Consider the following 60,948-nt stretch of genomic DNA (forward strand, 5'->3'; position numbering starts at 1 on the left):
GCAATCCCTTGTTTGTTCCTCTAATTGGTAATTTATATCTTTTCTCTTTTTAAAAACCTTGGTCAATATAGCTAGACATTTAATAATTTTAATTTTTTCCCCAAAGGACCAGCTCTCTGATTCATTGACTCATTCTTTCTCTTGGTCCCTCTTAGTCTCAGTGTTTTTCCTGTTTTTTGGCCGCTATTTGTATCATTTCCTTGGAATTCTGGATAAATTTCCAGGAATCAACACTCTAGGTTGTATTTAAAACTTAAAAAAAAATTGTGACATAAGAAATAGTCTTTACATTTTATTTTGATATGTGTATAAACAGCCTGCGGCTGCTGCTAAGTGGCTTCAGTCGTGTCCGACTCTGTGCGACCCCACAGACGGCAGCCCACCAGGCTCCCCCGTCCCTGGGATCCTCCAGGCAAGAACACTGCAGTGGGTTGCCATTTCCTTCTCCAATGCATGAGAGTGAAAAGTGAAAGGGAAGTCGCTCAGTCGTGTCCGACTCTTCGAGACCCCATGAACTGCAGCCTACCAGGCTCTTCCGTCCATGGGATTTTCCAGGCAAGAGTACTGGAGTGGGGTGCCATCGCCTACACACATATAATTGAAACATACCTTCTTGTATTCCATGTGATAAATTTCTTTTTCCTCTAATTTAATTCCACTCTGTTCTAGTCTAGTTATATTCTCTTTTATTAAGAAAAACCTGTTCACAGCATGCTAACTGTACTCACTGACCGCTGATAGTGATATAAATTTCACAGCATGCTAACTGTACTCACTGACCGCTGATAGTGATATAAATTTGAGAAACTTTGCTGAAAATAATTCTGATAATAGGTCATATATACAACACTTGGTGGAACTGGTTATCAATCCGTGTCATTGATAGATAAGATAAGGCATACTATTTAGTGCTACAGCATAGCCCTAGAAATCTACTGCCAGGTTGAAACAGAGCCATTAATGAATATACTTTGCCTGCGATGGTTGACCTGTTCATTCAACAAACACTGAACCCAGGTATCAATTTAGGTAATGTGGATACAGCAGTGAATAAAGCAGTCCTTTATCTATAACATTCCTATCTTAGTGGGTAAAGTAGTTAATAAACAGAGTGTATAGATATGTCAAGTCATAACAAGTGCTGTGATGGAAAATAAAATAGGATAAAGGAGAGAGACATGGGTGCCATGCTATTTTATTTGGCTTGGTCAGTGATTGTTTCTCTTAAAAGAGAAATGAAGAAATGAGAGGTATCTAGAAAAATGAGTATTCCAAGCAGAGAAAAGAGCACGTGAAAAGGCCCTGGGGTAGGATCGTGTTTACAACTGGAGAGGAGAACACTAGGGAAGAGAGTGGTAGAGATGGGAGCCAGAGAGGTCGTAGAGCCCAGGCCATGGGTTGCTTATAGGCCTTGGCAATGACTGGATTTTTCTGAGAAAGGGGACACTATTGAAGTGCTTTTGTAGATGAGCTATATGGTGATATAGCTCTATAGTACAGTATTAGTTGTTTGGTTGTGTTTGATTCCTTGCATCCCTATGGACTGTAACCCACCATGCTTGTCCATGGAATTCTCCAAGCAAGAATACTGTAGTGAGTTGCTATTTCCTTCTCCAGGAGATCTTCTAGACCCAGGGATTGAACCCGGGTCATTGGCAGGTTTATCCTTTACCATCTGAGACACCAGGGATGATTTTATAGAGTTACACACTGAAAGACTCAGACAGCTGTGGGGAGAGTAGAACAGGGAGGTCAGATGGGGCAAAGGAAGGTACTTCAAAGGTCCAGGCCCCTGGTGGTGGTGACTTGGATTAGGAAAACAGCAACAAAGGTGGTGAGGAGTGATGGGAGTCCAGGTGCTGCGGAGTTCTACTTCTATTCTGCAGGTAGTGCTCTTCACATCTGCTGATGAAAATTGTATGGGTGTCCAAAAGAAAGGAAGACGCCAACCTTTACTCCCTATCGTTCCATCCTAGGTATATTTATAACTGTAGTTACCATTTATAATTACACTATATATTTTAAAAATATTTTTTTAAATGCTTTTATTTACTTATTTTATTTTTTGGCTGCACTGGGTCTTCGTTGTTTTGCACCGGCTTCTCTAGCTGTGGCGAGCAGGGCTTATTGTTCATTGTGGTGCTAGGTTGCGTCTGACTCTTTTGTGGCCCCGCAGACTGTAGCCCCCCAAGCTCCTATCTCTGTGAGATTTCCCAGGCAAGAATACTGGAGTCGGTTGCCATTTCCTCCTCCAGGGGCTCTTTCTGATCCAGGGATAAAACCTGAGTCTCCTGCCTTGGCAGGCAGATTCTTTGCCACTTGAGCCATCTGAGTGCCTATTGTTAAAGACGCTCATTACATATTTGCTTGTATGAATAAATGAAAGAAAGGAAATCTGACACCAGTATTTAGTCTTTAATATGTTTTTTGCTTTTTCACTTTCTAATTTCACATCTAGGAATCCATTTTGAGGAAACCTTCACAATATAAAAGCTTATCCCTATAGATACTCATCAGATACTCATACTCATCCCTATAGATATTACTGATTCTAATAGTGAAAAATCAATCACATTCTAATTGTTCAACAAGAGGAAAATTTGGGGCACTTCCCAAAGATTCCAGGAAGACTTCCCCACTTGCAGGACAAGACAGTGGATGGCAGGAAATAGCTGTCTCTGCCCAGGCCATGGACATGTAGGCAGAGGACCATGCCAGCTAGATGGCAGGGTGACGTTAGTTCACTTCAAATCATGCATTCTAATTACCACTCTTAAAATCTCGAGGGTTTAATTTTAAAAGTTTTGTAGCAGGCTTTGAACCAGTTCTGGGAGCCTCATTATTGTCAGCTGTCTTCGCCACGGGCCTGTGCAGAGGGACTTGGGGGAAGGAGAGAAGTAACTAAGGGAGGAAGGAGAAATGCACACGAAGGGAAAACCCGAGGGAAAGTGGGGGCCGATCTTTAATTAAAACCCAGCTGGGCAATTTGCACGAGTGACTTTAACCCTGAGAAGGAGAAGGTGGTCTTTGGAAATGCTATGGGAATACGGGCTTGCTTGGCCTCTCCGAGGTAACACTTCCCATAAGCCCATAAACCTTGCAGTAACCACTCATGGCAGGAACTCGGGGTCTTCCTGTGGGAACTCATGCTTGTATGCTCAGACGTGACACCCTGGCACGTACTTTTACTAATTAATGAAGCCTACATTTATTCTGATTGCTGAGTGCTGGGGGAAAGAAACAAAATGTATTTATTTTCTCATGTCCACTTTTTCTCACTGAAGAAAGAATCCTTTAAAAAAAAACTCTAAAAAAAAAAAACAAAACAAACAAAAAAAAACCTCTGCACAACAGAGTTCTGAGTCTCAATATTCGATCTTCAGTATATTTATTCCCAAATTAAAGAATTTCTGAGATGAAAGGTAATCTGAGCTATTTTGCCTCTTCATTTTATAAATAAGGAAGCTGATGTCCAGTGACTATCTCAAGAAAGTAGAGGAATGAAGAGAATGTTTTGTTTTCTGACCCTTCTTTCAGCCTTCTCTTCATGATTCTGTACTTTTATTTTTTTAAATGTATTTACTTATTCAACAAATATTTACTGAAAACTTAGGTGCAATGAACTGTTTAGCATTGGGGAAAGATAAAATGGGAATTTATTCTATTTTCTAGAGATGTATTCTCTGGATGTACATGCTCTCACACTCATTCTCTCTCTCTTCCCTCTGCCTGCCTCTAATACCAAATTCAGGCGCCCACGATTTAGATCATCAGGAGCCAAATAGGACCTGATGCAAAAGAGAAAGTGTAGATAACTATCTAGGCTTCCAAAGATTCTAAGGTTGGGTGGAATTCTTGGAGGAAGAGGCTGTGAGGTTGGTCAGTGTCCCAGTGGACATAACTGACTAGCTACAGGGTTGAGGGGAAAATATATGCGTTTGACCCTTTTAGCTCATGTGCTATGAGGAAGGACAAGATATACCTACAGTTGTGGGTATATCTAGTGTAGCACTCAGGGATCTTGGCTGGAAAAGAACAGGAAAGAAAAAAAAAAGCCTTGACTACCTTCTGCAAGAAAGGAATTTACTGGAAGTAATTTGGGTAATTCTTTTAACTGATGGCATGTATGGAGAACTGGGCCTGAATACACTAGGAACCAGCATCTAGATGTTCGGAAGTGTGGCAAAAATTATGCCACAAAAAGAATTTGGTTGGGAGCAGCTGCGGACACTGGTCACTGGATGCCAGCAACAGAGTTAATTGCATACTTCACCCTCCCCTGGTGTCATCTGCTTGCTATTCAGTGTCCCAGCGGACACAACTGACTACTCTAGCTACAGGGTTGAGGGGAAAATATACAGACTTGGCCTTTTTAGCTCATGTGCTGTGAGGAAGGACCTTGTCTTCCATGGAGACTGGACTACTTGATAAAGACCCCAAGTAGAATGAGGATCCAAATGCTAAGCAGCTAGAAAAGGGGGGAAAACACTAGAAAAACCCCCATGCCTGTTTAAAAGTCAATATAATCGAGTTGAGAGCAAATAGACAATCTGGACAGTCACTGCGGATGGTGACTGCAGCCATGAGATTTAAAATATTTGCTCCTGGTAAGAAAAACTTAGACAGTGCATTAAAAAGCAGAGACATCACTTTGGCAGCAAAGGTCTGTATAGTCAAAGCCATGGTTTTTCCAGTGGTCATGTATGGATGTAAGAGTTAGACCATAATGAAGACTGAGGGCTGAAGAATTGATGCTTCTGAATGGTGGTGTTGGAGAAGACTCTTGAGAGACCCTTGGAGAGTAAAGAGATCACACCAGTCAATCCTAAAGGCAATCAATCCTGAATATTCATTGGAAGGACTGATGCTGAAGCTGAAACTCCAATACTTAGGCCACCTGATGCAAAGAGCCAATTCATTGGAAAAGACCTTGATGCTGGGAAAGATTGAGAGCAGGAAAAGAAGGGAGCAACAGAGGATGAGAGGGTTGGATGGCATCACTGACTCAACAGACATGAATTTGAACAAACTTTGGGAGATAGTGAAGCACAGGGAAGCCTGGCTGTAGTCTGTGGGGTCTCAAGGAGTCAGACATGACTAAGAGACTGAAGAAAAACAATCTGGATAAAGATTGTCCAAAGACAATCTGGATAAACTTAGTCAGATATCCATTTTTTCATCCATAAAAGGTTTTTAGGTATGAGCTAATAAGTCTTTTGTTAATATTGGTTTATCTTCCATACCCAAAGCTATATTGTGAAATAAGGTGGTATTATTAGGAGTACTCCCAGATATTTTACTATTATGAAAATAATCCCTGAGCTAATTAGACATGTTTAAAAGAAAAACACCTTTTTACACATTAGTCTCTTAAATATCAAGCATATAATAAATTTGAAATCCAACTGTATTAATAGGAGTTTGGGGTGGACATGTACACACAGCCATATTTAAAATATAATAACCAACAAGGGCTTGTGAAAAATAAATAAACAAGAATAAATGCATTTTTTTTTTTTACCTAAAAAGGAAATCAATCTGGCAGTGCCTTTTAAACTAAACATGCAATTACCATACCATCCAGCAAGTGTGTTCTTGGGTATTTATCCCAGAGAAACGAAGACTTTCTGTTCACATGAATACCTGTACATGAATGTTTGTAGCAGCTCCACCCACAGTACCCCGACTAGGTGACTGGTTAAACAATCTGTGCTACATTCACAGCCTGGAAGACTACTCAGCATTGGACAGGAGCCAACTATTGGCACATATCAACCTAATAAGTCTTCAGGGAATTATGCTGAGTGAAAAAAGCCAATCCTAACAGTTTCATAGTCTAGGATTCCTTTTACATGACATTTTGTAATGGAAAAACTTTTTGAATTTATATTTTAATTGAAGTGTAATTGCTTTACAATGCGGTGTTAGTTTCTGCTGTTCAACAGTGCAAATCAGCTATATCTATGCATATATCCCCTCCCCCTTGAGTCTCCCTCCCTTCATCCCCTATCCCACCCCGCCAGGTCATCAGACAGCGCCGAGCTGAGCTCCCTGTGTGATGCAGCAGCTGCCCACTAGCTAGCTGTTTTACATGTGGTAGTGTACATATGAAATGACAACATTTTAGAAATGGGGAGAAGATGAGTGGTTGCTAGGGTTTTAGAAATAGGGTTACAGGTGAGAGGGAGGTGATCGTGGGTATAGAAGAGACCCTTGCAGTGACAAAACTGTTCAGTATCTTAAGATAATATACAGTTTTGCAAAATGTTGATCATTGGAGGAAAGTGGGTAATGTATACATAGCATTGTCTCTATATATGTTTTATTCAAATTGCAGGTGAATCTATGATCGTCTCAATAAAAATTTAAGTTCAGTTCAGTTCAGTCGCTCAGTCACGTCCAACTTTTTGCAACCCCATGGACTGCAGCACCCCAGGCCTCCCTGTCCATCACCAACTCCCAGAGCTTACTCAAACTCATGTCCATTGAGTCAGTGATGCCATCCAACCATCTCATCCTCTGTTGTCCCCTTCTCCTCCTGCTTTCAATCTTTCCCAGCATCAGGGTCTTTTCAAATGAGTCAGTTCTTCACATCAGATGGCCAAGGTATTGGAGCTTCAGCTTCAGCATCAGTCCTTCTAATGAATATTCAGGACTGATTTCCTTTAGGATGGACTGGTTGGATCTCCATATTTAGTTGAAAATAAAAAAAGAAAATCACTCTGACTGACCTATGAATGATGTTCTAATTTCTTTCCTTTCACTTGAAAACTACTTCATAATTTCCTATAAAACTAAATTTAATTTGCATTCCTCTCTTTCAAGCACATGCCAAAATTTCTCGCTCCATAGTGGATTGTTCACACCTTCATCATAGAAATATTCTCTCGCATTTCATTATCTTAAAAAACAACCTTTTCTCTTTGTTATTTATTCCTCCAGTTATCACCCTCTTTCTTTTCCTTATCAAGAAAAGTGTGTCAAAAATGCTTAGATTATGGATTGTCTCACCTCCCATTCTCCTCCACTTTACCCCAACTGTTCTCTGACCCAGCCACCAACTACATTGACAAGATCACGAGTTGCGTCCACAGCGACTGACCCCAAAGTTGCGTCTCCACCCTCACTTTATGTGACTTTTTCAAGAGCATTCAGCAACTTGGCCATTGACATGTCCCCCTTTCTTTGCTATAAAAAATATTTTCTTTTCCCCAGTTCTGTGATACTGTAATAAATTTGGGCTCTCTCCTTATCTCACCAAACTAGTCTTTCTCAATCTCATTTGTTTGCCTCAAAATAGTGGCTTGGGCACACTAGTGTTCTTCTTCCAAAGGAATTCAGTGTGGCCTAAAGTGCTGAATAGCATCTATATTCTAGTGAGTGCTAAATTTATATTTTCAGACTCGACCTCTGCTCTGAAGTCTAGACTCATCTATCAAACTGCCTATCTAATATCCCCTCTTAATTCTGTACTCCAAACCTCTAAAGTCTAGACGCATATATCAAACTATCTCATGTTTTCTCTTAATCTCATGCTCTCATTTCCCACTATCTCAGTTAAAGTTATGAAAAACACTGAGGGCTCATCTGCGGCAACAAGGATGGATCTGGACTTAGAGATTTCCATATTAAGTGAAATAAGTCAGAGACACATACATCAATCTCTTGTACGTGGAATCTTAAAAAAAGAAAAGATACAGGGTGCTCAGGGCTGGTGCACTGGGATGACCCTGAGGGATGGGATGGAGAGGGAGGTGGGAGGGGGGTTCAGGATGGGGGAACACATGTACACCCGTGGCTGATTCATGTCAATGTATGGCAAAAAACTATTACAATATTGTAAAGTAATTAGCCTCCGATTAAAATAAACAAATTAAAAAAAAAAGATACAAACGAACTTATTTCCAAAACAGAGAGAGACTCACAGACATAGAAAACAAGCTCCTGGTTACCAAAGCAAAAAAGTAGGGGGAGTAAATCAGAAGGTTGGGATTAATATATACACACTGCTGCTGCTGCTAAGTCGCTTCAGTCGTGTCCGACTCTGTGAGACCCCATAGACGGCAGCCCACCAGGCTTCCCCGTCCCTGGGATTCTCCAGGCAAGAACACTGGAGTGGGTTGCCATTTCCTTCTCCAATGCATGAAAGTGAAAAGTGAAAGTGAAGTCGCTCAGTCCTGTCTGACTCTTAGCGACCCCATGGACTGCAGCCTACCAGGCTCCTCTGTCCATGGGATTTTCCAGGCAAGAGTACTGGAGTAGGGTGCCATTGCCTTCTCCGATATACACACTACTATTTGTCAGAAAGATAACCAACAAGGACCCACAGCATTGTGCAGGGAACTATACTCAATATTTTGGAATGACCTATAAGGGCGAAGAGGAGCTTCCCAGGTGGCGCTAGTGGTAAAGAACGCTCCTGCCAATGCAGGAGACATAAGAGATGCAGCTTCAATCCTGAGCTGGGAAGATCCCTGGAGAAGGAAATGGCAACCCACTCCAGTATTCTTGCCTGGAAAGTCCCATGGACAGAGGAGCCTGGTGGGCTACAGTCCATAGTGTTGCAAAGTGTCAGAGATGACTGAGCAAACACATATAAGGGAAAAGAAACTAAACAAGGACAGATATATCTATATCTATCTATCTATCTATCTATCTATCTATATACACACACACACACACATGCACACACATATAAATTGCTATTGTAAGCCTGAAACTAGCATGATATTGTAAATCACTATATTCCAATAAAAATTAAAACAAACAGAAAAAAAAAACCACCACTGAGGGCTCAAGGCAAGAGCCTAGAAGTCAGCCTTGATCTCCCTTTACCTGTCCCCCCACTTCATCAGCTGTCTATTAGGTCCACCCCCAAAATACAGAGGGTCATATTTTCTGAAAATGATGATGATTTTCCCCTTGCTTTCCAGTTTGTCTATTTTTATTATCCAAGTGCATTAGTGAGGACCTCTAAGGTGGAACTCAGAGTGCACATTCTTCTTCTGTCCTTGGGTTTCATGTGAGTGCTTCTACTTTTTTTTGGAGTGTAATTACTTTACAATGTTGTGTTATCTTCTTTTTACCACTACTATTACTGAGTATAATGCTTATGAAACATTTCTACTATGTACACAGTTCATTATAGGAAGTTTGTACTTCGCTGTGCTGCAAAATGTTTACCCTTGGCTGTGTTTTGAATTTTCAAGCTATTTTTTGGCATGACCATAAAGTTCTCTTATTCAGTGAAGATATTAGATATAGTATAATTGCATCATCCTTGCGTTCTTGTGATTATCTGTTCCCCCAAGCTACTTTCTCTGGACTCCGAGAACTCTTGTAGTCACTTCTGCTCTGTAAAGCACTTTGCACTGGGCAGGTCCTCGGTTTTCTTTTACCTTATACCAGCTCCCCACTCTAGTATTCCTGCCTAGAGAATTCCATGGACAGAGGAGCCTGGCGGGCTGTAGTCCATGGGGTTGCAGAGTCGGACACGCCTGAGAGGCTAACACACACATAGACCATCTCGCTGGATCTTTTAGGGGGAGCCCGCCTCCAGGCTTTCCAATGCTGCTTTACAGCTTTAGAATAGATCCGGTCTTTCTAGTAATTCCGGGTCCAGGGGTTGAAGACACTGGAGCCTGTGCTTAGTGCGCCATCTTGTGGACAGACGGGGAACGGCTGGGTTATTTTGGTTGATGATACCAAGAGATTTGGGCATCATCCTGACTTAGAGGAATGCCCTTGATCCAGCATTTAATGACATACAGCAGGGCTAGTGGAAGCGTTTATTCAGAGAAAAGAACAACCCCTCAGAAATTAATGTTGGCTGAAGTTAAAGCGAGGAGAGAAAAGAAACAGGCGTGGGAAGAAGTGAAGACAGAGACCATAAAATGTCAAGACCTAAGGAATTTACTTAAAAACTTATTATATCCTTTGAAAGTTTCCATCATAATTCCCCACAAAAATTTTGCTGAAAACATTCTCATAAGTATAGCATCTTGAATATATAAGAGGGGTGGGGAGAAGACCAATGGGAAGTTCCCACACATCCAGTCTGACCACAAATATGACTAAAATTTATGTAGACAGCTATGAGGTATAAAAAAATAGAGGGAGAGCTTAAGTCATCTTGCAGCTTCCTTCTACAATAAGAATTTCTTTGAATTTCAGTAAATATCATAGGGCTCTCCGAGACATTCAGTGGGTACAGGTGTTGGGAGTCCTTGATCAATCTTGTATGCCTTCATTGAGCCAAGAAATACTTACTCATCAAAAACTTTTGATGCGTTAGGAACTGTGCTGTGCACTAGGGGTAAAGCTCTGAGAAATACAGACTTCAGTCTTGCCTTCATGAAATGTACAGTCACATTAAGCGTGTATTAGATGTGAATGTGATGAGGAGTGTTGGACGAAGCTTGGGTGGTGTGACTACAGGTAACCAGTGTGCCTGGTCAGGACACAGCTGGGCATAGCGTTTCTTCTAAGAGATGACCTCGAAACTGAGACCCAAAGAGGAGCCAAAGAACCGTTGGTCTGTCTTTCTTACAAGACTCCTGTCTTTCCAAAGCTGGAAAAAAGCAAATTCTTTGTCTATCCTCTGTGTCCAAGTTCAGTGACACAATTGCATCCAACTTTTTGCGACCCCATGGGCTGCAGCACACCAGGCTTACCTGTCCATCACCAACTCCCAGAGGTTACTCAAACTCATATACATCGAGTCGGTGATGCCATCCAACCATCTCATCCTCTGTCGTCCCCTTCTCCTCCTGCCTTCAATCTCTCCCAGGATCAGGGTCTTTTCCAATGAGTTAGTTCTTCACATCAGGTGGCCAAAGTATTGGAGCTTCAGCATCAGTCCTTCCGATAAATATTCAGGATTGATTTCCTTTAGGATTCACTGGTTTAATCTTGAAGTTCAAAGGACTCTCAAGAATCTTCTCCAGAACCACAGTTCAGAGGGATCAATTCTTCAGTGCTCAGCTTTCTTTATGGTCCAACTCTCACATCCATGCATGACTACTGGAAAAACCATAGCTTTGACAATATGGACCTTTGTTGGCAAAAGTCCAAAGGCGCTTTTCAAAGGTATTGTGTCCAAAGGTACTTTTAAAAACAAGAATTCCTTGGTGGTCCAATGGTCAGGACTCCACGCTTTCACTGCCACGGGCCTGGGTTTGATCCCTGGTCAGGGAGCTAAGAACCCACAAACCAGGTGGTGTGGAAGAAAAAAAAATGGAGTGTATGGTTTCAAAACCATGCAATTCTAGAGGCGAAGGCCTTGGTGACCGTTGGTTATCTTTACCATCAGTGGAAAACTGGCTTGTGTTACCACTGTCTGGACTCAGGTTGTACTGCAGCTCACCACTGTGAGTAGAGGAGAGAGATGTGAAACCAGGAGCGTCTATTTCAGGCAAGTCCTGTGGGAAAAGACAGGAGTCACACTGCTCTAACAGCAAGCTGGAGAGGACTTAAGGAAGGGGGAATTTTTAGTTGGATGTTTCTGATGACAGGTAATAGGAACCCAGCTCAAACTGGTAGAAACACAAGGAGGAATTAATGATTCAAGAAACAAAAATGTCTGGGCACTGACATGGAGTTTACAGTGATACTAGATCTAGATTCTTGAACAATGTCCTTCGGGATATAGATGTTTGTCTTGATTATCATTGTTTTTCCTTGTTCAAAAGGTTTCATTGCTCTACAGGCTCTCTTTATGCAAAGATGATATTGCAAGGCAGCTCCTGGCTTAAATGGCTCATCGAAGCCGTGATCTCAGGGAAAAAATCATTCTTCCAGTAACTTTATTACTTATCTAAAAAGGACACTGCCTGGTTCTACTGAGGTCATATGAACACCCATGATCCAGCCAGCAGGTCCAGGAGATGGCGTACTCTGGTTTTCCATGCTCTGTGCAAACTCTTCTGATGGGAATGCCGTGGTCCCTTGATGGACAACCCCTTCCAATCACAGAGAAGGCAGAGGCAGCTCCCAAGAGGAAGCGTCATAAAACAGATGGAAAAAAGTAATCAAGTCCACTAAAGAAAGGCACATGTATGTACTGTATTTTTCCTCTTTGAGTCTATACTTGGCTCTGTAATTAGAGGAAGAGTCACTATGACCACGTGTTTTTCAGTTAATCCGTTGGTCTGTTTTAAATTCTTGCACAGCTATCAGTTTTTCACTTCGAAATCTAAGTTTCCTGGTGTGCCAATGAGGATTATATATGCATACACGGTTTAGCAGTATTCCCATGGCTGTGCAACAGTATTCATCTTCCAGCACAGAAGATTCTGACCAAAACGCAGCCACGCGTGCCGTGCAAAGCTTTCCTCAGCATGCATGAAACAAGCCAATATTTCTTTTGTTCTTTTGGCTTGCCTTGTTCTATCTTTCAGACACTAACATCGAATTTTCTCAGGTAACAGACTTCCAATTGTCAGGAAATTGTTTGATTGTTTCCTAAAGGAACCAAATGGGGTGTTTGGTAGGGTGTGTGGCAGCTCCCGTCTGTGGGGGTGACATGGACAGGTGTGGTCCTCTGTGCTACAGGAATAATTCTAAAGAATGCTGTGAAGTATAAACCAGTACCTTCTTCCCCATGCATATGGAATATATCGTCATGAAATTTAGCCTATTATAACATTAGAGCTTTAATTTCTAGAAGCACATTCTCCTGCTTGGAACAGGGCCTGTGACAGTACCTAACTCGTAGGTCCCTGTGATCAGGAAATGACCTGGTGCAGTTAAGGTCCTTACTGGCTAGCGTATAGTGAGTTCTCTACCATGTAGCTGCTATTATTCATTTTAACAAGTATCTGCTGACCAGCTACACTGTGTTCAAACCATGCAGACCAAAGATGTTTGTGAAATACACGAAAGGATTTTAGGATAAAGGGAAAGGTGCTCTAAAGGGATCCAGAGAAAGACATTCTTTGGGACTGAGCAGCTTTGGTCACCCAATAAACCAAATGTAAAACACTCAACAAATCAGGAAAAATAACCTCTTAGTATTAAAAAACAAAACAAGAGAACACATTGTTGAGTTATATGTAGTACTAATTTTGAAAACCACTAACTTATTCTCTATCTAGCAAAAGAATTAGGATAGTCTGAACAAGATTAAGAAAAAAATACAGCTGAAATTTGGGTGGATTGCATGAGGATTAGAGCTGTTGCACCCAGTGATCTGTTTCAGAGCGAACATGTCTACAGTTCTTCACTCCTTTCTATAAGGTGTAGATGATTTCGTTGAGTTTTCTTCCCACTCAGGCAGACAGGCCAGGCTGGAAGCCACTTCCAGAGAGGCCAGCCCCAGGCCTCAAAGAACGGAGCCAGGTTCTTCTGCACCTTTTCGGAAAACTTTCTCACCCACAGGTTCATCTTGCCTGGGTTGTCCCTGGGGATGTCAGAGAGGGTCTGGTACTCAGCAAAGAACTGGGTGAACGGCTTCCACCCAAAGGCCTCCTCGAGCTGGAAAAGGAGGAGGGGGCAGAATGGGATGTCTATCTACAAAGGCCACCCTCTCACTTACACACATACAATTATGTGTCTTGCTTGTGTGTGTGTGTGTGTGTGTGTCTGCTCAATCCCTTCAGTCGTGTCAGACTCTTTGCGACTCTATAGACTGTAGCCCGCCAGGCTCCTCTGTCCATGGGATTTCCCAGGCAAGAATAAGAATACTAGAGTGGGTTGTCATGCCCTTCTCCAGAGGAGCTTCCCGACCCAGGGATTGAACTCGAGACTCCTGCATTGTAGGCGGATTCTTTACCACTGAGTCATCAGGAAAGCCATTAGTCTACAAAATCCACCCCCTCATATACACACATAAAGTTACATGTACTGCTTAGTTATAAGCTACCTTTTAGCATTGATTTAGTTCTTATCAGTGTCTGTCTTCTTCTCCATTCCCTTGACAGGTGTCATAGCTCATTATGCCTAACTCCAGGCTGAGATAGAGTCTGTGCTTGCACTTTCCTTGGTCTATAATGTGTTCTCAATTAGTGGTAGTTATTTCAGTGTTATTATTTCTCTTATCTTAAGCTTAGTAGTAGATAAAGATGTTAATTTGACAGAAATGAGGATCATCTTGTGTAGCTGAAAAATGGAGGCCTTCCCTTTGAAAACACACAACCACCCAGACTTAATGATATTTTTATTCTGTGTTGAAGATTCAACTCTTGGCAAATCTGCTACACTGTCTTATGGACATGGGCAGGTATGTAACAGGAATGCATTCTTTCTGGGTAGAGCTAGAAAGAAGGGGCTTCCCAGGTGATGCTAGTGGTAAAGAACCCATCTGCCAATGTAGAGGAAATAAGAGACACAGATTCGATCCCTGGGTTCAGGAAGATCCCCTGGAGGAGGGCATGGCAACCCACTCCAGTATTCTTGCCTGGAGAATCTCATAGACAGAGAAGCCCGGCAGGCTACAGTCCGTGGGGTCACAAAGAGTGATGACTTAGCACAGCACAGAGCTGGGATGAACTTGGACACAGGGAGAAATGAGTGCTCAGAGACGGCTCCTGGAAGGCCCTTGCAATGGATACTCAAGACTGTAGAACTATAGAGCTAGAAAGGATGTGATCTTGGTCCATCATTTAGGAATCTAAGACCCTGGAGGAACATTGCCTTGAAGGCAAGTTAAAGGAGTATCTCAACCAGCTCCACTGTCCTTTCATTACTGCTCAGTTGCGATCACAGACTGAGCCATTAGGAGACACTAATTATCATCAGGTTATTAAGTTAAATTCCATTAAATTGAAACTAGTTAAATTGACTTTAACTGAAAACCTGGGATCATTCAAACACGAATACAACAGGGGGCATAAATAAATAATATCTCAAAGGAATGTATTCGGGGAAGGCTTCCTGGAGAAGGTGACGATCTGATTTTGACAGATGAACAGTTTTTCTGCTCTATAAAGAAGGCAAAACTATTTTAGGGAAAAGGAGTAGTGTTTGTAAACGTACAGAGATACGTATCATGGTGATATGTTCTGAAAGCTGTAAACAGTTTGGATTTGCTGGATAACGAGTAAGATGGCAAAGCCTGGGCCTTGAGGCAGGAGGAGAAGACACAGCCAGTTACTGAAGAGCCTGGCATTCTCTGGGATCCCATCTATCATGGTCTTTCAGCTTCATCTTCCACTTCCCTCAGTAAGGACTCTGGTTTCCTTGGGAAATGTGAACACAGCCTGTGATTTTTTTTGTCTCTTTTTCTATAGAATCCCATTTTCCTCTTCCCTTCCCTCTTTCACCAACTGCCATTACAAAAAATTTTTAATTACTCAAAGGCAGGTGAAACAGTGTATTTATTCTGTGAATAGAGCCTTTTTCATGGAAGGCCCTGGCTGGTGAGGGGTGGTGGGGCGGGGGGGTGGGGAGGGACTAGAGAAATGAAACATGGGTTTGGTGCATTTTGAAGTCTGGATGTGAGCAAGGACTTGTTGAGAGGTGTGTTCTACTGACTGCTCAGCCTAACTCAACACTATCCTCTTCCAATTTCCAAGGCTGCTGAAGAGAGGAGAAATCTTATCACTTTGAGAAGCCAGGAGGCTTGGCAAAATGTTTTCATTTTAGCAGCAGCCCAGACTGTGGATTACCGCAGTTGATTGGTTTTCAAAGTGAAAAGGTCTCGTGTCCATCTGCAAGTCTGAGGAAAACCAGGAGTTCTCTGTGGGATCTGTAAGTGCCTGCATCTCAGATGAGCGAATATCCTCCCCAGTAGGTGTGCCCTTCGGTCAGTTAGGAATAAGATGGCCACAGATAAATGCAAAAGTCCTTTTATATGGAAGAAGCAATCAACTGTTTTTTTAATTGAAGTATAGTTGATTTCTAATATTGTTCAGGTGTGCAACAAAGTGATTCAGTTATATATATAATATACATATATTAAATACATATAATTTCAGATTATTTTGCATTATAGGCTATTATAAGATATTGAATATAGTTCCCTGTGTTATATAGTAAATCCTTGTTGCTTATTTATTGTATGTATAGTAGTTTGTGTGGATCACAACAAACTGTGGAAAAGAGATGGGAATACCAGACCACCTTACCTGTCTCCTGAGACACCTGTATGTGGATCAAGAAGCAACAGTTAGAATCGGACATGAAACAACTGACCAGTTCACAATTGAGAAGAGTACGACAAAGCTGTATATTGTCACCCTGCTTATTTAACTTATATGCAGAGTACATCACGCAAAATGCCAGGCTGGATGAAGCACAAGCTGGAATCATGATCACTGGGAGAAATGTCAACAACCTCAGATATGCAGATGACACCACCCTTATGGTAGAAAGTGAAGGGGAACTAAAGAGCTACTTGATGAAGGTGAAAGAAGAGGGTGAAAAAGCTGGCTTAAAACTCAACATTCAAAAAACTAAGATCATGGTATCTGGTCCCATCACTTCATGGCAAATAGAAGGGGAGAAAGTGCAAGCAGTGACAGCCTTTATTTACCTGGGCTTCAAAACCACTCAGGATGGTGACTGCTGCCATGAAAATAAAAGACAGAAGAAAAGCTGCGGCAAACCAAGATGGTGTATTAAAAAACAAAGACATCACTTTGTTGACAAAAGTCCGTGTAGTCAAGGCTGTGGTTTTTCCAATAGTCATGTATAGATGTGAGAGTTGGACCATAAAGAAGGCTGAGCACTAAAGAACTGATGCTTTTGAACTGCGGCACTGGAGCAGACTCTTGAGAATCCCTTGGACTTCAAGGTTGTCAAACGAGTCAATCCTAAAAGAAAAAGTGAAAGTGAGAGTCGCTCTGTTGTGTCTGACTCTTTGAGACCCCATGGACAATATAGTCCATGGAATTCTCCAGGCCAGAATGCTTGGGTGGGTAGCCTTTCCCTTCCTTCTCCAGGGGATCTTCCCAACCCAGGGATCAAACCCAGGTCTCCTGCATTGCAGGTGGATTCTTTGCCACCTGAGCCACAGGGGAAGCCCATCTTAAAGGAAATCAATCCAGAAAATTCATCGGAAGGACTGATGCAGAAGCTGAAGCTCTAATACTTTGGCCACATGATTGACTCACTGGAAAACACCATGATGCTGGGAAGGACTGAGAGCCTGAGAAGTGGGCGGCAGAGGATGAGGTGGTTAGATAGCGTCACCGACTCAGGGGACATGAGTTTGAGCAAACTCTCGGAGATAGTGAAGGACAGGAAAGCCTGACGTGCTTCAGTCCAAGGGGTCGCAAAGAGTTGGGCACGACTTAGTGACTGAACAAAAACAAACCAAAAGATACCCTAAACCTATTGTATAACACATGAAACTCTGTCCAATTTTCTGTGCCAGCCTGGATAGGAGGTGTGGTCTGGGGGAGAGTGGGCACATGTATGTGTGTGGCCGAGTCCATTCAATGTTCACCTGAAGCTAACACATCGTTAATCAGCTATACTCCAGTACAAAGTTAGAAGTTTAAAGTTTCAGGAAAAAAAGATACCCTAAGAAGGGCAACCTGGAGTGGGAGAAGCTATCAGCTACATAAATATTAATAGCTGACCAGCGTTATCCAACAGAAAAATCCATGAGAATAAAATGGGCACTTCAAAGCAAAAACAAAAAAACCCAAAATCTAAATGTCCAATTAATACATGCAAAGCTGTTCAGCCTCACTAGAAACCTCTGTGCTGGATCTCTGAACACGTGAGATGTTGTACGAGCTTTTAAAGCAGTCCCTGTTTCCTGCAGCCCTCTGGCTCTCCTGTACACAAGCCCTGCTGGCCTGAAAGCCAGGGGGAGGTCACTAATTTAGGCAGGTCCCCAAGAATGAGGCTGGAGAAGCCTGCCCCAATCTTGAATGGGCTACCTCTAGTTATAAGGCTACTAACCTTTGTATTATGTATATGTATTATGTATATGTATTATGTATACTAATACTTCTTTCTTAGAAGAGGAAGTGTGATAGAAAGGTAATGTTTACTTTGGGAAGATATTTCCCTGTGGTCTGGAATATATAGATATCTCTAGGGCCCCAACTGTGGTGTTGGAGAAGACTCTTGAGAGTCTCTTGGACTGCAAGGAGATCCAACCTAAAGTCCAACCTAAATTCCATCCTAAAGGAGATCAGTCCTGGGTGTTCATTGGAAGGACTGATGTTTAAGGTGAAACTCCAAATACTTTGGCAACCTGATGTGAAGAACTGACTCATTTGAAAATACCCTGATCCTGGGAAAGATTGAGGGCAGGAGGAGAAGGGGACGACAGAGGATGAGATGGTTGGATGGCATCACTGACTCAATGGACATGAGTTTGAGTGGACTCCGGGAGTTGGTGATGGACAGGGAGGCCTGGCGTGCTGTAGTCCATGGGGTCGCAAAGAGTCAGACACGACTGAGCGACAGAATTGAACTGAGGGCCCCAAAGGTATACTTTGAGAAGGACCTTGGGCTTGCTCTGATAATCATTTATTTTACGAAAGTCACAAATTTTAAAAGTGTTAACTAAAACTTTATATGTGTAATTGATAAAGGCAGTAAGTCTTTTGTATGTCAAGAATCTAAATCCATTTTAACAAAATTATGAGCTAAACAGTAAATGAATTTGCTGCCATTCCGGTTCAAGCAAATTGATTTGGGTGATTTTTTAAAATGGATATTAAAAGTGAAGACCATATAAAAAAAAGTGAAGACCACATTGACCAATCTGTCCTTACATGGGAAAAGACACATAAATATGTTTTTAAAATTAAAACTAAGACAGAAACTGAGTTTGCCTCTATTGGAATAATTTCACTGTTACAGTTGATGGTCAGGAGGTGCGTAGCTCAGTTGGTAAAGAATCCACCTGCAATGCAGGAGACCCTGGTTTGATTCCTGGGTCGGGAAGATCCCCTGGAGAAGGGAAAGGCTACGCACTCCAGTATTCTGGCCTGAAGAATTCCATGGACTGTATAGTCCATGGGTTCACAAGTAGTCGGACATGACTGAGCGACTTTTACTTTCACAGGCGGTGCAAGGTTTTCTAGGTGGCCACAAGGGGGAGACAAAGAGTGAGCAGAGAATCAGATTTATTTAAGATAGGAATCACTTTAATTCTTGTTAGCATTGCTTATTGTTTCATTTCAACAATATTCACCTCAAGGATGAGGTTTTTTGGTCCCATTTACTGTGACCGATCACTAATTCTTTAAATTTTTTTGGAAATTAACCATCCATCCTTCTAATCAGTTGGCAATATTATGCTTGTGGGGTAAGATAGAGGAATAGTCCTTTTTATTCTACTTTCTTTAATAATCCTATAGTGATTTGTTTCCTTTGTAAATTATCCAATTTGCTAAAAGTCTGGATATTTCAGATATTGGATCTAATAACCTAGAGGACCTTGGGTTTTGTGCTCCTTTGTCCAATAACTCTCAGAAATGAGGATGGAAGTTTGGGTATCCTTAAGAGAGAAGGCAATGGCACCCCACTCCAGTACTCTTGCCTGGAAAATCCTACGGATGGAGGAGCCTGGTGGGCTACAGTCCATGGAGTCGCTAAGAGTCGGACACGAGTGAGCGACTTCACTTTCACTTTCATGCATTGGAGAAGGACATGGCAACCCACTCCAGTGTTCTTGCCTGGAGAATCCCAGGGATGGGGGAGCCTGGTGGGCTGCCATCTATGGGGTCACACAGAGTCGAACACGACTGAAGCGACTTAGCAGCAGCAGCGGCAGCAGCAGCAGCAGCGGCAGCAGCAGCAGCAGCGGCAGCAGCAAGAGTGAGCAAAGGTCACTTAGACAAAACCTCTGAGTTTAAGACAAGCTTCCTTCTAGGACTCCACCAAGTTGTTACATGAAGCATGGCTCTTTAGAATTCTCCAGGCTGGTCTTGATACTGAGGGCTGTGTGGTTTGGATGAATGACCCTGCGTGTGCGTGTGCTAAGTTGCCTCAGTCATGTCCACCCTATGGGATGTAGCCCGCCAGGCTCTTCTGTCCATGGGATTCTCCAGGCAAGAACACTGGAGGGGGTTGCCATGCCTACCTTCAGGGGATCTTCCCGACCCAGGGATTGAAACTGCATCTCTTGCATCTCCTGCCTTGGCAGGCAGGTTCTTTACCACTAGTGCCACTTGGGAAGCCCCTGAATGACCCTTACGGGTAAATAGTTCCTATTTGAGTAACTAGAAATAACCTGTTTGGATTTTGGTAGTGTTTTTTTTTTTTTAATATTTCTTTTCATTGGAAGATAATTGCTTTATAATCTTGTGTTGGTTTCTGCCATTCATCAGCATGAATCATCCACGGGCATACAGAGGTTCTCTCCCTCTTGAACCCCCCTCCCACCACCCACCCCTCTGGATTGGCACAGAGCACCAGGTTGAGCTCCCCGTGTTGTCCAGCAGCTTCACACTAGCTATCTATTTTACATGTGGTGATGCGTTTTATTTCAGTGCTACCCTCTCAATGTGTCTCACCCTCTCCTGCCCCTGCTGTGTCCATTTGTCTGTTCTCTATGTCCGAGTTTAATTCCTGCCCAGCAAATAGGGAATTTTGGTAGTTTTCATCTGGTCATCTGGTGATTCAGTAGCCATACACATAGTTCCATGCAAGCAGAGCTGCAGGTTGTGGCAGACGCAGTAATATCGTTCAGTATGCTTGCTAAAATTGTGGGTCCTCAGTACAACTTCCAGGGGGGAAATGTGCTTCCTTCCCTGAAAAATGGAGACAGCCATAGTACTTATTCTGTAGGACTGATGTGAGCATAAACAAATAAAAAGTACTTAGAACAGCTCCCAGCAAATGGCATTCATTGGCAATTCACCAGAACTGCGTTGACATCCTTGAGAGCAAGTGTGCTCTGGAATACAGAATACTCGGAGTGTCCCAGTTACACACAATGAATTCTGAACTTAGAAACAGCAGCAGAGACACAGTCTTCCTGTAGGAAGGAGAATGGTGCTAGATTCTACTCCAGAGCACCTGGGGGAAAATCAGGTTTTGTCTTTGTCTCTGTGGCAGCCTCTTCAACCCAGCTTTATCCATTCCATTACTCATCCTTAATGTCATGGCTAAGAACACCAGTTCTGGAGTTGAATTGCCTGAGTTCAAATCCTTTCTCTCTATATAGCGAGGCTAATCACATGCCAGGGCAACTGGAAGATCAGGTACCGATACATTTCTGGAGGCTAAACTTGATATTTAATAAAAATTCAATAATGAGCATGGATAAGCCCAAACCTTTCCAGGTGAATTTTTTTCTAAATGGAAAATTATCCATGGAAGAAAGCTCCATGAGTTTGTCATTGCTATGGGCTTCAGTCAAGATCCGACTCTTCCTCTTACTGGCTTTGTGACTTCAGAAGTTATTTAATGTCCCTAAGTGTTCCCTTTCTCATCTATGAAGTGGGATAATGATACTACCAACCTCAAGAGGTCTGTGGTGAAGATTATACAAGATAACTCATAGGAAATGCCTCTCACCAAGCCTGCGGCATAAAGACTGTTCATTATGTATTAGATGGTGTTACTGTTGGACATGGAACAACAGACTGGTTCCAAATAGGAAAAGGAGTACGTCAAGCCTGTATATTGTCACCCTGCTTATTTAACTTATATGCAGAGTACATCATGAGAAATGCTGGACTGGAAGAAACACAAGCTGGAATCAAGATTACCAGGAGAAATATCAATAACCTCAGATATGCAGATGACACCACCCTTATGGCAGAAAGTGAAGAGGAACTCAAAAGCCTCTTGATGAAAGTGAAAGAGAAGAGTGAAAAAGTTGGCTTAAAGCTCAACATTCAGAAAACAAAGATCATGGTATCTGGTCCCATCACTTCATGGCAAATAGATGGGGAAACAGTGGAAACAGTGTCAGACTTTATTTTTTTGTGCTCCAAAATCACTGCAGATGTGATTGCAGCCATGAAATTAAAAGATGCTTACTCCTTGGAAGGAAAGTTATGACCAATCTAGATAGCATATTGAAAAGCAGAGACATTACTTTGCCAACAAAGGTTCGTCTAGTCAAGGCTATGGTTTTTCCTGTGGTCATGTATGGATGTGAGAGTTGGACTGTGAAGAAGGCTGAGTGCTGACGAATTGATGCTTTTGAACTGCGGTGTTGGAGAAGATTCTTGAGAGTCCCTTGGACTGCAAGGAGATCCAACCAGTCCCTTCTGAAGGAGATCAGCCCTGGGATTTCTTTGGAAGGAATGATGCTAAAGCTGAAACTCCAATACTTTGGCCACCTCATGCGAAGAGTTGACTCATTGGAAAAGACTCTGATGCTGGGAGGGATTGGGGGCAGGAGGAGAAGGGGACGACAGAGGATGAGATGGCTGTATGGCATCACTGACTCGATAGACGTGAGTCTGAGCGAACTCTGGGAGTTGTTATCCCATATTATCCATGGGAGAAAGCTCCACGAGTTTGTCATTGCTATGGGCTTCAGTCAAGCTGTGACTCTTCCTCTTACTGGCTTTGTGACTTCAGAAGTTGTTTAACATCCCTAAGTGTTCCCTTTCTCATCTATGAAGTGGGGTAATGATACTACCAACCTCAAGAGGTGATGGACAGGGAGGCCTGGCGTGCTGAGATTCATGGGGTTGCAAAGAGTTGGACACGACTGAGTGACTGAACTGACTGTTCCTTCAGTGAACAAATATTTATTGATTTATTCTCCCATTTTATTTTTTAATTGGAGGAAGATTGATTTACAGGGTTGTGCTGGTTTCTGCTATACAGCAATGCAAATCAGCCATAATTATGCATGTATCAGCTCCCCCGAATCCCTCCATCCCGCCCCTCTAGGTCATCACAGAGCGCTGAACTCAGTTCCTCGAGTTCTAGAGCGACTTCTCACCAGCTGTCTCTTGATCGTGTATGTAAGTCGATGCTACTTTCCCCATCCGTTCGCCTCTTTCCTTCCCCTACCATGTCCACAAATCCGTTCTCTAGTCTGTGTCTACGCTGTTTCCCTGCAGTAAGCTCACTAATACCATTGTCTAGATTCCATATATATGTGTTAACATACAATATTTGCTTTTTTCTCTTTTTGACTTCACTCTGTATAACAGAACAAGTGTTTATTGACCTTTTTTTCTGTTATAAATGCACCTGACGAAGGACATGAGTGAAATAAAAGGAAATTATCCTCGAATTGGGAGAAGGATGTGCTGATGGGCTTCAGAGAAAGACATTCCCCAGGTCTGTTTGCCTGAGGGGCCACTGTGTCTTCGACAAAGCCCAGGGAATGATACTGAGAACAACAAAACTATGGTTTAAAAACCAAGCTCGAGGAAAATGGCTCAGTGTACACTCTGCTACTCCTGGAGATGAATCTCTAACTGGAACTCCACCCAGCCAAAGAGCCAGGATGGACTGGAATGAGATGATAAGAAAGTTCAGGGGATGCTGGGTTGTGGGGCAGTCAGAGTGTGATTAACTCGGTCTGCTACAACGCAGAATGCTGTTCCATCGGAGCCGTCTCAGCACTGCTGCTGTTGAGGACTCACAGTGCCTTGAGTCCACGGTGACCAGAGGAGCCAGCTGCTTGTTTTGTGCCAAGAACCAACAGGCTGATGGACTTGGTAGGGCTGCTAGAGTGATTTTCACCTTTGGCTGGAGCAAAAGGACTCAAAGATGAAACTAACCAAGAAGACCAAACCCCAATAGTGTTGTAACCTCCAGCTTGAGTTCACACCATCTCATTTGAGTTTACACCATTCCTGGGGTGAAGTTATATCCCAACATCCTTCCAGAGACAGGAGAAAGGACGCACAGGATGGGCTAGGATCTTGAAGACTATCATTGACACCACATCTGGGCACAACATTCATATTCACTAAATACTCTCACTCAAGTGTCGGGAGCCGCGTTAGGCATTACTGACAAAATGGAGGCACCGCCCCCAGCCCCCTCTCCTCATTCCGCAGGCACGGATCCCGGATCCCGGGATGAAGGAGTTAGGCCTTGTAAATCTGACTTGTCTTTTCCTCTCCTCGGCTGAGTTGACTGAAAAGGAATATTAAGGTGCTTATTGTTCTTGAGAGGAGCATGAGAAGGCACAAAGCCTTCTGCAGTTGTGTTCAGAAAATAATTCATAAAGTTAATTATTGACATTTGTTCAAGGACTTTTACAAGAGTGTTCCAGGATGAGCACATAGGCCGTAGCTTGAGGCCATGGGAGGGATTGATATCTGAAGCCTATTTGTGAGGAGAATGTCTATGGCAAAGGAGTTTACTGAATTTAGGGCTTAGAAATAATTAAAATAGTTAGAAGTTAAAGATTTAAGGAATGTTGTAAAGTTAGCATATTTTACTATAGCTTATGGAAGTTAGGAGTTTTTAGAGACACTATAGCTAGAAGCCTTTTTGAGAGATAGTGAGCTCAGGATGTTAGGGGCAAACAGGATTTAGGAAAATTAGTAGTAAACTGAGGAATGTAGCTTGAATTACAATGTAATCACAAGTCAACTATAGGACACATTAGAGGAGGTAGATAATAGATGATAAGGCTGATCCCCAGAGAATCACTGAAGCAGGAACTCTGTTTGAAGAGCAACAATGATTTATGGAGATAATAAATCTGGGAGAGGGGGAACTGAAAATATCAAACCTCTGGCCTAATGTTTTTGTAAAAGTATAAAAGAAAATGTTAAACTTGGAATAAATAGGCGGTCCGTAGAACACTGAGAGGCTGTCTCATGTCTCTCGCCGACACCGTCCATCTTTTCAGGCTGAATCCCTGGCTGCTGGAGTTGGACTCCGGCCAGTGGCGCCCAGAACAGGGGACACTGAAGAGGAAGTAATCTGGGAATGTAACGCGGGATGGTTAGGATTGTACCTGTGGGTGGCCGGCACCCCTCTGCAGTTTAGGCAGGGTGAGGAGGGTACAGAATCAGTAAGAACATTCTCTAGAAGAATGGGTCTTTCTGCATCTAAGAATAGACAAATGTTTATTGAAATATTACTTCATATGTTAGCCCATAGAGGCGTTAAAGTAAGCACAGGAAGGCTGTCTACATTTCTACGTTTGTTTTATACTTTGCATGAGCCAGAAAAGGTTCCTATAGATGCTTTTGCTCTGTGGAATATGATTAGAAAAGTCCTGGACCCCTGTCATGAGGCCGTTAGATAGCCTATGGGGGAGGCTATAGCGGTGGGTGGTGGGTCTCCACCTTCTGCGCAGATCATGTTTTCTGCCATTGATGAAGAAAAGGAGGGAGACTGCTCTACCTCCTGAGGAAAGAGAGGGCTTACAGGACGCTGCGGCTGGGCGCCCTGGCGAGCCCCCCTCCCCCTTTAAGCAAACCTTTAAAAATTTATCCACCACTTTCTGATTTAAGGCGACCGCCGCCACCTCCGCTTGCGCCTCCCAGGACCCAGGAGTTCCCCACTTTGCCTCCAAAGCCTCCCAGAGCACTGCCTAAGGCTAAGAAAGATAAAGAGTTCTTTTTGAAACAAAGGCGCTTTTAAAGCAGAAGCGTGCACAATATACAGAGCCTGCTCCTTGGAGAAAACCCCCTCAGGGGGGCCTCACCCAGGCTAAAAAAAAAAAAAGAGAGAGATTAATCGTAATGGAAACGATTCTACAAATAAAAAATGTTTCTCTTGTGGCCAAATGGGGCATTTTTGCTGGCAATGTCCTGCCAAGCATGGGCAACAAGCCGTGCCAATCAACCCCAGGTAGCGCAGGACTGGACCTCAGTTCCACCACCGCAACAATATTTACCCCTGACGTGCCGGTTACTCCGATTCCTAAGGGAGTGGCTGGCCCCCTACCTGAGGGCATTGTAGGACGTGTGCTGGGGCGTAGCTCGCTTTCTTTCCAAGGAATTTCTGTGGTGCCTGGTGTGGTAGATTCTGATTACACTAGGGAAATTAAAGTTTTGATCTCGCTGCCTACTAAAACCGTGCAAATTAATAAAGGTCAAAGAATAGCACAGCTTTTGCTTTTACCTTATTATCAGACAAGAAAAACCTTGACTTCTCAAGCTAGGGGCCCCAGAGGATTTGGATCCAGTGATCTGCTTTTTGGGTGCAGGAAATTACAGCTTCTAGATCTTTAAGAGATCTTTTAATTCAAGGAAATAAAATGTCAGGGCTGTTAGATACTGGAGCAGACGTCTCTTGCATTGCTGGAGAAGCTTGGCCCTAGTCCTGGCCGACACGCTTGACCAGTGCCGGCCTGGTAAGAATAGGGTCAGTGCCTTTGGTTGCTGCTGCTGCTGCTAAGTCGCTTCAGTCGTGTCCGACTCTTTGCGACCCCATAGACGGCAGCCCACCAGGCTCCCCTGTCCCTGGGATTCTCTAGGCAAGAATACTGGAGTGGGTTGCCATTTCCTTCTAGAGCTCACAAAGTTTGACATGGTCAGATGAGAAGGGGGCACAAGGCACTTTTTGTCCATATGTAGTTCCTTCACTACCTTTTTCTTTATGGGGGAGAGATACATTATCTCAGATGGGAATGCTTTTATATAGCCCAGATGAAAAGATTGCTAATCAAATGCTGCAAATGAGGTATAATCCTGATAAGGGGCTTGGTAAAGATCAGCAGGGAATTGTTTCGCCATTAGAGGCGGTTCCCAACAAGAATAGAGAAGGCCTGGGATATTCAAATTTATCCTAGAGGCTGTTGCTCTTGCTGCCGACCCTATTACCTGGAAATCTGATGACCCGGTATGGGTGGAGCAATGGCCATTAACAGCTGAAAAGTTACAGGCAGCTGAGGATTTAGTTATGGAACAATTGGCAGCCGGCCATATAGAGCCTTCTAATAGCCCCTGGAATACTCCCATTTTTGTTATTAAGAAAAAATCAGGAAAATGGAGATTGTTACAAGATTTGAGAGCTATAAATGCAACTATGGAAGACATGGGGGCCCTCCAGCCAGGTCTCCCTTCCCCAGTGGCTGTGCCTTTTCAGTATAATGTCATAGTTATAGATCTACAGGATTGTTTCTTTGTCATTCCCCTGGCTGATCAAGATTATAAATGGTTTGGTTTCAGTCTCCCTTCAGCTAATTTTAAACAGCCCTATAGAAGGTTTCAGTGGAAGGTTTTGCCTCAGAGAATGAAAAGTAGCCCTACCTTGTGTCAGAAATTTGTAGACAAAGCTGTAGAAAATGTTAGAGGAAAAGATAAAGATCTATATTTGATGCATTATATGGATGATATTTTGGCAGCTCATAAGGACAGAGCCTGTTGCAACAAACTTTATCTGAATTGATTGAGGCCTTGGAAAGCTGAGGTTTAAAGATAGCTCCAGATAAGATACAAGTAAATCCTCCTTTTTCTTATTTAGGGAGGGTATTAAATACCCATGCCATGAGTCATGCCCTGTGGAGTCATTGCAGCTGTGGAGAGATCGTTTACTAACTTTAAATGATTTCCAGAAATTATTAGGGGATATTAATTGGATATGCCCACGTTTAAAACTGACTACTGCAGATTTAAAGCCTCTGTTTGATTGCTTAAAAAGTGATCCTAATCCCAGTTCTAAGAGAAAGTTGACTAGTGAGGCAGAGTGGGCTCTTGTTAAAGTGGATCAGGCTTTAAATGATCAATTGATTAGGATTAATATTACCAGAGGATGGGGTTTAATTATTCTCGCCGCAGAGCATACACCTACAGGATGCTTGTGGCAAGAAGGCCCATTGGAATGGCTCCATCTACCAGTGACCCCAAGAAAAATAGTTTTATCTTATCCCAGCTTGGTGGCACAATTAATTATAAAAGGTAGAAAAAGACGTGTGGAACTTTTTGGAAAAGAAGCAGCAAATATAGTGATTCCATTTAATAAGGACCAACTGCAATTTCTTTTACAAAATAGTGATGATTGGCAAGTTGCCCTGATGGATTTCAGGGGTCAAATTTTGTTTCATTTGCCCTCAAGCCCCCTATTGCATTTTTTGAAAACACATCCAGTGATTTTTCCAAAGAAATTTTCTATTCAACCTCTGGAAGAGGCAATTTTGGTTTTCACAGATGGTTCCTCTAATGGTAAAGCAGTCACAATTATTGATGGAAAATCCCATGTTCAGGTAACTGAAGAGACGTCGGCCCAGAGAGCTGAGTTGAGGGCGGTTATTTGGGCTTTTCAACGTTTAAGAGACCACACCTTCAATCTTTTGACTGACTCCCGATATATTGTCGGGTTATTTCCTCATATTGAAACTGCTAATATTCCGGAAAATAAGACTACCATCTTCTCCTTGTTATTTGATTTACAGAAGGAAATTAAGCATAGAGATAAGAAATATTTTGTGGGACATATTAGAGCCCATTCCGGCTTGCCCGGCCCTTTGCATGAAGGAAATGCCTTGGCAGATGCATAAAGTAATTGCTTTAAACTTACACGAAAAGATTGACAAGGCCAAAAATTCTCACAAAATTCATCATCAAAATGCAGCTGGTTTAAGGTATGAATTTCATATCCCTAGGGAAGCAGCTAGACAAATAGTTATGTCCAAATTGCCCAACATTCTGAGGCCTTAGGCCGAATGCTCTCTGGCACATGGATGTAACCCACATCCCGGCCTCTGGAAAACTGTCCTTTGTGTATGTTACTGTGGATACCTCTTCTCATGTTATTACAGCCTCTGCTAGATCAGGTGAAGCAGCAAGAGATGTAATTCAGCACTTGTTTTAGTGCTTTTCCCAAATAGGACTCCCCGAACAGATAAAAACAGATAATGCCCCAGCTTATACTTCTGCTGCTTTTAAGAGATTTTGTCAACAATTTTCTATAGTGCGTTCAACAGGAATACCTTATAATCCCCAAGGCCAAGCCGTAGTGGAAAGGGCGCACCAGACTTTAAAAAGTGAGATAGCTAAATAAAGACAGGGAGAATTTAAATATTCCTCTCCACATCATGTTTTACACCATGCTATGTTTGCAATTAATCATTTTAACGTGGACACACAGGGGCAGACTGCAATGACGAGACACTGGACTCCTAAAGGGGCTACGACTCGGCCTCTGGTTAGGTGGAAAGACCTCCTTCCAGGAGAGTGGAAAGGGCCAGACATACCGCTAACTTGTGGGAGAGGGTATGCCTGTGTGTTTCCACAGGATTCCACTTCTCCTGTTTGGACCCCTGAGGTTACTAAGATCCCTGGGGTCCTGGAGTCCTGGAGTCCGGGACCCAGGAAAGATGGGGAGACCAGAAGCTCATCGAGTCCAGACCTGAGGGAGCCAAGGAAACGCCAAAGGGCGAGTGACCCTTCACCTGAGGCTTCACCACTAGTACATCGCTTCAGGCACCTGGCGCTTCAGGAGAGACATGCTGATCGAGTTCAACCGTATTCTGCCCCACCTCAAGTACCTTACCTTAAGTATCAGAGCTTAAGTATGATGTCGCCGTCATCGTACTTAAACAACCACCTCCAGCACGGTACCAACTTGGGGCCAGCTAAAACATCTTGCTCAGCGAGCTGAAGAATTAATAGAAAGGGGGAGATATGAGGCCACTCCTATGGTACTCTGCTTGCTGTGTTGGCTTGTCAGCCGAGGCCCTCCAGCTCAGAAAAAGTTCACTGGGCTCATTTGCCTAATCCACCTTCTTTCTAGCCTGTTGATTGGATGAATGAGCCCATTCGTGTTTTTGTTAATGATACTCTTCTTTTGGGCGGGGCTTCCATCTATCCTAATAATGTTAAAACAGTGGTCAGCACTCCCTTCAATTTTTCAGGCGTGTCCGTTTATCCACCTATTTGCTTTGCCATACCTTCCTCTCTACAAGGAGCAGCTCCAGTTTTGAATGGATACATTAGCACTTCCTTGAAAGCATGCTTACTGATTCTCTGAGAAGCGATGGCAAGAGAGACTTTTGGTCTTTACAGCTGCTGATGCCAGGGGCGCAAGAAAGACTATTTGATGACTTAAAAAAGGCAGCCCCTCATTTAAAGGACTATCCGAGCTGTGCACTCCCCACTTCGGACTCTGATGAACAAGGACTACAGGCCTGGGAAAGCATAAGCAGAATTTCTGGCTTTCCTCGTTGGAAAGAATGCATGTACGCCATAAAGTTATCTATTCCCATTGCTGCCACCAGACATTTTCTGACCGAATGGGGGTGCCCGTATCTTTCAAATCAACGATGGGACTTGATTTATGTAGAACCTTATAGGTCCACATGGAATAATTCATTTCTCCCTATGCCTTTAGTAATTACTAGGTGGCATGCTGATGGATGGGTTCCTCCTGTAGTGAGCTTCGATGGGACGGGTCCCATGCAGCCTGAGTTATGGAAAGGACTGGCTGCCATGGCACCTGTGATTTTACATAGACCTTTAAATGAACAAAGATATATCGTACGGGCCTGCTTGCATTCTCCCTATGCCTTTTTGTTGGCCAGCAATCAGAGTGATTTGGAAGTTTCTGAAGGAGAAACTGTTTACAATGTTATATGTGTGGATTGTTTTATATCAAAGCGTGTTGATGGGAATGATTATAATAATTATAAGGCTGCAATGATTGTAAAGCAGCCACCATATTTGATGGTTCCTGTGAAATTAGAGGGACAATGGTTTGATGATTATGCATTGAAAGTTTTATATGAACTTAATGGCTTAATTTCTCGACCTAAGAGATTCATTGCAGCTCTGGTTGTGGGAATAACTGCCTTGATTGCCAGAATTGCATCAGTTACAGTTTCTGCTGTTGCGCTGTCAAAAGAATTGCATACGGCCTCGTTTGTCGATCTGCTGTCCAAAACTGTCTCCGTAGCTCTTACTATGCAGGAAATTATAGATAAGAAAATAGAAAATAAGGTCAATGCTTTAGAAGAAGCAGTTCTGCTTATGGGGCAAGAAATTACAAATTTAAAAATTAAATTGTCTTTAAGGCGCCATGCTGAATTTAAATGGATGTGCGTTACCCCTCTACAAGTGAATGAGTCATGCACTCTTGGGAATGCATTAGAAATCATATTTTAGGCATCTAGAATCATTCAGATTTTAGTATTGATATTTCTAAGTTTCATCAAGATATTCAGAATATGAAACAGGTGGAGTCTGACTTTTCCTCTCAATGGCTTTCTAATTCCCTCTTCTAAAATCTGGAGGGGGATCTTTCTACATGGATCCTTTTCTACAACAATGATTAATGCGGCCATGTGCTTATGCCTGTTAGTTCTGATTTGTGTAATAGCCCCGTGCCTTTTCAGGATACTCAGCCGAAGTGTCTCTGCTCTACCTACTGAGTTTTATACCTATGCTCTAAAAAATAAAAAAGGGGGCGATGTCGGGAGCTGTGTTAGGCATTACTGACAAAATGGAGGCACAGCCCCCAGCCCCCTCTCCTCATTCTGCAGGCACGCATCCCGGGATGAAGGAGTTAGGCCTTGTAATTCTGACTTGTCTTTTCCTCTCCTCGGCTGAGTTGACTGAAAAGGAATATTAAGGTGCTTATTGTTCTTAAGAGGAGCATGCAAAGGCACAAAGCCTTCTGCAGTTGTGTTCAGAAAATAATTCATAAAGTTAATTATTAACATTTGTTCAAGGACTTTTACAAAAGAGTGTTCCAGGATGAGCACATAGGCCGTAGCTTGAGGTCATGGGAGGGATTGATATCTGAAGCCTATTTGTGAGGAGAATGTTTATGGCAAAGTTTACTGAATTCAGGGCTTAGAAATAATTAAAATAGTTAGAGGTTAAAGATTTAAGGAATGGTGTAAAGTTAGCATATTTTACTATAGCTTATAGAAGTTAGGACTTTTTAGAGACACTATAGCTAGAAGCCTTTTTGAGAGATAGTGAGCTCAGGATATTACGGGCAAACAGGATTTAGGAAGATAAGTAGTAAACTGAGGAATGTAGCATGAGCTACAATGTAATCACAAGTTAACTATAGGACACATTAGAAGAGGTAGATAATAGATGACAAGGCTGATTCTGAAAGAATCACTGAAGCAGGAACTCTGAAGAGCAACAATGATTTATGGAGATAATAAATCTGGGAGAGGGGGAACTGAAAATGTCAAACCTTTGGCCTAATGTTTTTGTAAAAGTATAAAGGAGAATCTTAAACTTGGAATAAACAGGCGGTCCATAGAAAACTGAGAGGCTGTCTCATCTCTCTTGCCGACAGCGTCCATCTTTTCAGGTCGGATCCCTGGTTGCTGGAGCTGGACTCCGGCACTCAGGCACTGAATGCAAACGTCAAAGAGGTAGACTTTGAAGGGAGATTTAGTTCGCAGGTTGTCCACACAAAACTGGGCTGAAGAGCTCCCTTATGTGCACACAGGTGGTGATCAAACATGTTTTTTATCCCCATGTCATGAATAAGAATCCAGATGCACAGAGAGTTGAGTGACTTTACATAGAACCAAAGCTGGTTCACAGCCATCTCCATTAGAACAGCCTGTCTCTCTTACAATCAGAAAGCTTCTGAGAGCTGGAGATAAGAGGTTTGTTCAGAGCCAGCTGGGGTGAGGGAGTGATATCAGATTACAATGCAATCCAGAGTCTTTAAAATAATTGGTCATAAATAGAAGCCAAGAGCTTGCAGAAACTCAAAGGAACATCCTCTGCAGGAGAGCGAGGATGGTAAAGCAAGTCTCTGGGTGGCAGAGAGCATAGAGGCAGAGATAGGAGAAAAGAAGCACAGCGGTGTTTTCCTGAGAAAGCTGGTTTCATTTTGTCTTAGCATCTTAAAGGACTTCCTGAGGACAGGCGGCAAAGGAGGATTCAGGCTCAGGGCGCACTAGCAAGAAACACAGGGAGGTGGAGTGGGCGAGTGATCACCCCCGCCCTTCTGTGGTCACCCCTGTTCCAAACACACACTGCTGGGTGCCCACTGTCGACATTGCAGTCTAGATGTACATCCTCATGGGATTTTCTTCCCACTCAGGCAGACAGGCCAGGCTAGAAGCCACTTCCTTCTCGACGGGCCAGCCCCAGGACTCAAAGAACGGAGCCAGGTTCTTCTGCACCTTTTCAGAGAACTTCCTCACCCACAGGTTCATCTTGCCAGGGTTGTCATTGGGGATGTCAGAGAGGGTCTGGTACTCAGCAAAGAGCTGGGTGAACGGCTCCCACCCAAAGGCCTCCTGGAGCTGGAAAAGGAGGAAGGGGCAGAATGAGGTGTAAGTCTGTGAAATACTGCAGCATGCATGTTCACGAGTGTATCTCATTTCCTGTGATTTCTGTGTATGTGTTAAGTCGCTTCAGTTGTGTCCAACTCTTTGCCATTCCATGGAGTGCAGGCTCCCCCGTCCATGGGATTCTCCAGGCAAGAATACTGGAATGGGTTGCCATTTCCTTCTCCAGGGGATCTTCCTGACCCAGGGACTGAACTCGCATCTCTTACATCTCCCGCACTGGCAATGGGTTCTTTACCATCAGCGCCACCTGGAAGCCATTGCTAGCTTTGCTTCTTTACTTGCCCCTGTCTCCCCATCTCACTTCTGATCATAAACAAGATCGTGTTGGCTCAATCCACTTTTTGGTCACAAACCCTGTACCCTTTGAATCTAGTAGGGGGCTACACAAGAAACCTAACTGTGAAAAGAGGTAAACCCTCAACAAATGACACTTATCTCTGTTATCTGTAATTTCTTTAATTAAAAAGAAGTAGTATTCTCAGTTCCCAAGTGTTTTCTTGACTTAGGCATCAGACAGATTTGAGCTCGATTGAGATGGGAATTTGGTCCCCAAATCTGGGAACTTAAAATATCTTTCAGACATAATAAAATCTTTTTTTTTTTTTTTCTTGTTTTTCAAGCCATCTCAGACCTGTGACTATTTTCAAGGCTACCGTTTTTCTCTACAGGACACTGCTTTTGGAGCAAAACAAGAAATTAGCAGGCATGTCACAAGCGGTTCAACATATGAGTGACTCATACTTCATAGGGAAGAACCTACCTGAAAGCCATGGGTAGGAAACTCTTATTTGCTAAGATTATAGAAAGTTTTGATTCCTTGGTGGCTCAGACAGTAAAGGGTCTGCTGTAATGTGGGAGACCTGAGTTCTATCCCTGGGTTGGGAAGATCCTCTGGAGAAGGAAATGAGAACCCACTCCAGTATTCTTGCCTAGAGAATCCCATGGACAGGGGAGCCTGGTGGGCTACAGTCCATGGGGTTGCAAAGGGTCAAACATGACTGAGCGACTTCACTTTCACTTTCCACAGAAATTTAGAGGTAGCAGTGATCTTGGGGTTTCCAAGATCTCCTCCTTTTCTGGAGGAGAATCCTCTGAGTCTGGGGTATGAAACCGCAGGGACAGGTGCACTTTGATCAGCTTCCCTGTGATCTCACGGCTGTGTCCTCACTGACGTGGCCTTGTGAGTCCTCCTGCTCATCTCTATTAATACATCACCACACTGAACATATTATTACACATATAACATTATGAAACATCTGCAGTGTGTCAGGTACTGTGCTAGGCCAAAATGATTAGGGCTCTCGTCCTTCTGGAGGTCCCTGGTCAACCCGAGAGACGGATGTGTAAGTAAACACATTACAAAAGAGGCTGGCTTGTCCAGGAGATGATGTCGGGAGAAGAGGACAAGAGAGCTGAGTTCGGACAGGTGATGTGACAGGAAACAGACAAGACGTTCAGCACATTTCAGCTGCAGGAGAGAAGCATGGGGAGACCAGAAGCCGAATTGGCAAATGAGTTCTTAGTGGGAAGCGGCTCCGTAAACTGCAGGATAATTAAGGAGGTGGGAAACTGGGAGCTGGAGTGTTGGTGAAGGTCTGATGATGAACGGCCTTCGACACCTATCTAAGCATTTCCCCTTTCTTCCGAATGTGAAGGAGCACACTTGAGGGACTTAACCATGGAATATTCAGATTATTTTGGAGTTGGTGTGGAAGGTGGATTGAAGGTGGTTGAAGCAAGATGGGGGAAAAACTTAAGAGGCTTTTGGAGCAGAGAGGAGGATGCAAAGGATCTGGGCTAAGGCAACGGCAGGAGGAAAGAAGGGAAGAAGACCTACCGCAGGTCGAGAAAACAGAAGGTGCCCATCTGTCCTGAGACCAAGTCTTGGACTCCAGGATGAGAGGTCTCCCCAGAGCTTTTGCAGAATGATACTCATGGTGAGTGGGTCAGCAGGTAGAGAGGAATGAGGGCTTTGCCTTACACTTCAGTGGCAACTACCATGTGGGGTCTGTTTCCCTGCAATCCTCAGACTGGCTCTAGAAGAATCCAGATCTGATACAATGCAGTTATCTCATTGACTGGGGCTGTCTCTCACTCAGATCTTCAGAAAATGAATGAAAAAAGAAAAATCAAAGTGAGGGTTTGGATGTGCAAAAGCCTGGGCTTGTCACTCCTGACCATAGGTTCTGGGCCCATCATTTAAATGTGTGATGTTTGTCAGGATGCTTAGACTCTCTAACTCAAGTGTGGCTGTGAAATGTGAGCCATGACCATTATTTAGAGGGTCATAGCAGACAGGGCAGGAGATCTGACTGGGGCGTGGCTTTCACAGCTTGAAAATATTAAACTTCAAAGCAGGATGGGAGAGGGGAAAGGGATTTCTGCTTATGTCACAGGAAATCAACTCACTTTGAGACTTTGGTGTTCTTCTGTTGGGTTGGTTATTTACTTATTCATTCTGAAGACACTTTGGCTTCAAGTGGGTGGTGGAAACCTGACAATTTCGTTGACAGTTACCTCCTAAGAGGTCTTCTTGTGATGCAGTTGCCCCTCACACTATGAAGGGATGCAACACTCACTTGACCCCATAAAACTAAGGTGAGAGAAAGCAAAGCAAGACAATCACCATTTCCGAGGCACTCGTTAGGGGTCAAAGGACAAGCCAGTGAGTGGGAGAGACATGACTCAGTCTCAGGGGTGTCTTACTCAGAGTGTCTGCTCTTGCCTGATATACCCAGAGACTGTATGTCTCTCTAGTTATTTTTTTCTCATAATAGTTGTCATTTTCTCTTACATATACAAAAGCACAGGAGGTGAGTGGGGCAGGTGTCATTATCTGCATTTTAGAGATATTTGACCTGAGAGGCACCACCACGCAGCCAGGGAAGGTGGTGGGCAGGCTGGTGGGGGTGGAAAGGACTTGGAGAGCTCCTGAGATCTGGGATGCCCCATGATGGAGGGTCTGGGGGCACCCATCTCCCTGAATTTCTGCTCAGTACCTGCAGATATGTTTCCAGAGCTGTCCACACTTTCCAGTCGCACAGGGGGGCTCCCTTCTCCAGGTGTGTTTTGATCCTATTCTCCCGTTCTGGAGGGCTCAGAGCGGGGTGGGCCTGAGCCCTGGGGATGCCCAGGACCGTCTCGTGCACATACACCGACCACAGGTTGCAGGTGGCCTCGGTGGTGTGAGGGGGGAGCTCCCACTGCTCCCGCTGCTGGTTGTGGCCCAGCTCATGCACGGGGCCCCAGAGCCCGCGGCTTCTCATGCCCGTCTCATCGATGAGCTCCGACACTGACTCCAGGTGGCACATGATGGGGTAGCCTGAGTGCATCCAGCCTGGGAACATAAAGGCAGAATGAGACACGGGGGGAGGGTCCACCCAAACCCATCTCCCTTCGTTCCTCTCCACTGGGTAACTTTTCCTCACCATCCTGCCTGCACCCGATAATTCCAGAATCTCCCTGCTGACTTAGAAAGCTGATGCCCCCCTTGACTTGGTCCAAAGAGTGCCCAGCCTCCTTCCCATACTTCCACTCTGGAGTTACGCCTCCTGCTTTCTCTGGCCCCAAAGAATATTAATTCTTTACATAGCCATTCCCACTATAATTCAGTGCTTCCTTTCGTGTGAGTTTCCTTTGCATGCCAGTCTGCAACATTAGGTCTTGTATCCAAATCTGAGATCCTTGAGGCTAGGCAGTGTTATTCCTTCTCTTGTAGAAACCACTGTTGTCCAAATTCAACAATGCTTTTTAACAATGAAAATCTTGCCCTTTGTTAAAAGATTACAAATATGGCCAAAGGAATTTTTTTTGAATTTTTCCCCCTTTTTTTAAGCAAAAGATGTCCTTCTTTTCTCTGCTGCTGCTGCTAAGTCACTTCAGTCGTGTCCAACTCTGTGCGACCCCATAGACAGCAGCCCACCAGGCTCCCCTGTCCCTGGGATTCTCTAGGCAAGAACACTGGAGTGGGTTGCCATTTCCTTCTCCAAAGCATGAAAGTGAAAAGTGAAAGTGAAGTCACTCAGTCGTGTCCGACTCTTAGTGACCCCATGGACTGCAGCCCACCAGGCTCCTCCATCCATGGGATTTTTCCAGGCAAGAGTACTGGAGTGGGGTGCCATTGCCTTTTCTCTAAACCACTAAGTACTTAGTATTAAGTCTTTTTACCCCCTCTTTTCATTGCAAATCTGAATTATGGTTGAAGGAGATATCTCAGAGGTTATAATCTCTCCTTGAAAGAATCCTCACCAGCATCTTGAAGTCCTAGTACCAGTTTTTCTGAGACTGTTCCACCCTTCTGTGAATTCTTACCCTGTAGGTGAACATGATTTACCTTTTTGCATGTAAACATCTTTTCATCTCCATGTCTTCAATGTAGTTTTCTCCCCTTACTTTACTGTTAAAATTATGCCTTACACATATTAGATATTTTAAAAGGCAAAATAAAAGTCAGCAGAAAGGAAGCAATAACAAAGATCAGACAGAAAATAACTAAAATAGAGTCAAAAACAATGGAAAAGATCAATAAATCCAAGAGCTGGTTTTTTGAAAGGACAGTCAACAAACTCTGGCCAGGCTCAGGAGAAGAGCAAGTGGACCCAAGTAAACAAAGTAACAAATGGTATTTCTCCCACAGAGATACAAAAAATCCTAAGAGAATCACCAGTCCAGGTTTGATGCAGGATACAGGATGCTTGGGGCTGGTGCACTGGGATGACCCAGAGGGATGGTATGGGGAGGGAGGTGGGAGGGGGGTTCAGGATTGGGAACATGTATACACCCGTGGTGGATTCATGTTGATGTATGGCAAAACCAATACAGTATTGTAAAGTAATTAGCCTCCAATTAAAATAAATAAATTTTAAAAAAGGAGGGGAAAAAAAGAATACTATGAACAGTTACATGCCAACAACCTGGACAAGAAGAAATGGACAAGTTTCTTGGACCAGTTTCTAGAAACACACAGCCTGTGCAAACTGCGACAAGAAGAAACAGACAATTTGAACAGATCACTCACTCACTAAAAGTGAAACAGAATCGATATATAGAAAAATACCTCGGTACAAACAAAAAGTCCAGGACTGGATGGCTTCACTGAGGAACTCTACCCAACAAACACAGTAGAATTTATACCGATCCTTCTCAAACTCCCAAAAGACCGAAGCAGACAGAATCCACCCAAAACCATTCTAGGAAGCTGTCATCACTCTGATACCGAAACCAGACAAGGACACTACAGAAAGGAAGGAAGAAAGAATGAAAGAAAGAAAACAACAGGCCCAAAGAAATGCAAAATAGTAAAGAAAAGGTGTCTACCCGCTAGGAGCATCCCTCTGGAGCACCTACCGGCTGAGATCTGCACATCAGCAACAATCCTCTCTGGACGGCGGAAAGGGAAGGGCTGGGCCGCCAGCCTGGCTATAGCCTCCATCATCTCATCCCAGAGGCGGAGCAAGGGCTCTGGGTCCTCCAGGGCCCGCAGGTCTGCAGTCGGCACCGTCAAGATGATGTTGTCTGTCGCCAGCTCTCCCCAGGGAGCCGGGCTCTCCTGAATACAGCTCCTCCACGCCTCCAGGGATGTCTCACCTAGGCATAAACATCACGGAACCGTCCCCCACTTCCTCCACCTCCCTTGAACTGACCAGGAGGAGGACACTGAGATAAGGGACGATTACCATGCACGACTACATGCTGTGCAGAGAAGGACGGGCCCCCAGACCCTCCCCTCTGTTCTGCCCTGAAGTCTCCATGGACACAGGGATTTCTCATTGCTGCCTCCACTGCCATCTCCAGCAGTCCCTTCTCCTCCTGTCCACCAATCCTTTCGCCTCCGCTCCTTGGCAACCAGCCCACAACTACACAGCATTCCCTGCTCTCCTCCTCCCCTCCACGTTCAGTCCACTCACCCAGCTTGTAATACGGGGCAGGCACAGCCCTCTTGATGGTGATGGACATGGGCCCCAGGTTACAGCCCGTGGGCACGATGACGTAGAGAAGGCCGCCCCAGAGGTTGGAGACCAACTGTTCGGTCCTGTCCATATGGCACTGGTGAGTCACCACAGGGGCTCGAGACAGCTTGCTGGCACTCATCAAGTTGTCGGTGTGGCAGCCAATCTGTAACTGGAAAGGGAATTGCACCATGCTGGTTCCCTGGGCTGTGGTTGCGGGGTTGTGTGTGGGAGGTTCTGAGAAAACTCCAGCCTCCCCTTTCTGTAAGTGGTGCATGCAAACCATGAGATGGTAGCACTCTAAAAGTCATATGTACTGAACGGTACGTAGAATCATATTTCTAGGGATTTAAACAGCTCCACAGTGGACTGACTTCCCTGGTAGCTCAGTAGGTAAAGAATTTGCCTGCAGAACAGGAGACCTAGGTTCGATCCCTGGGTTGGGAAGATCCCCTGGAGAAGGAAATCCCATGGACAGAGGAGCCTACCGGGCTACAGTGCATGGGATCGCAAGTTGGACATGACTTAGCGACTAAACCACCACCACCACCACAGTGGACCACCATCAGGCAGACCAGACATAACCCTGAGGCTGATATTGATTAGCAGCTCATGGTGCCTCTGTACTAGACAGAACCTGGGCTCCTACACCAGGGATCAAGCCCCTGAGGCGGTTCTGATGCTGGGAATAAGGCAGAGGGAATCCTTGGCCGCCCTTCGTGCCAGACAGGAGGCCCATCAGACACAGTGGGACATGGGATGAGGGCTCATCCCAGCCTCCCTTCCTGCTCAGACAGAGTGCATCTCGTCTGGAGGCCTGGGTCTGCTTTTCTCAGGGTTACTGCAAGTGAGCGCGAGAAGGGAGACTGACCCCCAAGAGACCCTAATTGTGGTAGGAAGTGACCCTCAGAATTGAGGCAGGAGCAATTTTAATTTGGCATCATGGTCTATTTTTGTGAGTGATGGGGTTATGCACACCCTTTAGAGATGAAGGTAAAGATGTAAAACCCAGAAAGGCCGGGCCGGGGAAATGCCTGCGGTTCAGAATATGTCCGGTGTCCTTTCCCCCACATTCCCGTCGGAACGTAGAGAGCTGAGGGCTTGTCTTAGAGGACTCGGTCTGAGGGGAGGAGCTCTACACACGCACTCAGTTGGGTCCTCCTCTCTGCGACCCCATGGACTGCAGCCTGCCAGGCTCCTCTGTGTCCATGGGATTTTTCCAGGCCAGACTACTGGGAGCGGGTAGCCATTTCCTTCTGCAGGGAGTCACTCCCTTAGGCTCCCAGAAGCTTAGCTGCTTCACCTGTAACGTGGATAGGACGATGCCTTCCTGCACTCTGGCAGAAGAGCAGTGAGCTGGATGAGAATGAAAGGAGGCAGTGGCGGGGTCCGAGCCTTACCTTCAGGCCGGCACAGGCTGCAGCTTCACACAAGCAGACTTCTGTAAGTTGTCCGTTTGGGAGGTAAAGCCCTGTACTCATCCAGGCATCATCGCCTGGGTGACAAAAGGCACAGCAAAGGCTGAGTTATTCCCCTGCTCCGCGCCTCGCAGCACCTCCCAGAGGTACAGCCCTGCCCTGCACACCTCAGCTCATCCATGCTTCCTGCCTGAAGCCCACCTAAGCCCAGGGCAGAACCCCACTCCCATCTCCTTGAAAGTGCCTGATGGAGAAAGGAACTGGCCCACCGAACCTTCAGCCCCTACAAGATCCCACGGAGCCCACGAGCCCCCCCGCCTGTCCCCCGCCAGGCCCCTGGTGGCCTACTTGGGTTGCGTGCATTGATCTCCACTGTGTGTTCTGATGGGCACAGATTGGAGCTGCAGGACCAGGCTCCAAGCCCCTGTGCCAGCTCGGAGCAGTCAGTGCCAGAGCGCGCCAGCTCTGTGGCCAGGCAGAGCACCACCGCCTCACAGGAATCACCGGCCACCGGGTTCTCCCGGCTCACAGCTGGGAACCCCGAAAGACGCAGCCGCAGCTGCTTCCTCAGGAGCCGGTGCAGGGAGGCATAGGCAGGGACCCCCTCTGCGGGAATCTGGAGGAAGGCGGCTCCATCCACTCTCAGTTTCGCCAGCCAGTTCTTCTCCAAGTTGCCACCCTCGAGGTTCAAGGTAGCCTGGAATTCAGACAGCGCCTTGCGGAAGTGGTAGTTCAGGCTGTCGGCGGAAGGGACTGGGAAACAGCCCGGGTCCAGGGTCCAAGGTAGGATGCTGAGGCCAAAGCTGTTCAGTATGACGTTACCGGGGAAATCAGCCAACGCGGAGCGGCCGGGGTTCTGGGAGGCCCACCACCAGGCGTGGCCCCCGATCAGCAAGCCACCCCCCTCGGCCACGAACTCCTGCAGCTGCTTAGCCTCCTTGTCGCTGTAAGCTGTACAGCAGTAGACGCACACGCCACTTGTCAGATGGGGCTCAAGACTGCACTCAAGACCATGCTCCAACAGCAGGGTGTGCAGTTTTTCTAGACTGGTGTTCACCCCAACTTTGCCTGTCTGGCCTTTGGCCAGCCAGCGCACAGCATTGAGTAAAAAGGGTCCCAAACTGGGAGCAGAGAGCATGCCCTCATGGGCAGCCAGGACCACCCGGCCCCGGCCATAGCGGGCAGCTGCCAGGAAGCAGCGGAGAGAGGCATCTAAGCCCAGGGGGAAGGCCAGGGCCCCGTGCACCAGCAGCTGCGAGGGGAGTCCCTTCGTCCCGATGTCGAGCTCCGAGATCCCTTCCAGGAGCTGCTGCTGATCCTGCCTGAGGTCCTCCCCACACCTGGAAAAGGAACAAAGGGGCTGCTCTCGGATGCGGAACCACTGAGACCGGCTCACTGAATACAGAAATCTGGAAGGGCAGGAGGTTACACAGTTCACAGCAATTTTCTCACTCTCATTAATAACACTGGAGATTTGAGTCACTCGTGTGACGCACTTTATTGCAGTGGTCTGGAACTGAACTCACAGTATCTCTGAGGTAAGCTTACTATTGAACATAGAAATGAATGAAGTTAAAAAGTACCTCTATTCTTCAGAGTAACATTTCTGTAAAGAAGGCAGTATAGAACATCAAATCCCATTCTCCACATGCTAGCTCTGATCTAGGAATGTGTTACAAGTAAACTCTTCATACTACACTTGAAGATTTATACACTCTTTTTAAAGGGCTTCCCAGGTGGTGCTAGTGGTAAAGAACCCACCTGCCAATGCAGGAGACATAGGAGACAGGGGTTCAATCCTTGGGTCGAGATCCTGCCATGCCTGCAGGAGGGCACAGCGACCCGCTCCAGTATTCTTGCCTGAAGAATCCCATGGACAGAGGAGCCTGGTGGGCTACAGTCCACAGGATCACAAAGAGCCAGACACGACTGATGTGACTTAGCGTGCACTCTTTTTAAAAAGTGCCACTTAAATATGATGACTGCATTTACTACTTGTTACTGAGAAAAAGAAAGCTGACTGCCGAAGGATTACTGCTTTTGAACTGTGGTGTTGGAGAAGACTCTTGAAAGTCCCTTGGACTGCAAGGAGATCCAACCAGTCCATCCTAAAGGAAACCAGTCCTGAATATTCATTGGAAGGATTGATGCTGAAGCTGAAACTCCAATCCTTTGGCCACCTGATGTGAAGAACTGACTCATTGGAAAAGACCCTGATGCTGGGAAAGATTGAGGGCAGGAGGAGAAGGGGATGACAGAGGATGAGATGGTTGGATGGTATCACCGACTTGATGGACATGAGTTTGAGTGGACTCCGGGAGTTGGTGATGGGCAGGGAAGCCTGGCATGCTGCAGTCCATGGGGTTGCAAAGATTTGGACACAACTGAGTGACTGAACTGAACACACAGAGGGGGCTGACTCACGTGCCATAGTTTGCCAAACTCTGATGTAGAATCTAGATCAAACTTCTAATTTACAAGAAATATAGGGAACAAAGGACTTTATTCAACTTCACGATAGGGATTCAGTCAGCAAAACACAGACTTTTTTCAAGGAAACACATTCTATACTATGGGTAAACTGTTCAGGACAAAGTACCTAGTTTCCTTAAGAAAAAAACAGCAAGAGATAAAAAGATTGGAAAGAAAACTCAGTATTATATGAGACATAGAAGTCATATCAAGCTATCAAAATATTTGGGTTTTAATAAAAGATCAAAAAACTGTGAAAAAATAAGACCATTATGGAAATGGATAATGACATTAAGAAATTATTACTTCTTTTAGATGTGATACCTTCTGGTTATGTTTTCAAAACATAAACAAAACAAAAGGTACTTCAGATTCTGTGGCAGAGATGAAAAATGTAGGCGTAGATGAAGAAAAACAAGAAAACAGGTTTAGTTTGCTGGATAGGAGTCCTTGGGAACTATTAAGAGGAATTAGTTGGTGAGATTTACCTGTTTGTCCCTCAGACTTAAAGAGAAGTTGGAATGAATCAGATCCACCCTGGTTCTCTGAATAACTCATCACCTCCCAACCTTTTCAGAGGGAACCAAGTCTAAGCGTGCCAGGCCTTGGGGCTGAGGACACTGCTAACTACTTTCTAAATGTGTGTCTGCCCTTCCTTGACTGGTCTGATCTCCAGTCAAGATCAAACAAGTCATTCCTAAACAAGGCAACCCTGAATATTTATTGGAAGGACTGATGCTGAGCTTCAATACTTTGGCCACCTGATGCAAAGAGTCAACTCATTGGAAAAGACCCTGATGCTGGGAAACATTGACGGCAAAAGGAGAAGGGGATGGCAGAAAATGAGATGGTTAGATAGCATCATCGACTCAATAGACGTGAATTTGAGCAAACTCCAGGAGATAGTGGAGGACAGAGGAGCCATGTGTGCTGCGGTCCATGGGGTTGCAGAGCCAGACACAACTTGGCAACTGAACAACATGCCCTTCCTCACAGCAGAATCTTGATTTCTTCAGAGGTGCCAGTGCCCATTTAAAAATATTCAGCTCTTCAGGCCCTCTGGCAGCTAGAGTTGTTCAGGTGAGCTAATTTTGGCCACTGAAACATTACAGAAGTCTGATAGTCAGGGCTCCCAGAAAACATATTACTATCTGCATTAAAAGAGACATATGCAGCAGGTATATTCATTATAGCTTATTCTTGCTGGGGTGTAATTATATTGCCAAAAATAGTAGTAGCAATCTTGAAATCATAAGGATAAATGTGAAGCATCATCATAGGGAGGGGTGTGGGTCATGGAAGTGGTAAAGGGGAAGAGAGACAAAGATAGAGGGAGATTGGGAGGGAGAGAGAAAGAGAGAGCAAGAGAGGGAATGAATGAATATGCATGAATGAACCTGGGTTATCATAAAGCAAGGAGTTAATGCCACAGCCCTGATTATCTGCCTGGACTTTGTTACAGAAGAGAAATAAGCTACAAGATCAGTCCACTACAGCATGGCTTCTGTTACCCGTGGCCACGCACAGCGAGTCACTGATTTAACGAGCTACACAAAACCACAAATATCCAAAACTCTGACCTCCTCTAATCTTTCCTTTCCTAGTCCTGTACAGCTCCCTAAGTGGCAACAACCGTCCTTAAAAGTATTTGATCATGGAAATCTCGATTCCTGTCCTCTCTCCTCACTCCAGTTCAGTTCACCAGCCAAGCCTGGAGGCAGAAAGGAGCCAAGGTACTTGTCTCCCTCAAGCTGTGTCTCTGGCTGTCACTGTGTCTTCTCTTGGGCTCCAGTTCCCATCAGACATCCCTCCATCAGGACTCCCAGCTCTCCTGCTGAACAGGCCTAGCATAGCTCCAGCCTTTACCACTGAGCCACCTGGGAAGCCCCCACCCTGCCCAACCCAGGCATCAGACAGACTGATGAATAAGACAAGCACTTCTAACAGATCGATTGTTGCTCTGGCCACAGCCAGCAGGAAAAGTGAGAACTCAGCCCTTCCTGGGCCTTAGTGCATTATAGTTGTCTTTACCTTTCTTTCTGGTGGTTCTGAAAAGCAGTAGGACACCATGTGTATTAAAGCGGAAGCTCACTGATGAGGATCAGATTTATTGTGGACACGCATCAGACTCCCGGGAGGGAAACACCACTTACCTGACCTGGAGAGGGATCTTGGGCACCTTCTTGGAGACCTTGAAGCGGCCTTTGACCCCGTAGGTGTCAGTGAAGTACACTCCGGCCACACTGGTCACCTGGTTCCCTGGGAACTCGGACAGCACCTGGTCACTACCGTGCTGACTGGCCCAGTGCCAGGCCTGGCCCCCGATGAGCAAGCCCCCACCACGTTTCACAAACTGGATCAGTTCCGCAGTCATGGTGTCATTGTAGGCACTGATGCAGTAAACCCCCAGGGGTTCTGCTGGTTCTGGGTGAACCTGTGCCTCCACCCCGGAGCCCTCCAGGATGTGTGCTAGTGATGCCAGGGATGGGTGCACACCAACAGGCGCCCCAGGAGAGGGAGAGAGCCAGCGCACTGCATTGAGAAGAAACCGGGCCAGGCCGGCATCCAGCAGATAGCCCTCGTGGGACACCACCACCAAGCGGCCTCGGCCATAGAAGGAGGCCGCAATGAGGACCTGGCCTTTATCGTTCACCATCACTGGGAAGGCAGCCTCTCCAGTAAGAAGGAGTTCACTGGGAACAGGGCCTTCGGGTAGCTCCCAGCTCGTCACTCCATCCATGAGGGCCTCAAAGGCAGCCGCAGGAGTTGTCGCCATGGTTCAGTGAGCTGCAGGAGGAGAAAGCAAAGACTCAGCTTGGTCAGAACAAAGGAAGAAATGTGTGGGGCAAAAAAAAAAAAAAAAGAAAGAAAGAAAACTAAATGCATTCAGGGACTGCCTTGGTATTCCAGTGGTTAAGAATCTGCTTGCAATCCAAGGAACACAGGTTTGATCCCTGGTCCGGGAACTAAGATCCCACATGCAGCAGGGCCATAAGCCACCCTTGAGCCCCAACAGTGAGCTGGTAGAGAGGATCCCACAAGCCACAGCTAAGACTTTATGCAGCCATAAATAAATACATAAATAATGCATTCAGATGAAAACCACTTGTTAGGTACCCCAAGTGGTGGAAGGCCCGGGGGTTCAGCAAGGAACACAACAGACAAGGTCCCTGCCTTCACGAATCTAATATTTGAGAAGGGGAAGGACAATAATTAGGTAGACAAGCAGATAAAATGCAGCCATTAATAATTGTTAGATGAAAATAAAAGTTATGTGATATCCAGCAACCAGAAAATTACTTTAGATGGGGTTACAGTAAAGGCCCACATGAGGGAGCGACATTGAAGCTAAGACCTGAGATTTAAGTTGAGACCTGAAATGCTGCAAGCGAGCACTTCTTTTTAACTTTTTATTTTACATTGTATTGTGGTATAGTCGATTAACAGTGTCATGATAAGTTTCAGGTAAACAGTGATGGAGAAAGTGAAAGAAAGTGAAGGTGAAGTCGTGCCCGACTCTTTGTGACCCTAGGGACTGTAGCCTGCCAGGCTCCTCAGTCCGTGGAATTTTCCAGGCAAGAGTACTGGAGTGGGTTGCCATTTCCTTCTCCAGGGGATCTTCCCAACCCAGGGATTGAACCCGAGTCTCTCTCATTGCAGGCAGACACTTTACCGTCATTGCAGGCAGACGCTTTACCGTCTGAGCCACCAGGGAAGCCAAAGAGTGATGGTAATGTAACTCAAGCAGACACATACATGTATCCATTCTCTCCCAAACTCCCCACCCCTCCAGGCTGCCACATAACATTGAGCAGAGTTCTCTGAGTCATACAGTAGTTGTTTATCCATTTTAAAAATGCAGTGTGGATATATCCATTAAAAACTTTCAAACTATCCCTTCCCCGCAGCCTTCTCTCTGGGAGCTTTTTAACAGAGAGAAGCCCCATGGGGGCTGGAGGAGCAGAACCTGAGTGGTGTGAGGGTGGGGCTGGATTCCACAGGAGCAAGAAGATCAAAGTAAGAGTTAAGCTGAGATGACTCAGGACATTATTTCTCTGGACAAAAAGGTCAGTTGACTTTTCAGAAACAAAATTCGTTCTGGTAGCTCTGACTAAATGATTGGGAAACACCTCCCAGTTTCTTAGGTCTGCCCTCACTAGGGAGTTCCCTACCTCTACTTTGGGGAACATTCTGAGGTTCCCCAGGACTTTGAAAATTTGGTGCGCCTAAAACTGAGTTCATTTTTCCCTTCAGAGCAGCTCCTCTTGGATAAACTATACACCAGTCTTCCCATTTGTATAAAGAGAATAGTACATCCTTTGGAGGGTTGTTTTGGAAGATAAAGAGAATGCAGATAAAAACGTCCAGTGTCAGGTATGCAAGGAGAACAGAAATCACGAGTGTCTGTCCCTCTGCTGTGCTTTCTGGCCTCTCCAAGTGACAAGAGCCAGGTAGCAGGTGCGCTGTGTGCCCCAGACCTCATCCAGCAAAGCCCTGGAGGACTCTCCTGGGCACTGGGAGACCTTCTCACCTGGGCAAGGGTCCAGGGGCAGCCCTGAAGTGGCGGTGAGCTGATATGGGGGAAGCTTCCCCTGGGGTAGAGCCATCCTAGGTGCATTCTGGAGCCCCTCATGGGTTACCCCAGGAATTGGGCTCGAGCTGCCCACAGCGATAAACAGCTTAGTGAGAGGTCCTTCCTTACTGGACCAGGGTCCTTCCCGGTTTCCTCCTCTCCACGTCCTCACTGTGCAGTTCTGGGCTCACTTCCCAAGTAAACTACCTGTGCTCAGGTCCTTCTATAAGGCTTGGCTTTGGGGAACCATCGAAACTGACACACGCCAAACCCTTCCCTTCCAAGGAATCGCCTCCCTCCTGTTTCCATACACTGTCAGCCTTGCCCTTGTTTTTCCCACTTATCAAATACCACTCCCTTCAACTTACATTCTTATCCAGAGGAGAGCAAGCTGGTTTCTGTCCCTAAGATGCATTCTGTAGTCTCATCTATAATCTTCCTCAAGCATCTTGTCCTCATTAGTTTCATCCACTCCCCCAGGTAAAGCTGAGTGCCTCCCCCCTGGATTTTAAGCCTGCAGAGTCTGGGCTTTCCACAGTTTTCTAAACTTTTTTTCCTTTCACTTTCACTACCAATTCTCTAGAAGGCTTGGCTCCTTAAGCATGCCCAGTATTCCTCATAAAACTCCAGCTCCTTTTCTTTCTTTAACTATCCTTCCCATCTGAGGGGCTTCCCTGGTGGCTCAGATTGTAAAGAGCCTGCCTGCAATCTGGGAGACCTGGGTTGGAGCCCTGATCCAGGGATCCCCTGGAGAAGGGAATGGCAACTCACTCCAGTATTCTTGCCTGGGAAGTCCCATGGACAGAGAAGCCTGGTGGGCTACAGTCCATGGGGTTGCAAAACGTCGGACACGACTGAGTGACCAAACCACAACAACAACCCATCTATTGCCTTATTCTGAATATTGCCCGCAGGAAAGTGAATTCACAAAAAAGTACCAGTCCCAGCTGGAGTATGAAAGCCAGAGGGTGAATGGTTTCAGTATGTGGGTTTGGATGGAAAAGCGCAGCGAGAGATCAGGAAGTCTGAGGTCAAGCCTCTGACAAGACAAGTGAGCTCTTTCATGAATCTGAGCCTCCCTAGCTTTACAGGAAAAGCACCAAAAACAAAACAAAACAAAACAAAACAAACAAACAAACAAACCCCAAAAACCACAGGAAATGAGAAAAAAGACATTCTCAGAACTCTGACTGCAATTGTTACTACGTTCGCATGCATGCACACGCACCCACAAACACACCCCCATACAACCACACATCTTCTGTCAAAGTCTTGACCCAGAAATGCAAAGAGGCGAAAGGAAAGCGTTTCGAGACAAACGAAAATAGGGAAAGGAAGGGCAAGAGGAAACCAGAACGTGAACCTAAGGAGACCAGAGACACCGCGACTGCCCACCGCCTGGAATGATCTCCGGCCTGCATCTGGCACCTGGGGGCGCACCGGTCTCCGCAGGTCCTCGGCCCCCGCCCGAAGCCACCTACCCTCCAACTGACGCGCTTGACCCGCGAACTCACGCTTCGGTGGGGCGGGGTGCGGGGAGCGGACCAGGGCGCAGGTACAGATGCGGAGGCGCTTCCTGTGCGCAAAGACTTGTAGGCCGGGGGAGCGGGGCGGGCCGGGGAGGGGGCGGGTCCCGGGGGGCGCGTCCCTCCCGGAGCCTCCGCCCCGCGGCCCCGCCCCTCCCGCCGCACCCGGGGAGATGCCCTGGGGGATGGGCAGCCCTGATCATGGACACCCCTGGGGGTCAGAACTCCTGCTTCCCCAGACCCTACGAGGGATCCTGTTGTGTGCGAGGGAGCTGGGCAAAGTTGCTGTCACGTTTGATGAGGAAAGCACACGCCGAGTCTCCCATAAGAGACTCGGGGCGGACAAGCCAACAACACCGTGACCCTCGACCCGGGTCGGCTTTGGCCCCGCGTGGATCGGGGCCCCTTCCCCTCCAGTCCCGGATGCGGCGCCCGAGAACCGAGGCTTCCGCGTCGTCCCCACCGGGTTGCTCCTGCGTTGAGGGCCTGTCCCCTGGTGGTCAGTCTCCCGCCGTGCACCGTGTGCCGGGAGGGATTCGCGGGGATCCATGGAGTTCCATCAAAACCGTCTGGGACTGTAGACAGGAATGTTGCCCAGGGATGTGCTTGCTGGCAAGGAAACGTGCCTGTTAACAACATCAGACACGTCCACTCCAGCTGAAGTGATAGAGGGGCTGCGGCTTGAGTTTCTACCCAAGAGGAGTGGGAAGGTCTAAATCAAGGTTAAAGAGGCCCAGATTTGCTGGGAATCTGATTTTGCAGTTTTGCGCAGTCGATACACTATTTTTACTTTGAAGGATTTTTTGTTGTTTGTTTGTTTTGTCCGGAGAAGGCAATGGCACCCCACTCCAGTACTCTTGCCTGGAAACTCCCATGGACGGAGGAGCCTGGTAAGTTGCAGTCCATGGGGTCGCTAAGAGTCGGACACGACTGAGCGACTTCACTTTCACTTTTCGCTTTCATGCATTGGAGAAGGAAATGGCAACCCACTCCAGTGTTCTTGCCTGGAGAATCCCAGGGACGGGGGAGCCTAGTGGGCTTCCGTCTATGGGATCGCACAGAGTCGGACACGACTGAAGCGACTTAGCAGCAGCAGTAGCAGTTAGTTTTATCTTGTTTGTAGAAGGAGAGAGTGACGGTAGGGATGGGGCAAAGGGTGTAGTTGAGGGTGATTGTAAAGATGTGGACTTGAGATCCCTATTTTATAACCTGTCTCTCCTTCTGGGCTAACACTGGTTATACATGTAAATCATTGCTCTGTTTATGGAGTTACTGGATGTGTCTGTTTTTCTTAAAGGATCGTGACTGTCTGTTTACAAAATTACTTAAAAGCATCCATTAATGTCACATCCTCATTGAATTTTCACATGTACTCGACACTTCACTCATATTCCCTTCTGTCTCAGATCTCGAATCTTTGTAAAACAGGTGGTACATCCTCCAGTATCTTCCTATCCAGTTCCATTTTTTCTATTTTCATTTTTTAAGTTTATTTCTAACTTCTTCTTTGATAAAGATACACTTGGGTAAACTCCATTTCTTAAAAAAATTTTGTTGTTGTTGTTGTTTTCTTTTAGGGTATAGCCTATTAACAGACAATGTTGTGATAGCTTAAGGTGCACAGGAAAGGGACTTGGCCATACGTATGCATGTATCCGTTCTCCCCCAAACTCCCCTCCCATCCAGGCTGCCACATAACACTGAGCAGTGTTCCATGTGCTATACAGTAGGTCCTTGTTTATTATCCATTTTAAATATAGCAGTGTGTACGTGTCCATCCCAAACTCCCTAACTATCCCCCCACCATCCTTCCCCCATCCTTCCCCTCCCCTGCAACCATAAGTTTGTTCTCTAAGTCTGTGAGTCTCTTTCTGCCTTATAAGCAAGTTCATTTGTATCTTTCTTTTTAGATTCAACATATAAGAGATGTCATCAGTTCAGTTCAGTTCAGTCGCTCAGTCGTGTCTGACTCTTTGCGACCTCATAAATCGCAGCACGCCAGACCTCCCTGTCTATCACCAACTCCTGGAGTTCACTCAGACTCATGTCCATCGAGTTAGTGATGCCATCCAGCCATTTCATCCTCAGTCGTCCCCTTCTCCTCCTGCCCCCAATCCCTCCCAGCATCAGAGTCTTTTCCAATGAGTCAGCTCTTCGCATGAGGTGGCCAAAGTACTGGAGTTTCAGCTTTAGCATCATTCCTTCCAAAGAAATCCCAGGGCTGATCTCCTTTCGAATGGGCTGGTTGGATCTCCTTGCAGTCCAAGGGATTCTCAAGAGTCTTCTCCAACACCACAGTTCAAAAGCATCAATTCTTCGGCGCTCAGCCTTCTTCACAGTCCAACTCTCACATCCATACATGACCACTGGAAAAACCAAAGCCTTGACTAGATGGACCTTTGTTGGCAAAGTAATGTCTCTGCTCTTCAATATGCTATCTAGGTTGGTCATAACTTTCCTTCCAAGGAGTAAGCATCTTTTAATTTCATGGTTGCAGAGATGTCATAAGATCTTGCTCCTTCTCTGTCTTACTTCACTCATGACACTCTCTAGGTCCATTCATGTTGTCACAAGTGGCATTATTTCATTCTTTTTAATGGCTGAGTAATATTCCATGGTGTATGTGTACCACATCTCTTAAACTCCATTTCTTGCCTCTCTGTATAGAACATGTCATTTCTTCACTACAGGTCACCCTCTCCTTCGCCAAAAATGAGGTTCAAACTTCGAAATCCAGCTTCTGATTCTACCATTTCGTTTCTTCCCCAAGGTCACTGGTGGACCCCTTTCCAAATCTCATCTCCACCCTGCCTCCTGGCCTTCCGTACACATTGGGTAAGTAAGTGCTGACTGAGTTCATTTTCACTCTTTGCTCTTTAACATCGAGGGAGGAAACAGACAGAACAGGCTCTGTCTTAAAAGCAGGACTCCATCTTGGGCTGGACTGTGGACTTTGAGCTGTATGCCCAGTATCTATGGAAACGACGTACCAGCTGGAAAACCAGACCCCCCGGATGGAAGAGCCCCAGGGCTTGTACCTATACTCTCTGTTGCCTGAAAGAATACCCTAATTATCTGTGTAACCAAATAGAATCATAAATTCTATTATGCTTATGGGGTATGACCACAGGCCTATTGATAAGTGTCCACTGTTAACTACCTAGGCTTAAGGCATAAGAATCACGGGTTAACTTTGATTATATCTTTCTTTTCCTTTGTTCAGACTAGTTTCAGGGAATTTCAGGAGGTGGGTTTGGACACATACACTTAGGATATATAAGGTTTTCAGAAAAACTGGTTGGGGTCCTTGGTTAAGAGGAGACTCTACCTTGGGCCTGCCAGTGTAATAAACTGCACTCCACTATCTGCATTTTCCTTCTGAGTGAGTTTGTTTCCCAGAATGCGTGGCTACAACATTTGGTGCATTGGCCAGGAAACTCCTCACTTTGGGGAGACAAATCCCATTTGGGACTACTCCAAGGCCTTGCGACTCGAATCATCTAGAGTGGGGAAGGTGCTTCACCCTTCTGGAAGGATTTTGCTTCTCAATGCCCGGACCTTTCGTGTTAGCAGGTAGTGGACGGCAGCAGGGGAACTGAGCGCTCAGGTGAGGAGGAACCCACCCATCAGGGTGGAAGAAGGGGCCTGACCACCACCCTGGGAGGGACGAGAAGGGGCATGGACCCACAGGAGCCTGGAATAGGCAGGTGGCAGCGATTGCTTGGTACACAGGTTGACGAGTGTGTTAGAGCTTAGGAAGGAAATTTGTGAATGTCACTTAGGGGGTGGTGTCCACGCTGTCTTGGGGAGAATTATTACCAAGCAATCGCCAGGGAGTTGTTAGAAGAAACTTGGTCTTTGTGTGCTTGTATTCTGCCCTCCCTGAGGAGGTGTCCCATTTGCTGTGAAATTCTTGACCCCCTCGGAATTATCAGGCTAGAAGGAGGGGAATACATCAGTGAATACCAATTGGCTTTTCTTGGGACGGCCTGGGACGTGGGATATTTAACCCATCTGTCTTTTCGTCCACACCTGATCAAGCCCACCAAGCCAGAACGGACTTTAAAAGTTAAGGGAGAAACAGTCTTGGACCACGTGGTGTTCTGGTTCGGCCATGCCAACCCGCAGGTGAAGACATGCTGATCCCCCTTCTCCCTCTGGGATCTGGCAGGTAAGGCTCTTCTCACCCCATTTAGGAAGGAAATGGAATGGCAATATAAGTGTTTCATTGAGTGGGAATATCAGAAGTACATAGAGTACTGAGAACTTCATAGACAGAACGAAAAGGAAAACTAGAAGACAGTCCAAGAAGGTAAGCAAGATGGGGGGAAATGAATCTAAGGCAACTGTATTGGAGTGCATGATTAAAAATTTAAAGAAGGGATTTAGAGGAGACTATAGGGTGAACATGATGCCTAACTGCCTCCACATACTCTGTGAGGTCGAATGGCCCCCTGTGGGAGTAGGATGGCCACCAGAGGACACCATGGACTTAAAAATAGTGGAAACAGTCTATACAGTAGTCACAGGAGAGTCAGGACACCCAGATCAATATCCATATATTGACTTGCGGCTAGGGTTAACTCAAGACCCTCCTCTGGGACAAGGTTCTATATCCAGAAGGGAAAGGGAAAAATATTAATGGCACAAAAATTGACTGATGATAAAAAAGAAATTCTACAGGATTTGGACGGGGATGACCTGCCCCCTCCCCCATACTGGATGACGACACGCCCGCCTCCCAGTGAGTGCACCACCAGGACCAGAGGCCGCCTTAATGCCCGATCCACAGCCAGGTGAAGTTCCTGCAGCAGACGCTGCTCCTCCGCCAGCTCTCCCGGAGATCGTAGAGCCACAGTTTCAGCAGGCTCTGATCCCAGAGATGGAGACTTCTGGTAAATGCCCCCAGGATTCCACCCCAGCCAGATCTCCTAGATTGTATCCAGCTCTCCCAGTGAGTACTGATGGGAAGGGGGAAGAAAACACAGCAATTAGAGGCTGCGCTCCACCAAGGAACAGGGGGAAAGAACCCCACTACAGATGCCCCTCAGAGGCTACAACAGCCTCCAGTTCAGGTCGCATGGGGCACTACCATCAGCCCTCTGTAGCCTAGTATTACCAGCCATTTTCCTCTGCGGATATATTAAACTGGCAGAGACACGCTCCACCGTACTCGGGGGAGCCACAAGCCATGATTAGGCTAATGGAGACTATTTTCCGAGCCCACCGCTCTACATGGGATGACATAATCCAACTACTAGTCTCCCTTTTTTTACTGAGGAAAGATACAAGCTCCTAACAGAGGCCAGAACATGGTTAAGAGAAATGGCACCTGAGGGTACTGCAAACCCGCAGCGGTGGGCAGAACCAGCCACCCGCGATGAGAGGCCCAGCTGGGACTGTAACACAGAGGAAGGGAGGGGCCACCTGGAGAGATATCGGGCGGCCATTTTACAAGACGTCAAGAGGGGGGCCCGAAAAACCTATGAATATGGTAAAACCCTCTGAAGTGATTCAAAGGGAAAGCGAATCACCCTCTGAGTTCTACAAAAGACCGTCCGAGACCTATAGACTTTATAGGTCCAGAGGCTGCTGGGTCTCAGATGGTGATAAATGCAGCCTTTGTGTTTCTAGCCTACCCCAAAAATGTCAGATGGGGGGACACCAAGGGACTCATGAATTTTTATACATCCCTGAATGCCCAGTGCCTTTGTTGGGAAGAGACTTGCCATCTAAACTGGGGCCACAAGTGACCTTTCCCCCCACGAAAGACCCACTCTTCAAGTGGGCTCAACCACCTATTTACTCTTCCTCTTGGGAACCCCTCAAGATGAATGGAGGTTGCACAATCTCCTGGAAGGGAAACTGGACAAGCTGAGCAGTTGAGAGAGAGAGTTAACTCAACAATTCCCCGAGGTCTGGGTGGAAGACAACCCCCCTAGGCTTGCAAAACAAGTCCCACTGGTAATAGAACTCAATCCCGGTACAATGATGTCCGAACCCGCCTTGGGCCTGCCAGACCTTGCTAAGCCGTTTACTCTTCACGTGACTGAAAAGGACAAGGTGGCTATGAGAGTGTTGTCTCAGACTATGGGGACACGGGATAGACCTGTGGCTTATCTCTCAAAACCACTGGACAGTGTTGCCCCTGGATGGCCGGGATACTTACGGACAGTTGCTATGGTTGCCTTACTGGTCCAGGAGGCAACCAAGCTGACTTCAGACCAAGATTTGATCGTAAAAGTCCCACACAAGGTCAACACTCTCCTGTGAGGGGACCCCCATAAATGGCTGTCGACATCCCGGATTACTCAATACCAGGGACTGTTATGTGAGAAGCCCCATGTTACTATTGAGCCTTGTCAGGCCCTGAATCCAGCCACTCTCCTTCCTGTGGGAGAAGGTGGGCCCTCACATGATTGCAAGGAAATCCTAGAAGTTTATGCCAGCAGACCTGACTTGAGAGACCAGCCAATCCCGGACCCAGAGTGGGTCCTGTACACAAAGGCACCAGCCTGGCGAAACAAGGACGACGACTGTCGGGATATGCAGTAGTCACGAAGAAGCCATCGTTGAAGCCAGCTCTCTGCCATCACAAACTGTGTGTCTAATCTGGGCCCTCCAGCTCTCAAAAGGCAAGAAGACAAATATTTACACAGACTCCAGGTATGCTTTTGCTACTTTACATGTACACGGGGCTTTATATAAAGAGCAAGGTCCTCTGACAGCCAACAGAAAGGATATTAAAAACAAAGAAGAAATCTCGACTCTATTAGATGCTGTATGGGAACTTGAAAAGGTAGCAATGATGCATTGTTGGGGTCACCAAAAGGAAGACACCGCACAAACGAGGGGAAACCGACTAGGAGATAAAGCCGCAAAACACGTGGCTGAGAAATCTGGGCCTGCTGGTGGGGGATCTATCAGAACCTTTGTACTCTGAAAAATGCCTGAGTTAACTTTAACTCTCCCACAGTATACCCTGGCCCAAGACCAGCTGGCTGAAGCAGAAAGGGCCACCAAAAATGAAAAAGGGCAATGCTGCCCTGGGACATGAACAAAAACCTCCAGGAATACAGATAAAAGGCACTCTAAGTGGACTTTAAACCCTGCTGACACTCATGGTATGTACCTTCTCAGGATGGGTGGAGGCCTTCCCCACCCCAACTGAAAAAGCAAATGAAGTGGCTCACTGTCTGCTTTGAGAAATAATCCCCGGATTGTGTTCCCAACCAGTATAGGATCAGACAACGCCCTGCCTTTGTAGCCGACTTAATTCAACAGGTATGTAAAGCTCTAAATATCAAGTGGAAATTAAATACGGCATATAGGCCCCTGAGTTCTGGGATGGTGGAACGAACCAACCAGACACTTCAAAGAGACTCTCTCCAAGTGGATCTTAGAGACTGACTGCTCCCGGGTGGACTTGCTTCCAAAGGCTCTGCCCAGACTCAAGATGACCCCACGGTCGCATGGGTCGCATGGCTATTCTCCGTATGAAACTGTGTATGGGAGGCCCCCTCCCATTGTAAAACAAATTTGCCTCAGGTAAGGGGAGACGAGATTTCACAGCAGATGGAACAACTGGGTAAGGTAATAAATCAGGTAACTAAGTTTATACAAGAAAGGGTGCTATTCCCCCTTGGGGAACAGATTCACGAATTTGTGCCTGGGGATTAGGTGTGATGAAGAACTGGAAACACTTCTCCTTGGCCCCACATTGGAAGGGTCCATATACTGTTGTTCTAACCAGCCTTACTGCAGTTGAAGTTGTAGGTGTCACTCCCTGGGTCCACCACATGAGGGTGAAGAGAGCATACCACGTAGACCCAGAGGACGCTGAGTGGACTACACAACAGGACCCCACTGATCCCCGTGAAACCAAGATCATCTTAAAGAAGAAAAAGAGATGAAGCTCTACAATTAACTGCTGCTCCAAGGACTTGCTGTTATCATCTTGAGACTAACCATAGTTTCAGCACAAAGAGGGACCTGTGGTATAATTAAAGTTGAATGTTGTGTATATATTCCTGATTTATCTGGCTATATATCAGCCACCGTAGATGACATGAAAGGTCAGGTAAAAGTTATGTCTGATGATAATCTTCCTTTTTGGACTTCAGTCCTATCTTGGGTGAAGGGTGATTGGTGGAAAACTATATTTACCATTATTATAGTTGCCTTGATAGTTCTGCTTTCTGGACCCTTTATTTTACAATGTATTATGAACTTTGTAACTCAAAGGTTGATGTCGTTCTCCCAAATTGGCGGTCGGAGAGTCAGGGTGCAATATATCCCTATGAATGATGCTCATACTATGAGTTAAGAGCATCAAGAGGTGGGGAATGAAGGAGGAAACAGAACAGGCTCCATCTTGAAAGGAGGACTCCATCTTGGGCTGGACTGTGGACTTTGAGCTATATGCCTAGTATCTATGGAAACGACATACCAACTGGAAAACCAGACCCCCCAGATGGAAGAGCCCCAGGGCTCGTACCTAGACTCTCTGTTGCCTAAAAGAATACCCTAATTATCTGTGTAACTTAAGAGAATCATAAATTCTATTATGCTTATTGGGGTATGACCACAGGCCTATTGATAAGTGTCCACTGTTAACTACCTAGGCTTAAGGCATAAGAATCACGGGTTAACTTTGATTATATCTTTCTTTTCCTTTGTTCAGACTAGTTTCACGGAATTTGGGGAGGTGGGTTTGGGCACGTACACTTAGGGTATATAAGGTTTTCAGAAAAACTGGTCGGGGTCCTTGGCTAAGAGGAGACTCTGCCTTGGGCCTGCCGGTGTAATAAACTGCACTCCACTTTCTGCATCGTCCTTCTGAGTGAGTTTGTTTCCCAGAATGAGTGGTTACAACAACATAATGCTGTATTATTTGTCTCTTTCCCTTTGGATCTCTACCAAAATATACTTTCAGCATTTTAAAGCAGTTTTTTTTTTTTTTTTTTTTTTAATTCTTTGAGAGTAGGGGAAGCAGGAATGAAGTGCTGGTACATATTTTAGTATGTTGTGAAACACTTCTCATTTTGGGTGGGATTGTGTTTCCCCAAAATTCCATGTTGAAGTCTCAATTCTCTGTACCTCAGAATGTAACCATATTTGGAGGGAAGGTCTTTAAAGAGGTGACTGAATTAAAATGAGGCCATTGAGGTGGATCCCTAATCCAGTATGACAGGCGTCCCCGTGAGAAGAGGATGAGACATTGGGAATGCTCTCACAGGGAGGACAAACCGTGTGAGCTCATGGCGAGAAAGTGAGGGCCTTAAGCTGTAGAGAGAGTCCTCAGGGAAACCGAACCCTGCCAGGACCTTGATCTTGGACTTCTACTCTCCAGAACCACGAGAAGTAAATTCCTGTTCTTTAAGCAAAAGGCAACTCAGAATTACCTAATCAGTAAGTTCTGTCAGTAAGTTAGTGGTTCAATTAGTCTACATCATACAATGTGTTGACTAAAAAAAGATGCACACGGTGAGAGTTTTCACTTAAGTGTTTATTTGGAGCAGTATGAGCACTGCAGCCTGGGAGGCAGCACCTCAGATAGCTCTGAGAAACTGTTCCAAAGAGGTAGAGGGGAAGGACAGAATGTATGTGATTCTGGTAAAGGGCAAGCAAGTACATGCAGTCCAGCACATATTTTTTGTAGAAAGCTTTGGTGGTCTCGTGAAGCTTCTGCTAGTCACGAGAAACAAGCATCATCACAAAGGATTTTAGTGCTTTTCTAGAGATGAGGAGATATAAGAATTGGCCTCATAAAATCGGCTCCTGAAAATATCTCACTATCTGAAGACTTGTCCTGCCAGTTTTCCAGGAGCACAGAATGCCTTATTTCTGCTCACCACCCTGAACTCCTTCAGGGGGTGTTGAAAATCAGCAGCTGTAGCAGCACATGATTTAATCCTTGAAGAGGTGGATGGCAAGAGCTGATGGCAAGTGCCAATCTGTAACTGACAAGTGGAACCCTTTCCTACTGTTAAAAGAAATAGAGTAAATCTGCAAGTACTTGTTTGCAAATGTTGAAAAGCTTAATGTTTAAAATGTTTTGGTTATGGGACTTGCCCGGCAATCCAGTGGTTCAGACTCCACTTTCCAATGTCGGGGGTGGGAGTTCCATCCCTGGATGGGGAACTAAGACCTCTCATGACTCACAGTGTAAAAACCCAAAACATATGACAGAAGTAACAGATTCAATAAAAGACTTTAAAAATGGTCCTCATAAAAGAATCTTAAAAAATAAAATGTGTTGGTTAGTGTGTGTAGTATTATCTTGTTAATGTTATTAGAAAAAGCTTTTATATAGATACGCAGCTGTTGCTGCTGCGGGGGGTGTGTGTTAGTGTGTGAAGAACTTGATAACCATGATTATCTCTAGGATATTTGGGAATGGAGAATACTTTTTATCTACTGTAGTTCTTTTTTAAATATAGTTTTTATTTTTCTTTCGGTTTTATTGATATATAACTGATGTACAGTGCTATGTAAGTTTAGCGTGTGCAACATAATGATTTGATTTATATATGTCATGAAATGATTATCACAATAAATTTAGTGAACATCCGTTATCTCATATAGATGGAAAATTAAAGAAATAGAATTTTTTTTTTCCTGTATGATGAGAACAGTTAGGATTTACTCTCTGAACAACCTTCGTACATAAGGTATAGCATGTTTATTATCTTTATCATATTGTACGTTATATCTTATTTGTGTTATAACTGGGAGTTTGTGCCTTGTGACTGCCTTCATCCAATTTGCCCTCTTCCCATACCTGGCCTCTGGTAACCATGAATCTGATCTCTTTCTCTATGACTTTGTTTGTTTTTGAAGTTGCAAGTGATTCACAACATCACGGTAGTTTGTATATAACATAGTGATTTAAGGAAAGTTACAGTATTTGGTACCTGCCACCTGACTTCCCAGGCAGTGCTAGCAGTAAAGAGCCCGCCTGCTAATGCGGGAGATGAAAGAGGCGTGGGTTTGATCCCTGGGTCAGGAAGATCATCTGGAGGAGGGCATGGCAACCCACTCCAGTACTCTTGCGTGGAGAATTCCATGGACAGAGGAGCTGGGTGGGATACAGTCCACAGGGTTGCAAAGAGTTGGACACGACTGAAGCCACTTATCACGCACACATGCCTACATTTAAAATAATCACCTTGATAAATCTAGTTGTCATCTATTACTGTAGAAAGATATTACATAATTATTGACCATATTCCTCATGCTGTACATTTCATACCTGTGACTCATTTATTTTGTAACTAAAAGTTTGTATCTCTCAATCTCCCTCACCTATTCCCCCACATACCCCCTCTCCCCTCTGGCAACCACCTGTTTGTATCTATGACTCTTTCTTGGTTTAGTTACGTTTATTTGTTTTGCTTTTTCAGTTCCTCATATAAGTGAAATCATACAATATTTGTCTTTCTTGTCTAATTTATTTTAGTTAGTTTAATACCCTCTAGGTCCATCCATGTTGTTGAAAGTGACAAGACTTCATTCTATTTTATGGCTGAATAAGGGAATGGCAACCCACTCCAATATTCTTGCCTGGAGAATTTTCATGGACAGAAGAGCCTTGCGAGCTACAGTCCAGGGGTCACAAAGAGTTGGGCACTACTGAGTGATTGAATTGACTGAGTTGCAAAACTTCCTCCTACCGAAGTGCAATCTCCTTTTCGTAGAAAATGACTCCTTTTTTCTTATCTTAGTTTGGTCATCACTTCCTTAGAAAAAGACTTTCCTAATCTCCAGACTATACTAAATCCTACTCCTGATATGCCTACACTAAATACGTGTGCTTCTTAGATCTTATCCAGGCTGTGATTTTACATTCATTTGTATAATCATTTGATCTTTCTCATAGGCTTGTATGCTGAGTGTAAAGTCTGTCTTTTTTTGCCCACTATTGAGTCTGTTTCATTTCTGGTATGTAGTA

General features: G+C 45.2%; 1 protein-coding gene and 1 long non-coding RNA gene across 6 annotated transcripts; one reads left to right on the forward strand and one right to left on the reverse strand.

Moving 5' to 3' along the window:
* Window positions 1–32,255: 32,255 nt before the first annotated feature.
* On the reverse strand, window positions 32,256–49,084 carry TCAF2 (TRPM8 channel associated factor 2). Of its 5 annotated transcripts, XR_011566360.1 has the most exons (9): window positions 48,951–49,084; window positions 45,050–45,683; window positions 40,773–41,764; window positions 40,407–40,501; window positions 38,965–39,178; window positions 38,405–38,644; window positions 36,058–36,395; window positions 34,896–35,159; window positions 32,896–33,010 (listed from the first exon to the last, which is right to left on the reverse strand). XR_011566360.1 is itself a non-coding variant. In XM_070788311.1 (8 exons), exons 2-8 carry the CDS (start codon window positions 45,670–45,672, stop codon window positions 32,768–32,770), a joined length of 2,745 nt encoding a protein of 914 aa, XP_070644412.1. In that variant the 5' UTR covers window positions 45,673–45,683; window positions 48,984–49,084; the 3' UTR covers window positions 32,256–32,767. The 5 variants fall into 5 exon arrangements, 4 of the variants coding, with proteins under 4 accessions (XP_070644412.1, XP_019814792.2, XP_070644414.1 ...); XM_070788311.1 differs by lacking the exon at window positions 34,896–35,159 and having other exon boundaries at window positions 32,256–33,010; window positions 48,984–49,084; XM_019959233.2 differs by lacking the exon at window positions 34,896–35,159 and having other exon boundaries at window positions 32,256–33,010.
* LOC139182789 (uncharacterized) lies at window positions 49,077–59,220 on the forward strand. The gene is made up of 2 exons (XR_011566361.1): window positions 49,077–49,494; window positions 51,766–59,220. It is a non-coding gene; the product is annotated as an uncharacterized lncRNA (long non-coding RNA).
* Window positions 59,221–60,948: the final 1,728 nt, after the last annotated feature.

Source organism: Bos indicus, chromosome 4, assembly GCF_029378745.1.
Source record: "Bos indicus isolate NIAB-ARS_2022 breed Sahiwal x Tharparkar chromosome 4, NIAB-ARS_B.indTharparkar_mat_pri_1.0, whole genome shotgun sequence".
NCBI classification, from domain to species: domain Eukaryota; kingdom Metazoa; phylum Chordata; class Mammalia; order Artiodactyla; family Bovidae; genus Bos; species Bos indicus.

Bases quoted from the DNA above. Each gene is read 5' to 3' on its own strand.
- TCAF2 (XM_070788311.1), bottom strand. From the start codon at position 45,672: ATGGCGACAACTCCTGCGGCTGCCTTTGAGGCCCTCATGGATGGAGTG. The intron at 36,396-38,404 runs GTAGGTGCTCCA...TTATGTTCCCAG, and splicing joins TGATGTGCAGATCTCAGCCG to GCTGGATGCACTCAGGCTAC. The intron at 33,011-36,057 runs GTACTGAGCAGA...CTCCTTTTCCAG, and splicing joins CTCTGGAAACATATCTGCAG to CTCCAGGAGGCCTTTGGGTG.